Source organism: Pinus tabuliformis, chromosome 8 (assembly GCF_031772625.1).
Source record: "Pinus tabuliformis cultivar Carrire ecotype Pingquan chromosome 8, CPIR1, whole genome shotgun sequence".
Taxonomy (NCBI): Eukaryota; Viridiplantae; Streptophyta; class Pinopsida; order Pinales; family Pinaceae; genus Pinus; species Pinus tabuliformis.
Genome location: NC_142294.1, coordinates 155,413,078 through 155,485,166, shown reverse-complemented (window position 1 = coordinate 155,485,166; position 72,089 = coordinate 155,413,078). Strand labels below are relative to the sequence as shown.

At 38.0% G+C, this 72,089-nt stretch overlaps 1 protein-coding gene and 1 long non-coding RNA gene across 2 annotated transcripts; one reads left to right on the top strand and one right to left on the bottom strand.

The window, feature by feature from the left end:
* The first annotated feature begins 19,098 nt into the window (after window positions 1-19,098).
* On the top strand, window positions 19,099-23,415 carry LOC149234601 (uncharacterized). Its single transcript, XM_089368322.1, has 2 exons — window positions 19,099-20,004; window positions 20,254-23,415. Exons 1-2 carry the CDS (start codon window positions 19,099-19,101, stop codon window positions 23,413-23,415), a joined length of 4,068 nt encoding a protein of 1,355 aa, XP_089224448.1.
* Window positions 23,416-29,125: 5,710 nt separating this feature from the next.
* Window positions 29,126-48,482, bottom strand: LOC149234600 (uncharacterized). The gene is made up of 6 exons (XR_016268224.1): window positions 48,087-48,482; window positions 47,803-47,899; window positions 39,287-39,331; window positions 38,750-38,845; window positions 29,527-29,688; window positions 29,126-29,406 (listed from the first exon to the last, which is right to left on the bottom strand). It is a non-coding gene; the product is annotated as an uncharacterized LOC149234600 (long non-coding RNA).
* Window positions 48,483-72,089: the final 23,607 nt, after the last annotated feature.

Genomic DNA, 72,089 nt, shown 5'->3' with positions numbered 1-72,089 from the left:
GTTCCTGTCTTTCCAACCTCATCAGGATGAACACTTTCAAGTGTTTTTGTCAGATGGTCCAGGATGCTCCGTTGATTGAGTTGGGACTGAATCAAGATTGAGTCTCCCAATTCTATCAATCACATCACTTAAAGCATCATCTGTTGTTGGAGTTTCATGTGGGGGAGAGTTTTCTTCAGAAGACGATTCCACATGTTGATCTAGTATAGGAATCCCCCCTTCAAGATGTGGAATTTGATTATCAAATTCTTTAAATGATTTTACTTTTGCGAATCTATCCAAGCAATCAAGTTGCCACTCAACAACATTGTCAGTTTTGGATGATTCAAGAAAAATTACATCTCTAGATACAAAAAACTTTTTATTTACTTCATCATAGAGACGATATGCTTTGGAGGTGTTTGAATACCCCAGGAAGATACACTTACAACTTCTAGCACCAAGTTTGTTTCTATGTGCCTTTGGTATCAAGGCATAACAGGTGGAACCAAAGACCCTGACATGCTTTATCAAAGAAACATGTCCATACCACATTTCATAAGGAGTCTTGTTTTTAATAGCATTAGATGGAGATATATTCTTTATATTTGTAGCACATATAATAACATCAACCCAAAACATTACCTTTACATTTTTGAAGAAGAGCATGGATCGTACCATATTTAAGATTGTCCTATTCATTCTTTCAGCTACACCATTCTGTTGGGGATTATACGTACAATTGTTTGATGTTTGATCCCATGTTGGAGAAGATAGTTTTCAAATTCATTTGATGTGTACTCTTTTCCATTATCAGTGCGAATAGACCCAATATGAGATTGTGCAACATTTTCAATCCATTTATGAAAATTCTTGAATGCTTGAAAAGCATCAGATTTGTTCTTCAATAAATAAACCCAACACATTCTGTTGTAGTCATCAATAAATGTCATCATATATTTATTTCCATTTGCAGAAGGAACAATTATTGGACCACATAAATCTTAATGAATGAGTTCAAGTTTTCTAAGTGCTCTTGAAAGTGAATCATGAAAAGATTGTTTGTTATGCTTTCCTAGGATGCAAGCATCACATTTCTTAAGTTTCCTAGGAATTGTAGGCAAACCAGCAACACCATTTTTCTTCAACAAGCGGAAGCTGTCATAGTTCAAATGTCCAAATCTAGCATGCCATAATAAACTTGATGGAAGTGTACCTTCTTCATGATGTGAATTGTATGAGAAATGTTGTGCATGAGCAGAGGTTCCTTGCAGCTTGAGAAGTCTTTCTTCTTCTATTCCCCTCATGAAAAGTGAGTTGTCAGATGATTTTCTTACCTCAAGCTTGCCATCAAACATATGAATGGAGTGACCTTGCTGGTGGATGTGGACCAAGGACAACAAGTTTCTCTTGAGCTGTGGGAGATATAGAACATGATGCAGAAGAAAATCTGGAAGACCAGGCAATTTAAGCCTAATTGTGCCAAGCCCTGATGGCTTGATTTTTGATTGATCTGCAAAGTATACTCCTCCATCAACATTGTCAATAAATTCTTCAAAAAATCCTTTTCTATGAGTCATGTGGCAGGTTGCTCCAGAATCAAGCAACGAATCATTTTTCCAAGAAGCAAGTGAAGCATTAAATAAATCTTCATTTACTCCAATATTACATTGTGCCACAACATAGTGAGCGGATTTAAGTGCTTTACCTTTGTCTATATCATCAGTTTTACCTTTCTGTTGGTTTCTTTTCTGCTCAATTTTGTCCCATGGTAGCTTGCATGTAGAGGCATCATGTGATCCATTTCTTTTGTAGCGAATGCAGTGCAAATCTGCCTTTTCTCCTTGAGAATGTCTACCCCCCTTGCCTCTGAAATATCTTCCTCTTCCTCTTCGACCACCTCTTCCTCTTGAAGAATCTTGAGTAGGATGCTTTTCTTTATGAGCAAGGCACACAACCTCTTCAGAAGATTCGAGGGTTGTCTTCTTTCCAAAATATTTCTCTCTTTTAGCAAACTTTTTCACAAAAGAGTCAAAGGTGATATCTTTGAGATTTCCATTTGCTTGCAATGACTAAAGATAATTGGAGTAAGTAGGATAAAGTGCCTTGAGAAAAGTGATAAGAGGAATACTAATTCAACCTTACTGGATTTGATATCATGCATTATTGACTTTACTTTAGATGCAAGAGCAAGAGGATCATTATTTTGCAGTTCAAGAGTGAAGAGTTTAATCATGAGTTGAACAACTTCAAGAGCAGAATGTGAGTCATAGAGTTCTTTCAGCTTTTGTAAGATTTCAAAGGCAGTTGAAAATGACGAAATATGGCGACTCGCCTCTTCATTTACAGATGCTGCAATTAATGCATAAGCTTTGCTGTTATTATTTTCCCAAATGACGAGCTCTTTATCTGAGGTAGGTTGTACTGGTTCATTGTCTCCGTCTTCGACACACACTCCTTTCTACAACTCATTGAAAATGAGGATGTGCTTTATCATCCGGGACCATTCAGGATAGTTCTCCCTGCCAGTGAGAACTATTCCCACCATGGATATGATTGAATGCATTTTGTAAAATCTGTGTACAGTGGAAAAAAATCGCTCTTCTAGTGATAAAACAATTTGCACTTGCTATGTAAAAGGGAAAAATGCACTGTAGTTTTCAAAACACTTTACTATGGCAGAGTCTTCAAAACACTTTAAATGAAAATTGATTTATAAAACATTACCCAAAGAAACATTTAGATCGGTGATGCATTGACAAAAACTCATTTCCAAATCAACGCCAGAACGGAAGAGACTAGGAACATTATCTGCATGAGCATCTCCGACAGCTTTTGCCCTTTCCAATGCCCTCACAATGCACACAGCAGCTCGCAGGGACTTGCATTAAATCTACTTGCCACCTCTATTTCTATTCACGAGGTGGAGTGTGGATCCATTTTGGAAATTGTAGTCGGCAAGAATGCGTCTGTCTCTCAATTTCTGGGCAGCGAAGACGAGATGTTGCAGGTTGGGAGCTATTCCCCACCTCTCCTCGATCTCTGCCTAAACTCGAATGACAATAGAGATGGTTACTGCTGCTTCCCTTGCCCTTGCCAATCCATGTCGGCACCGAACCAACCTTATTTGGTGGAATAAGGATTGAAAACCTTAGTCGATAGTGCGTAAATTGATCTCTAATGCTTCTATCCAATCAACTTGTGCTTTTCAAATCAGGAGGCACACAACAACGTATATATGGAGCAGCGTATACATTCAACAGTGTATACATTCAACAACGTATATATAATATATATGAAACATCATTTATATCAGTGTTTACCAAGAATTTCATACAACGATTGAACTTGGAGCGCTATTATACTAGCGTGGAGGGAGGCAGGCTAGTATAAATTGCTTCTCTGTCCATCAGCCTGTTGTCTCTAGGCAGTAGTACCATACACCACAACACTTACGGCTTTAGTGCATTCGAAGCAACAGCTAGCTCCAATGCAACGATTCAACTTCTTCAAGAGGTAACGCACTTCAACGAATACATTAAACAATGAATGAGATTTCGCAGGGATTTGACAGAGATGTTAGCCTGTAGAACATGGGAAAAATATAAGCAAAATATGCAGAGGGAGTTACAAAGCAGAGGGAAACTAAAAATAGTACTGGCTCTGATACCATGTCAGAACAGACAGTAACTCCTCAACCAAAAATTGATTCGTGTTTATTCCTTCAGGTAGGTCTTCATTAAATACATGAGGGAGAGACTGTTCACCTCATCTCCCGATGAATGTCCATATTACTTATTTATCTATTTACATTATATTCACCCAAACATGAGGATTAAGTGTCAACAACTAGTCTCTCCTCCACATCCTCTGCTCCAATGATGTCTTTCTGTCTTTCTTCACTCTAGTGAACTTCTTCATTCTCATTCAATTCTAATTTTACAATCTGAACTCTTAACTTTTGGTCTTCTAGCCTTTCTTCCAAAAGACTTAACTGATGCCACAAATTTTCCATCTCGCTTGGAATTCCTCCCAAAAGTTTTATACAATCCTCACTATCTTCTTCTTTGTCACAAGCATAACTTACTGGTGACACTATTTATTCATTCGAAAGATAGTCATCATCATACTTTGCTTGGCAACTTTTAGCTTCATTCAATACAATTCAATAGGATGATTCTCATATTAATGATGGTTCATGTTGTGATGGTATGTAGTAAATAGAGGTTAATGATGTTTATGTGGTGCATATTTATTTATTTCGCTATGATAATGATGTTGTATGAATAATGTGGCATAGGAATTATGATGTTATGATATGAGGTATATTGACATGTGGTTCATTTACTCTGTGATGTCATGATATGTCTTTGATGAAAATATGTTAATGTTATAACTTATGATGGTATTTCATGAGGTGAAGCATGTGATAGTTGCATGCAAATTTATGACATGCATGAGCATGCAGTTCGTTATTATTCATAATGTTGTGATTAACAATGATGTATGTTTTCATGATGACATGCAAGACTTGGCATGCAGATTATTTTCTATCATATTATGATGGTATAGCTAATGCATTGGTCGCATGTTGAGGTGTGATGATTGACACGACTTCACAAATGGTCTGAGAGGGCCAATTTATTTAATGATCTCGTGGGATCCCATACTCACGAGGGAGAATAAGTAACACCATATGGGCTGGGGACATACTCAATCAACACTACATATGCCAGTGGTTCCTTTGTCTTGTATAGCTCTTGATGGATAGCTCTTGAGGGGCTATGGGACCATCTTGAGGAGGCAAAGTGCCTAATATTCTAGGCTAGGTGCCTAGTATTGGATTGGGATGCCGAAGTCTGGTGGGGTTGTAAGGACTTCAATGTCTGGGGCTATGCACCTTAGTAGTTGTGGAGAGAGTGGGCCAGCTTTGCGAGATGCCTGAAGTCAATGAGTACTATACCAGATGTTTGCCATGGGGCAGATCAGGTCTGAGTGAGACGCGAGCCTTGAGGCCAGCCTTGGATTAGGATATAGACTCGGGAGGCTTATGCCTTGTTCCGAAAGTGGGAAAAAGGACAGAGATTCCTTGAGATTCATGGGTGTTGTGAAAACTTTCGATGCCTACTGGTTATACTAGTTCAGCAGAGGGTGTAGGGCAAACATGAAGTAACAAATAACTAAATAAATAAAATGTTAATTAATTGAACTTAACTTCGGGACAAAGTTCCTTAAAGAGGGGGAGTATGTAATGTCCCCTAATAATAATAAAAATAATAAATAATATAATTAGTAATAAAATATAAGAAAATAAATGATAAACAATAAACAAAATATAATAATAGTAAATAAATAATAAATAATGAAGAAAATATAATAATAATAATAATAAATCAATAAAATATTAAATAACAATACTAGAATTCTAAATAAATATACATAAAAATAAACTATAAAAATAGTAAAAATAAGTAAAGTTAACAAAAAGCAAAATAAAGTAAGAACAAGTTAAATTAAGAGAACTATAAAAATAGTAAAAATAAGTAAAGTTATCAAAAAGTAAAAATGAATAAAATAAGAAAGAATTATATTAAGAGAATTATTAAATTAAGTTAAACTTAAAATAAATAAATAAAAGTTGCATGTTGACACGTGGAATATGTGCATGTGGTTCCCCTTCCAATGTTTGCTCTATTTAATAGATGGTGAGGAAGATGAGAGATCATTCCATGATTCCATCATCCATTTTCTTGGGAGAAAAGTGTTGAGAGACAAAGGATTCCTTGGCAGTAGTACGTTGATTGAGGGCTCGAGGGTGGCTAGTTGTAGCAAGATTTTGTGCAACTAAGCTTATGGTTGGGTGGAGAGTTGTTCCCAAAACTTTGATGCGGTTAGTAGGATTCAAATAGCATTCAACCTCGAAATCACAAGTAAGGAATATCATCGTCACTTGTAAGTTGTCTCTACTCATATTTCTGAAATTCAATATTAAATAGTTGATAAATTGTGTGTTGATTATAAATCACATGATTAATCTAATTAGTTGCATGTTTTAATTTTGGGGTTGTTACAAATACCTACATTCACACACAATTTGTCAATTTTAAACCCACGAGATTTCATGATCTCATTTGATGATTCAATCATCAAATCCTCTTGTTGTTCCAAGTCCTCTACATGACTTAAAAACACTTCGATGGTCTTCTCCTCAATCTCATCAAGTCCTTTACTTGATTGCTTGATATCCTTCTCTACTTCTTCTTTTAGAACAGAATTTAGATTCTGCCTATCTTCTTCCTTCTTTATGACAATATCAGAAAATTGTCCTTCTTCATGTGTTCCACCTGCAACCATACACAAATTATCAGATTTAAAATCATGTGACTCTTTGATCTCACTTGAAGTTTCAGTCTTCAAGTCTTCATCTTCACCCAGAACTTCACCCTGTTCTGGTTCACAAATAGATTCTTCCTTTTCCAACTCAGCCTCTCTGAGTTCTTCCACCTACCACTTTACTTGCTTCTGTTGTAGTCTTCTATGTAGCTTAGACCACTTCACTACCTTTTTCCTCAAGGCCCAACCTTGTCTTTGGTTTTCCTCAAGTATCATCCTTAATACATTGAGTTGTTCTTTTATCTCTGCAATTTCCTTGTCAATCTCCTCTTGACTCATCCTCTTGCCATTTGCCTTGGCAACCTCTTTCTTCATCTTTCTTCTACTGTGGTCTTCCTCAGAACCTCTGTTATGACTATCAGTAGTCATCTTCTTCTCCATCTTCATGAGTTCCTCATTCATTCACTATGAGCTACACTAAAGCCTCTGCAACAATAAGTCCTCCGTGTTGCAACTTAACTCACCAAGATTTCCTATGAACTTGGTGTTTTGGCAAGCACTGGTTCTCTAACTCTAGAACCTCTTTGAGCACTTTTCTTTGCTCCTTCTAGGCTTCAACTCATCTACCTCTTCTACAAACCCAACTATCCTATTGTACTTCAATCACAATTGAAATACTAGGTTCTGACCACCTCTTTTTTTCACTCAGAAATTCTTACCAGCTTTCTTCATCCTTTAGAAATTCTACCCACATCCTTTGTGGATGTTAGGGTCCCACCCTAACCCCCTTATTTATGTAATGGGATCACGTCATAGTCAAGAGTCAATAAAGCCCATATTAATAATTGTAAGTGGTTAATCCGCAATTAATGACAGAACGACAGTTAGTTGCAAATGGATCGTAGTATTAGATAGATGGTATTAATAAAACCCACGGTATTGGCCCGTGGTATTGCATGTATGAGTCATATATAAAGGATAGAGACTCCCTGCGAGGAGCATCGTGTCTTATTTTGTAGTCGAGCTCTGCTCTATTGGAGGTTGCCCCGTCGAAGAGGCAAGTGAACATTACTCTCTGAATAATAAAATCATTGCTATTCTATGTTTTGGGTATCTTTTCTTCGCATATTCTGTATTTGGGTATCATTTTGCAGGTTAAGAGCATAACAAGTGGTATCAGAGCTACAACAAGTGGTATCAGAGCACTTTCCAGGGCCGGTGGGATCTCCATTTCTTAGCAAAATTTTTTTTGACTAGAGACATGTTCCGGCGTCTTTAAACCACGGGATCTGTCGTTGAGCGCATAAACCTGCGGATTTGGGGAGGCATGCACGCAGGAAATACAAGATGTGGTCACGTCTGTTGGACTCCCTTGTAACCCTTGTGGGTACCCCTTCGAGTAGTAGTGCATTAGATAGAACCACGCACGGATTGTCTTCCAGGTACCCTCTGGGTATATCGGAAGCCCCTTAGGATCCCTTGAAACCTCGCCATAGATAAACCGTCGGCCGTCTTGCGGCTACAGTACACCGAGAACAGCACTTGGGGAAATTACTCGCCCGTACGATAGGGTAGTCGGGTTGTACGGCTAAGGGTACGGTCGATCCTGCTTAGTTAGAGCCCTGAAACATTGGGCCGAGTACTACTGCCAGACCCTTATGTATATTGCGATCTGTAGCACCTGACACTCCTCAAGACCATAGTTCCCTTTTCTATCGGGGGATCACACAACATCTCTTCTAGATCCGCTTGTGCAAAGGGGTGCAACAGCAGCAGACATCAGTCCCGCAGTCTCGAGTTCGCAGATCAACCATTCTGATCTATTATATCCATCAGATCCGTAGAAGCAGTCTGTTCCGCCATTAGATCCGCCATTCAGATCTCTCAGATCCACCAGATCGGAGTCGTTGTGAAGGGTTCCTATACCGGGGTATAATTTTCGCAGGACTTTTGGCCGCATTGACATTTTGAGGATTTGGCCACTGCAGTATTGATAAGGAAGGAGTAAAACTCCGTTAGGAGTTTTCAAAAAAAAAAAAGTCTGAGATCTTTCAGGGTGCTTATTGGTGATCTAGCCCATCAGAATCAGGACGACGAGCTGAGCACGGTGGTACCATTCACTTCTTAGTGAAAATTTTTTAGGCGGTCCCAATTTTAAAAAAATCCGGTTGGTGTATGGTAGAAACTAGAGCTCAAGCGATGGCCAATGAAAGGATGGACAAACTTGAAGAATCAATGCACAACCTCCACATTCAGCTTACCGGACTATGTAGCATGGTCGAGAAAATAGTCTCGAAGGGCAAGGAGCAAGCCCACGAGGAGGAGTATAATGGCACTGAAAACAATGAGGGTGAGTATAGCCACTCTCCTCACATCTGGCACACCCACCCACCACCCAGTCAACGACCTCCCAAGTTGGATATGCATAAATTGGATGGTTCTCACCCGTCGGCATGGATAGCACAAATGGAGCAGTATTTCAAATTGAATCACATCTTCGATGATGCGACTCAGCTTATGTTGGGGAGCATGTACTTGGACAATGAAAGGTGGCAATGGTGGGAATGGCATCAGCATTGCACTGGACCTTTTAGGACTTGGACCAAATTCACCAAAGCTCTTCAAGACCGCTTTAACCAGGAATCATCTTTTTTGGGTCATCTTACTAAGCTCCGACAGACTGGTACAGTGGATGAATATATTACAGCTTTTGAAGCCTTAGCCTTCCGCACTTGGGGTCTCTCAGATGTGTTCTACACAGAATGTTTTATCAGCTATCTTAAAGAAGCTATCAAAGCCCAAGTCCTACTGCACCACCTTCCCACATGGACGGAGGCTTGCAAGGTAGCTCGTAACGTGGAACGTGCATTAGCAGCCCAATACAGTCGCCCAAATTTCTCCACTAAAGGTCGCCCCCCACAGGCTCACAACACGACTCAAACACTTAAGGTCCAAAAGGTGTCACCTGCGGAAATGGCCGAAAGAAGAAAGCAAGGCCTATGTTACTACTGTGATGAAAAATACTCCCCAGGTCATAAATGCAAGGAGCCCAAAATTTTTCAAATTGATGCCACTGACTACAGCTCAACAGAGGAAGATCCACAACTGGAGGAACAGGAGCCGCTAGAAGAAGACAACCAAAAGGATAATGTCTCTGACGAACCAGTTATTTCGTTGCATGCTTTGGCAAAGACTTCTTCCCCTCAAACTCTCAAAATCAGAGGTTTTATTAAACATCGCCCAGTAGTAGTCTTGATTGATAGTGGAAGTACACGTAATTTCATCCATCAAAAAGTCGCAAAAGCAGCGCATTGTTTTGTACGCGCAGTTTCTAACTTCCAAGTTCAAATTGCGGATGGAGGCATAATGAAATGTGAAGGCCGCTGTGAAAATGTCAAACTTCAAATGGGGGATTATCAGTTGAAAACCCACATGTTTGCCATACACATGGGGGGTTGCGACATTGTCCTCAATGCTGAATGGCTCCGCACTCTTGGGCCAATCACAATGGATTTCTAGGAGTTATATATGAGTTTTAAGCAGAACAACTACACACATACCCTTCGTGGACTCTAGGCGGGAGCCCCCTCTATCATCAGCTCGCATAGGATGGAAAAATTGTTAAAAAAGGGCAATCATGGAGTTGTAGCTCAATTTAATGCCATCCAGGCAGTCGAAACAAAGCCTCTGCCAATTCATCCTGAGATGCAACAGATTTTAAATAACCATATGCCGGTCTTTGACAAGCCTCATGAGCTTCCACCCTCGTGAGGGGAACATGATCATAGCATCACCTTGGTTCCAGGGGCCCAACCCCCAAATGTGCACCCATACAGATATCCGTTCACCCAAAAGAATGAAATAGAAAAAATCATCAAGGAACTTTTGGAAGCAGGTGTCATTCGTCCCAACATTAGTCCTTATTCATCCCTAGTGGTCATGGTGCTCAAGAAAGATGGGGAGTGGTGGATGTGTCCCAACTTCAGGGCCCTCAATAAGTTGACAGTCAAAGATAAATTTCCCATCCTGGTGGTTGATGATTTGCTGGATGAACTCAATGGGGCTCAATTCTTCACTAAGCTAGATCTTCGCTCAGGCTACCACCAAATTCGCATGAAGGAAGTCGACATCCCCAAGACTACTTTCAGAACTCATGAAGGCCATTATGAATTCCTGGTCATGCCATTTGGTCTTTGTAATGCCCCCTCTACTTTTCAGAGCCTTATGAACCACATTCTCAAACCATATCTCAGGAAATTTGTCCTTGTCTTCTTCGATGACATCCTCATCTATAGTTGCACTTGGGCCGCACATCTTCAGCATGTAGATCTACTCTTGCAACTGCTCCACAAGCATAAATTATTTGTCAAGATGTCCAAGTGTTCGTTTGGCATGGTAGAAGTAGAGTATTTCGGCCACATTGTGGGGCGTGAAGGTGTCAAGGTGGACCCCAAAAATATCCAGGCAATGCAGGAATGGCCTCAACCTAAGACCTTGAAGAGCTTGAGAGGATTTTTGGGTCTCATAGGCTATTATCGTAAATTTGTCTGCAACTATGGTCGCATAGCGAAGCCCCTCACCCAACTCCTAAAGAAAAATTAATTCTTCTGGAATGAGGAAGCACAACAGGCCTTTATAGCCCTAAAAAATGCCATGTGTTCCACTCCAGTCTTAGCACTACCTGACTTCACCAAATCCTTTGTCATTGAATGTGATGCTTCGGGTACAGGTATTGGGGCGGTCTTAATGCAGGAAGGGTGACCATTGGCCTTCACAAGCCAACAACTCAGTGGGAGGAATCTGGGCCAATCTACCTACGAGAAGGAAATGATGGCCATGTTACATGCAGTCAAGACCTTGCGACCTTACTTATTGGGGCAACGTTTCCAAATCCGCACAGATCATCACAGTCTTAAATATTTTTTGGAGCAACGCCTATCCTCCCCACAGCAAAATAAATGGCTAGCCAAAACGCTGGGATATGATTATGAGATCATTTACAAGAAAGGGAAAGACAATAGTGTAGCAGATGCATTATCTTGCCAATTTGAGGAGGAAAGTACTCTGCTAGCAATTTCCATCCCCATTCTAGAATGGATTGAAGAGGCTCGCAGGGAATGGTTTTCACACCTTGGGCTCTCCCAACTCATTTCTCAATTGCAGGTAGATCCAAATTCCACCAAAGACTACTCGTGGCAGGATGATATTCTTCACTACAAGGACAGAGTCGTAATATCACCAACATCCACCCTCAAAAGTCGCATTTTGGCAGAATTGCACTCATCTCCCATTGCATGACATTCGGGCTTTCAAAAGACGTATGCTCGCACTAGAAGATCATTTTTTTGGATAGGCATGAAAAAGGACATCCTTACTTTCGTAGCAGAATGTGATGTCTGTCAATGCCACAAAGGGGAAACCGTCAACACACCAGGCACATTACAACCATTGCCCATTCCAGCATCAATTTGGACGGAGGTTTCTATGGATTTCATTACAGGTCTTCCAAAGTCAGGGAAAAAGTCAGTCATCATGGTGGTTGTGGATCGACTGTCGAAGTATGCTCATTTCTGCACCCTACCCCACCCATTTACACCAACTTTGGTTGCTAAATCTTTCATGGATCAGATCTTCAAATTGCATGGCATGCCCACTTCTATTGTGTCCGACCGCGACTCGATCTTCACCAGTAATTTTTGGCAGGAACTCTTTAGAATACAAGGCACTCAACTCAAACTCAGTACTTCCTATCATCCGCAAACAGATGGTCAAACCAAAGCCGTCAACAAATGTCTAGAAACCTACCTTAGGTGTTTCACTTCAAAAAAGCAACACCTTTGGGTATAGTGGTTACCTCTGGCTGAATGGTGGTATAACACCAACTATCATGCCACCACCAAAATGCCTCCCTATGAAGCAATTATGGTCAACTCCCGCCTTCACCTACTTCGTATCTCAAGGGATGCTCAAAAGTACAAGCAGTGGATCAACTCCTACAACACCGCGCAACAATGCTCACCCATCTTCGAGAGAATCTTCATCAAGCTCAGAACCACATGACGCAACAGGTAGACCAGCATCACTCAGAGCGCCAATTTCAAGAAGGGGATCAGGTCTTTTTACGGCTACAACCATATAAGCAAACATCACTCAAGGACAAGGGGTGTCAGAAACTCTCTCCCAAATTCTACGGACCATATCAAGTACTTTAGCGCGTTGGAGAAGTGGCCTACAAGTTGTCCTTGCCACCTACTGCAAAAATCCATCCAGTTTTCCATGTCTCATACCTCAAGAAAGTGATTGGGAACAATTGTAGAATTCAGACTAGTCTACCTGAATTGGACGAAGAAGGGTCCATCTGGCTTCAACCCGAATAGGTCCTAGACACACGAGACAAGAAACTGCGCGGCCGCATGATTAAGGAAGTCCTCGTCAAATGGAAAGACACCTCTCCGGAAGATGCAACTTGGGAACCAGCCACTATTCTTCAGCAGTTTCCGCAGCTTCAGCCTTGAGGACAAGGCTCGTCTTAAGGTGGAGGGCATGTTAGGGTCCCACCCTAACCCCCTTATTTATGTAATGGGATCATGTCATAGTCAAGAGTCAATAAAGCCCATATTAATAATTGTAAGTGGTTAATCCACAATTAATGACGGAACCACAGTTAGTTGCAAATGGGTCGTAGTATTAGATAGATGGTATTAATAAAACCCACGGTATTGGCCCGTGGTATTGCATGTATGAGTCATATATAAAGGATAGAGACTCCCTGCAAGGAGCATTGTGTCTTATTTTGTAGTCGAGCTCTGCTCTATTGGAGGTTGCCCCCTCGAAGAGGCAAGTGAACATTACTCTCTGAATAATAAAATCATTGCTATTCTGTGTTCTGGGTATCTTTTCTTCGCATATTCTGTATTTGGGTATCATTTCGCAGGTTAAGAGCATAACAGTGGAATTTCCTTTGTGAGTTTCAACACTACCTCTACAGTAACAAGTCTCCTTGCTACATATGCCTCACTAAGCTTCTCTCCTCTGAGCTCAGTCTGTTAGCATTTCTCTTGTTCTTTCCTCTTGAACCAATTGGGCACTCCTTGCTCTAGATTGCTGCAACCTTCTCACCTTCTTATGCTGTCACTTATGTGTCAATATAAAAACCACACATTCTCCAATATTCAATCAGATCAAAACAAAACATATCATCTCACTTTTTCAGGATCTCTGCATGATCTTGTTCCACCATTCTCCTGCACTTTGAATGGATTATCCTCTTGTCTTCCTGCACCTGCAAGTTCTACTGTACTTCACCTCTGTGTGCCTACTGTTTGTCAGATTAAAATCCGATCTCCTCTTGCCTGCATAAACATCTTTACACATAACTCTATTCTATGTTTTCTACAAAGAACTTTAACTATTGTGATACCAACTGATGCAGGGTTGCCCCCAATTACACCCACAATATGCATGTAAAATGCATAAGCACATTTGTCCCAGGAATTTTAACTCTCTAACGAGTCAAAATCTTCAACCATCAATGGTTAAGGCCCCCCTTCTAAATCTCAGCAATAATTTATAGACTAACCATGTCTAACTCTTAATCCATCTTTTCCTTTCTATCGGAAATCATTCATTCTCATAAACGTTAGTTTAAACCTTTTATTAACCCTTAAGCAGAACTTAATTCACCTTCCTTAACCTTGGTTACCATTAACCATTCATTAATCTTTACCCCACTCTTTAACTTAGGTTATATGCGGACTTAACAATAAAACCCTCTCTCAGTGTGTTATTTCTATTATAATTCTTTTAGAATAGAAATACACACAAACATTCATAAACTTACCTTTTTCGCACTCTTTAAAGCCCTTGCATAGTTTCTGAGGTTTCCCTTTATTGTTGATCGCAATCGCATCTCCGCGGGTCACATTAACATGTGTTCCCCATCACCTCCAATATGCGATTAACCTCTGGAACTCAGAATATAATAACCGCGCATGTATAACCCTATCGATTTTGATCAATCAAACTTACTCAACAATTCTCCATCGTTCATCTGCGCTTAGTGGATCCGACGGTTCATAACAATAACGGGTAAGCAACAAGCACGAGGATTAACCACCCGAAAAGTGGTTTCCTCTTTCCTCCTCGCTGCTATGTGTCCTCCGCTAATTGGAATCGTGTGCCAACCCAAATTACCACTTACCACTTGTGACCTCGCCTGAAATACCATCTTCTCTTGTGAAACCGCTTCTTTCGTGAATTAACTTTCGCACTCTTCCACCATGTGATGACCATCGATCTACTCCATTGGATGGTTCTAATGGTTCCTTCAGGTTCTGCTTCCTCTAGCACTCCCAGTTGATCTCCACCATTTAATTCTTGATTCCATTTTGCGCGATTTAACCTTGATAATTTATTTCCTTCGACCTTGCCCGTTGATCTCCAAGATCCAACGACTCTTATGCATCGATGACTCACCTCTTCATTCGTCCCTTTGCCTTGACTTTAATTCATTTCTTCAGTGTTTTGTGGTTTCGGGTTTTTCTTCAAGGTTTCAACCTTCCGCTTCTGCAACTCAACTCACTCATGAGCTTGATCTCTGCGAATTCTCACATCAAAATCTCTCTAGAGCTTCACTTTGATCCTTCAGCTGGATTCGAAGACCCACTATGATTCCTCTGAATCTCATTCTCCTCTTTGTGTAGTTCTACAGAACTCTGCCTGCAACCTCTGTACAGAACCTACGAATTCACATATAATTCATTCAATAAATACTCATTTCACACACTTACATAGTTATAGAACAAACCTCTGTATACATAAGTATAAACAATTGATTACATATCGAGACTCTCTGTCTCTCAGGCCTTGTCTTCAATATCAGTGGCCTCCTCGTCCTCTTTTTCCCGTAGGCTTACAGACACACCTGTCTCCCCCTATCTAACATCTTCTCTTTTTTTCTTCTCAAAACATCATTAGTAGTTTATTTACAGTTGAGGAACTATTCCTCAGTTACTTGTCAGTTGTTCAACAGTTTCTTCAAACTAGTTCCTAACTAATCCTAATATTTTCATGTTCTCCTACATTCGAGAACATTTACAAATATGTCTCACAATATCTAATTAATTCCTATTCTCATTGAAAATCACTCAAAAGCCTAAATATTTACTTTTCATGTTCTCCTACATTCGAGAACATTTACAAATATGTCTCACAATATCTAATTAATTCCTATTCTCATTGAAAATCAGTGAAAAGCCTAAATATTTACATTATTTCAATACTTAAGAAACCAACTTCCCTAAAACAGAAGACCCCCTCTGTCTACTAATATACAACGATATTGTTGAGTTGAATGCTCCTGCATCAATCATATTATATGGTTTCAACTATTCCACTTAATTGACTTGACTTGTTAACTTTTTCTATAAAATACATTGTATTTATAGCTAATGAAAACTAAGAAACACATAATTATCCACTGCTAAATATGGATATAAATTTCATTCTTTCTAGCTCCAACCATAATACATAAAGGAATTGAATCTTTCAAAATTTGCAACAACTATTAATAGTTTATCATTTTTTTATGACTTATAAATTACTTTATTATCCTCAATAAATTAAAATGAACGGTCAAAAGCATAGCTAAACTTGCAAGTAACTGAGGTTGAGCTCGTTACGAGTTACTTGTCTTATAATTGAAATCACCACCATTCTAGTATAACTTACTACTGCATAAGTCCTATTACATCGCAAAGTTGCATTAACGTGTAATGGTATTCCGTGAGAGTTTCACATAAACTCAAATTTTATAAATTTTCAAAGTCATATTTCCTATGTGGTTGGCATTTAAAAACAAACTTTTCTATCACATTTCAGGGTTTTCACACTTTTTCAACTCATCTTTACGGTTTAAAAGAAAATCTTGATGGTTTTGTAAAAAATTTAAACCGTATTTAATAGGCAAATTACCTCATGAAAAGATTTTTTCTAGTCAAATTTCATCCCCGCTCCTTATTATACTCATAGCAATGGGAGTCGTAGATAATACTACTATGATGCAAATTCTATGACTTCCTTATTTTAACTAAATTTGCTATCAAAGAATACATCTAATAAATCCCCCTCTCATCATCCATGAGGAGTTTATCACCTCAAATAAAATAAAATAAAAAAACACTTAGTAGAAAAAATCCGATAGAAAAAAATAATATGAATTTATCAAAAAAATAACAGAAATCCTTTCTGTTAAAATGAACAAAGCCTAAAGCCATCGTTTATATTTTAAAACCCTTGAACAAAATAGGAAATATCTGATGTTACTTGCAGAGCTTTAGCTTAGAGTGTAAGGAGGAATACGCATGTCAACAATTTACGAATTAGCTTGATTGTAGAGATAAGTATAGACTTTGCAAAAGGTGACGCATAAAATAAACTAACAGTAGGCATAGGCTTCCCTCTCTAGTCGATTGACAAACTCAATGAGTGGATGACCGCATATATTTATTTATGCATTTACTTTTGTTTTGTTGAATTGAAATTTTAGTTTTTTCTTTTTTGTTTAAATGTATATTTAAAATCAACATGTGGTATATTTAAATTACATCTATCATTTAATATATACATTTTCCTTATATTTGGATATACAATATTTTTTAACAAAATAAAAAGTTTTTTAAATACCACACTTATATAAATTAATTTAGATTCATCTTAATTTTCCATCTACTTATCGATGAGAGGGATCAAATCTCTTTTCCCTGTAAAAGAGGTTTGCACCTCAAGACATTTAATCCCTCTTCGCACTTGGAAAATCTGGATTTAAGATGGATATTTTTATTTTTATGTAATTTGAGGTAGTCAAAATGTTTTAACTAATAATTATAATTATTAATTTTATGTTTATATTTTGTTTATGATTTTAATTGTATTTTAATTATATTTTTATTGTTATGTAATATGATCAAATCAAGGAAATTAATGAATGTGAACTGGGACGAGAGCTCTGCAAGAGACGATTAGGGTTTCTCTGCAACCCGTGACGGCGCAAACAGCCGACCGAAGACCCTGCAACCATACCTAATCTAAGCTCTGAGAGAACAGAGCACCAGTACTGTGCCAGTCAGGCGCCATGGAGACAACGCAGGGGGGGGCGTCAGGGCCCTCCCCAATGCAGCAGGAGCAGGATAACAACCTCCTCTTCGGATCGATCAACAGGGAGATCCTGAATAGAGATGGTTCAAAGCAGCAAGAGAACAAAAAATCGGAAGATCCGCACGGCCAGGACATCGGACCGCAGGACAAAGGGAAAAAAGACAACGAGGAAACGCCAAAAGTCACCTCAGCCACCTGCAAACCGGTAGCTGCAGAAAGGCCAAGAATCGAACTTCAAGGTCACCTGGTAAACGCCAGAATTGAGTTCATGAAAGAACACGCCATAATAGGGAAATTTATAGGCTTCTGGCCTACGGAAAGAGCCCTTTATGGCTGGATAGCTGCTAAATGGAAACCGAAAGGGGATGTCCTGCTGCAACTAGGGCCAAAGGGCTTTTTTACAGTCATTTTCTATTGCGTTGAAGACAAACTCAGAGTACTAGGAACAGGCCCACACTTCTTCAATGCAGCGGGTATGTACATGCGAGACTGGAAGCCCAGATTCAACCCAGACAAGGAAGACCTAACCTGGGCACCAGTATGGATTCGACTATATGGACTCCCTGATGAATATTGGGATGAAGACTCCCTCCGGAGAATAGGAAATGGCGTGGGAGAATACATCAGAACGGCTGAAGAAACCAAATCACGCAGATTCATATCATATGCCCGCATATGCGTCTTCATAAGGCTGAATGAAGCGCTACCAGAGTCGATAACGCTATCCCATTGGGATGAAGAATGGGTCCAGCCCTTGGACTATGAGCATGTGCCCTTCAGGTGTAGGAGATGCCATGCTCTTGGGCACTTATTTAGGGATTGTCCACTAAATGCCACAGATCTGTCTCAGAACCCCTCAGCCAAGCCCAATCAAGACGGGTTCACCAAAGTAACTAGCAGAAGGCACTCGCACAGGAAAAACGCCAACGGGCAAAAGTCTCAGCAGAACAACTTCAAAGATCAAGCGTCCAAGAACAGCTTTGAAACCCTCATTGACATTCCGGAAGACCAGCCCATGGAAAATCCCAGCAAATCAGATCTCCCATCTTCCTCAAGCCGCCCCCCCCCTTCCAGCCCCCCTCCCAACTCGAAATCCCCCATTATCATCCCGACCATATTAACCAGGATCCAGGAGAACCCTGTGAACACCCCCAAGAACATGGAGATAGATGGGAGATTGAAGGACACCCAGAATTCAGAGACCACTCAGGAAGACACCAATGTTGTTGAAATAATGGATGAAGAAGCCGACAATGTAGACCTTCAAGGTCTGGATATCAATGAGCTAGAGTTGGCATGCAGGAAAGAAGCATATGAATCCATAGCTGCAACTGATTTAGAAAAGTTAGAAATAGTCATCTCCAAAGTCTATCAACAACATCAGCTAGGAATTCAAGCCGGAAGCACCTGGGATGGTAGACTACGTCCAAAAGATTTCAAAAAAAGGGGAAGGAAAACAGTTCTTCAACGAACAATAGAGGTTGGCAAAGTCCTAGTGGATTCAGGCCACTATGCGCAGCTTACGAAGTACTTCAGTCCCTCTCAACCCAGTTATCAATGAAGCTCATCTCTTGGAACCTTAGAGGGCTCAACGGCCCAGCAAAATACAGAATGCTCAAAAACATGATCAAGATGGAGAAACCGCAAATATGTTTTTTCCAAGAAACTAAATGCAACAGCAGTACTCTGGGTCAAATACTCTCAAAGGCCTGGCCAGGCTGCCACTCAGTGGCCGTGGACGCTACCGGAGCTTCGGGAGGGCTTGCTATAGCCTGGAACACTCAGACCATAGCGCTCACTGACTTCCACGCTTCCCATCATCTCATACAAGCGGCCTTTCACATTTTAGGCACAAAGGTACATGGAAACCTATCTAATGTCTATTTCCCACAGGATGGAGGCAGTAAAAAAGCGCTTCTTGACACCATCGAGGAGCTTAATATCAACAGACAGTACCCACTCTGGATTGTTGCGGGGGATTTCAATATGATCACCAAGATCGAGGACAAAACAGGAGGAAGAACTAGATTGGAACCTGAAGTGGAACACTTCAAGGATTTCATCCTAAACGCCTCACTCATCGACATGCCCTTCTGCAATGGAACCTATACATGGAGCAATCACAGAAAGGGGAAACATCAGATTGCCTCCAAGCTAGACCGATTTTTGATTTCGGACAACGCAGTGCACATTGGAGGGGATTTCACTGCGGAGATCCTGGCTCACTCAGGGTCGGATCACTGGCCAATAGCCCTGCAATGGCAACGACCAGGGAACAGCACCAGGAAGCCATTTCGATTTGAAAGCTTTTGGCTATCTCACCCGGCATTCAAGGACTTCGTCAAATCTATTTGGGCCTCCTTTGTTCCTCCAGAAGGCACCAAAATGTTCCAACTTCAACAGAAGTTAAGATACTTAAAAGGCCACCTCAAACGCTGGAATAGGGAGACCTTTGGGAATATTTTTGAAGCCCAACAGCAACTCAATCAGGAGCTCAAGCTACTCCATCAGACAGTTATCAACACAGGGCACACAGAGGCAACATTGGAACAAGAAAAGCATATTCACAATCAGCTAGAAGAAAGAAGGAAGCAAGAAGAAATCTATTGGAGACAGAAATCGCGGATCAGATGGCTCAGAGAAGGGGAACGCAACACCAAATTCTTTCATAACACCACAGTGCAAAGAAGAATGCACAACAAGATTTCCTTCATCAAAAACCAGGAAGGAGGGAAAGAGGAGGAGCATGAGAAAATAGAGGAAATCCTCCTTAATCACTTCCAACAGGTTCACCAAGAGCAAATAATGGATCGGAGGGCAGCTATTGAGAAAATCACCGGCAACATTCCCAGGATAATAACAGATGAGCAAAACGACTTGCTCATGAGTCCTATTTTAAGCCAAGAGGTGGATGAAGCAATGGCGCAGCTTAAAGAAGGTAAGGCTCCTGGCCCTGATGGCTTTACCAGTAATTTTTTCCATGCTTTCTGGGATATGATTAAGGAAGAGATCTGGCAAATAGTAGAGGAATCTAGGGCCCTTCGTTGGCTGTTACCCTCACTTAATTCCACCTTCATTACTCTCATTCCCAAAGAAGAGAACCCCACCACCCCTGACAAATTTAGGCCCATTGCCCTCTGCAATGTTCTCTACAAAGTCATTTCCAAAGTCATAGCCAACAGACTCAAGCCCCTTCTTCCTCAGATCATATCACCGGAGCAGTCTGGCTATGTGGAGGGCAGGCAGATCATGGATGGTATAATTCTCTCCCATGAGATCATTCACTCGCTTAAGTTGGATAAACAAGCGGGCATGTTACTCAAGCTCGACCTCTCAAAAGCCTTTGACAAACTCAGTTGGCCTTATATACAGAGCATGCTGAGAGCCTTTGGCTTTAGTGCCACCTGGGTAAGATGGATAATGAGCCTCATCTCCTCCTCCCACTTCTCCATCCTTGTCAATGGGCTGCCCTCTCGTCCCTTTAAACCCTCCAGGGGCATTAGGCAAGGGGATCCCTTATCCCCCTTCTTATTTGTGATCATGGCGGAAGGTTTAGGAAGGCATATCAAGCAAGCTCTGCAATCTAATCAACTTCGGGGAATCTCCATTCATAACTCCCCAGCCTCCTCCCATCAGCAATTTGTAGATGACACTATGCTTTATGGATATCCCTCTGCTCAGGAAGCCTCTTGTCTGAAATCCTTGCTCAATGACTTCTCTAGAGCCTCAGGAACCCAGATCAATAATACCAAATCCCACATCTTTTACTTCCACACCCCACCCTCTGTAAAACGGGCTGTCTCTCGCATATTGGGTTTTCAATCTGCTTCTCTCCCCTCCACATACCTAGGGGCGCCTCTCACTGCTTCAGCCATAAAGCAACCAGCTTGGCGTGGACTCATTGAAAAATTGGAATTCAAACTCAACCTATGGACGCACCGCTCCCTTAACCTGGCAAGTAGGGCTGTGCTCCTCAAATCCATCCTTCAAGCCATGCCCCTCTATCTGTTTTCCATCCTAACCGCTCCAAAGTGGGTTTTAAAATGTCTAAGAAACCTGCAGCGCAACTTTCTATGGGGAAGTTCAGCCACAAATCGCAAGTGGGAACTAGTAAAATGGGACACTACCTGCAAGCCCAAGCACAAAGGCGGTATTGGTATCCGAGATCCTGAGCACAGTAACATCATCATGACCGCCAAAATATGGTGGCAATGGCTGACAAATCCGGACAAACCATGGGCCAAAGTATTGATAGCCAAATACACCAACAACATGCCCCAAGCAGAGCTTATTAGATTTACGCCTACAAGCACAGGTTCACTCATTTGGAATGCGGCTAAACTTCATCACCAGCTGGTTCAGAAACACAGCTTCTGGGAAATAAGAAATGGACATAGTGCTAGATTTTGGAACGACGCTTGGAATCAGTTACCTAAACTCTCAGCTGTTCTTCCGGCCACCTTAATCCCAGGCCGACAAGAGCAGCAGCAAGCCAAAGTTCATCAATTCTGGAGTCCGGATGCGGGTACGGGCTTCAGGAAATGGCAACCAAGTAATCATATATCCAACACCAGCAGTACACAGGAAGCAGCAGCTCTTGAAAGAGAATTAAAAAAAAGGAGCATCAGGTACAACAATAGTGAGGACATACTCAGATGGGGCTATCTTCCCAAAGGTTCTTACTCCACTTCTGAAGCCTATAATCTACTAGAAGGTGCCACCACCATTCCGGATCCTCTCTGGGCAAGAATATGGAGCTTCAAAACCTGGCCCAAAATAACTCACTTTCTTTGGATGGTGGGGCATAAAAAGATTCTTACATGGGATAAACTGCAGAAGCGCAACTTCCAAGGACCTTCGTTATGCCACAATTGCCATCAAAATGAAGAAACCCTGAAGCATCTACTGGATACTTGTCCGCTTGCTACTCAGATGTGGGAGAAGGTAGAATTCATAAGTCAAAGACGATGCAGAGAGGAGGGAGGCATAATAGACACCATACGGCAATGGCCGAAAAACCCCTACAACAGTGGGCTGCTCAACCACCTATGGAACATAATCCCAGGTATTCTGCTGTGGAACATATGGAAGGAAAGGAATAGGCGCATCTTCAAAAACCTTAGCTCGAATAAGGAGGACATATGGAACAGAGTGCACGCCAACATCCAAGAAACTATGCTATTGAAGACTTGGACTCAACAGGATCTCCCCACTGAAGATAATGAGAAAAATATCCTAAACAACTGGGGATTGCAAATGCCACAGGAACCAACCACACAGCAGACAACAAAATGCAAAGGCAAGGAGGTTGGAAACTGGGAAGCTCCACCTATGCACTCATACAAGCTCAACTTTGATGGAGCTTCTAAAGGTAATCCGGGTACTGCAGGATTTGGCGGAATCATCAGGGATCACCAAGGAATCCTACAACAGATTTACTTTGGCAACCTAGGCTGGGACACCAACAACTCAGCAGAGCTGGAGGGTATGTGGCAAGGATTACTTACAGCTAGACGACACAATCTTCAACCGTTGATTGTGGAAGGAGACTCCCAAATTCTCATAAACATGGCCACTCGCATTCAGAGTGGGTCACAAGCCAGGAAGGTAGCCAATAGCTGGAGATTGGAGGCCAGGCTCAGCTACATGGCTGAGGAAATATGCAGCTACAATGCCATCTCTTTTCATCACACTAAAAGAGATGGCAATAAGATAGCCGATCTTCTAGCTAATATAGGGGTAGACTCAGACCAGCCCTTCCTTGAGGGAAACCTGAACATCATTCCCAACAATCAACTCAAGCAGGATTGTGAGAGTCTCATTCTCAGGGACAATGAAACCCCGGATGCGGGTGTCGAATCGAGAAGTACAGGCATGCCACATGCAGCGCATGGGCTGCCTCGTGTAAATCCCACAGCTCCTCGAAGGAGGCCGTCTTATGGCAATTGAGCCCCCCAAACTGTTAATGCATTCAATGGCGGAGAGGAGAGGTAGATGGAGGAGCAGGGCGGAGTTAATGAGCGCCTGCAACGAAGGAATGGAGAAGAATATTACAGGCTTGATGGGTCGAGCAGGGTATTCTGGTCTGAGGAGAGTTGGTGGACGCGGAAGCACAGCGAGCTTCGGTCGAGGACGTTTTCATTACCCGGTGGCCTGGAAATTAGTCTTTGCCGCCATTCGGGTTGCTGGGTTGGAAGGAGACGGCAATTTGCGAATTTGCCGCGACAATTCTGGAAATGGAATTGTCAGTTTTCAAGGGAAGGAAGCCAAGGTGAAAGCTGGGCAACTGAGAGCGAATTGGAAGGAAATTGCTTCTGCTACCAATTTCAAGCTCACCCCCAAGCATACCGAGGAAGCATTAGACTTACCATGGTTAAATTTCGAGAACGACAGCCATGCAGAAGGGGTCCATCAAGAGGGTCCTCCTCAAGAACCCCTGCAGCAGATGAGCATCACCACTGCTGGTGCTGCTATTGTCTCAGGAGAGCTCGAGCAACCCCGCTACCCATCAGACAATTTGTGGAGGTCGGGAGTTCCAGTGAAGGGAAACCGGAGCTCCCTTCCTTTGGCTCTGTGGTATTCACCCTGCCAAGCACTGAGGACAACGCAGGCGTTAATGCCCACATCTCAATCCTGTTTACCAAAATTCCGGAAGGCGGTGAGGATGAAAACCCCCAGGACTCGTAGGAGAAGCAATTAGAAGGCCCGGGCAAGGAAATTGACCTCGGAGAACAATCGACTACCGGAAAGGAAACCGCTGTGGTGCCTCCAGCGTCTGAAGCTGGAAGCTTGGGGGAAACAAGCTTGCACGACCGCTTTCCTCCAGTGGGGCCACCCCCCCCAGGTGTGGACGAGGAAAAATGGCGGAAAATGTGGGAAGGACGCGCAGAAGGCGATTGGTGGGCTTATGTGGTTGAAGACACGAGCCTCTGTGAAGAGGCGGATGCACACCTCGAGGCCCTCCTTCCATCTTCAGCTCGTCTCCAAGATTAACGCAGCGGCGGGTAATGTCTTGATTTTGTTATTGGGTCATGTCTACTGGCATTTGCTTCTTCTATCTCTGTCATGTTTAATTCTTTTGAGTCTATGGTCAAGCCTTAACTCTGGGAAGTCGATTTTGATAACTGACACCAGTGTCTCAGTCATGTTTACATCTGTCTGGTATAGGGGTCAGTCTATCTTAGCGGTTAGCCCCTGCGTGGGCAGTAATGTGTCTGGTCTTCAGGGAATTTGATAAATCTGGCTACTGTTTTGAGAATATGGTTCGGTGCTGCCCCTGTGTGGGAGCTTTTATTCTCATGGATAATTCTGTCTGGTTTTGGCGAAGCTGCCCCTGCGAGGGAGCTGTAAGGTCTACAGTCAGGATTCCCAGGGTGACTCTTCAGGCCCTGGAAGGCATGTCATGCAGTTTGTAATTTTTCTTGTACATATAATATAATGCTTAGCTAGTTTTTACAGAGAAAAAAAAAATATGATCAAATCAAAATGTTTACATAACATCACATGACATAACATAACTTTACAACATCTTCTCCATACTGTGTTGGAGAGCCCCTCTTAGCTTAATTAAATAGTTAGTAAACATCCATAAACATCAAAACACTTATCTAATGGTACATTAAAAAATCATATAAATTAAATAGATTATAACTTTATTTTAAATTATTATTTATCAATTATAAAAATAATTAATATATGAGTTAAACACACACACATAACAAAACTTTTAACCATGAATATTCACTCTCCACTCTTCTATGGAGATTCTTAATCTATAAATACTTTGTTACAGTACTGTATTTAGCTTACTAGTACTACATGCCCAGAAACCATAATACATGTTTATATGACATTTTCTAATTAAAAATTTTAATGAAAATCATTAAAAGAGCTTACTTAGTTTTGACATAAATATCAACCTTTGATTTGTGAATACTACTAAAAATATTGTAGAATATTTAGTAAATATTAAAGTTCTACCATCCACCTAATAATTATTCATAAATAAATTAAAATTATAGAACCCCTATTTGAAATATTGTTAAACAAATTATATATATATATATCATAATACATCACACACACACACATATATATATACTTAGAATTAACATTTATAATAGTATACAAATAGATTTAGTTTGTTCATTGGAATGGGTTGTTGAGATATTCTCTCAACAAACAATCTCATAGCTTAGAAATTGTTGGATCTCACATGCACTATATTAGTGTGATGTATCTTTGTGTGAAATGCAATAGACAACTAATTGAATATGTGTGTGCAATTTTTTTTTCTTTATTGGTATCAAAGTTGTAGCTCTAAGTTTACTCCTTATACGAGAGGCCAAGACAATGCGAGAGGAGAGAATTTTACCCAATGCTAGGTAATGCAACTAAGTGGCTTCGATGTGAGTCTCTAAGATCAATATGTTTATCGATGCTTTCTACACTCTTGATGGTGGAATCAATCATTTTTCTCCAAGACTTGGGTTCACTTGGAAATGTGTGGCTAAAGTATATTTCTTCAGCATCTTTTTTTATTTGTGTTATATTTAACTTCCTATAAGCTTTAGTTACACAAAAAATTATAATTTTATAGTCATATTAGACTACATTTATGAAGTGAATGGAAGTTTATAGAATCTCAAGTTGTCTTCAAAATCTCCATGTGGCAGCATTTCAAAATCTAAATGTAGTAGAGTTTGGCGATTGGAGGCTACCAATTCTCAGTGATGTTGTTATTCAAGTAGATGTTTATGTGTTTATTTGATTATGTAATATACCTCAATTCATACCAACAAAAACAAATTACTACAATACCACTATAATGGTACTTGTCTTCATTTTAAATCATACTTACAATCTAGGACTTCACTCTTTACGTGAATCTTATTATTGTTTTTGTGTTGAGTATCATCATCATCAAACTTCTAGAATTTTTTTTATTTTAGAACGTTGTTAATATGTGGTGTTTCACACAGATAATGGGTCCATCCCCTGACCTCAATAATTATAAGAACAACTCCTTGAAATCTCTTTAAAGGTATACGCATTATCCTTTCGTTTCATAACATTATTATTTTTTCCTCCCATAATTTCATTCACATTTCTTAGCCACTTCTACTATTATAGGAACAACCCCTTGAAATCTCTTTAAACAAGTATATATTATCCTTTCGTGTGATAACATTATTATTTTTTTTCTCATAATTTCATTCACATTCCTTAGCCACTACCATTAAATGATTAAGATTTTTGTTATAAATTTCATTCACATTCCTTAGCCACTTCCACTATTAAATGATTAAGGCTTTTCTTATAGTTTATAAGAACAACCCCTTGAAATCTCTTTAAAGGCTTTAAAGGAGTATACAATATCCTTTCGTTTAATAACATTATTATTGTTTCCTCCCATAATTTCATTTCATTCACATTCCTTAGAAGTGATAACATTATTATTGTTTCCTCCCATAATTTCATTTCATTCACATTCCTTAGCCACTTCTACTTTTAAATGATTAAGGCTTTGGTTATACCTTATTATTGTTTCCTCCCATAATTTCATTTCATTCACATTCCTTAGCCACTTTTACTTTTAAATGATTAAGGCTTTGGTTATAGTTTAAATGATTAAGGCTTTGGTTATAGTTTAAATCACTCGTGAAAGATATCCTCATTTCAATCTATTCTACTAAAGTTCTTGAGAGGAAGGTTACATTTACAACCTTTACATTTAAAGGTTTCCCCCTTACTCCTAACATAAAATTTGGTCTCCCATAATTTCATTTCATTCACATTCCTTAGCCACTTCTACTTTTAAATGATTAAGGCTTTGGTTATAGTTTAAATCACTCGTGCAAGATATCCTCATTTCAATCTATTCTACTAAAGTTCTTGAGAGGAAGGTTACATTTACAACCTTTACATTTAAAGTTTTCCCCCTTACTCCTAACATAAAATTTGGTCCCTCACCAAATACTAGGGATAGTCAAAACCTTTATCATTTGCACTTTAAATCAATGCTTTCATTCAATTATGAACACATTAAAAACATTGTACATATATTTCCAAATCTGAAGTTATCGTGCATATAGAATTCCTATGTTGATTTATATATATACACCTTACACTTTCTTCGTTTGTATATCAATGTCGGATAAGGATTAATCTTTTCCAGTCCTACTGTACACTTGTCGCTCAATATACAAACCACGCCACACCATTCACTTAGGTTTCACATGGTGTAAGAAGGTGTAAGAGTTGGAACGTTTATGACGAAATTTCTTGCTCCAATAGTGGATTTTTGTTTAAGGTTTTCCCCAAAACCTTGCCTCCCCAGTTCGAACACGTTTCATTCCTTACACTCTGCAAGCGTCGCTCTGCATGCTGGTAAGGCATGTCGACATTTTTTAATCTTCCAACTGTTTATTATGTTTATAGCCTGCAACTTATCTTTTTACCAAATGAATTGCTTTGGTGAGGAAGGTTTGTGCCCGTATTACAAAAGTAATTTATCGTCTTGAATGTATTTACCGTGATGATGCCATATTCTAAGTTTATATGTGTCTCTATTTGTGATTCATTCTCTCTTGGAACTAATTATCCTGACTATGGACATAGGTAAGACTTTCTCTTCTCGTGCGTTTATCATTCTCTTCAGGCTCAACTCCATGAGTCATTGGCATGGTCATGTCAATTTCATTTACGGGTAAGCGTTTTCATTCTAGGGCCTCTATGGTTTTTCATGGTGATTTCATTTCCTTCTTTAAAACTTTTAACTCCTTTCCCTTGCAAGATGGAAAAGGATATTTGAGAATTTTAGTGTACACGTGATGTTAGGTCCAATGAATAGGTAACGCTCTTAAAATTAGGTCCAATGAATAGGTAACGCTCTTAAAATTAGGTCCAATGAATAGGTAACGCTCTTAAAATATCTGAGCTCCATTCCATTTCGTTGTAGAATAGGGTTAAACTAGCATTTGCACCTAGTGTTGCAAAGGAAACGCCGTAAGGCATAGTGTGTGGAAGAATATTGAAACGTGAATAGGCTTTTGCGGGCTTTTTTCGAAGCAAGGGTCGATGAATTCGAGCTTTTATTTGAGGGAGCGATGCCGAAAATTGTTGAAATGGAATGCAAGCAGCCATAAATATGCATCGAACTTGTTTAGAGACCTTTGTTTGTTGCTGGAAAAAATTGTGGAGTTAAAGGTGAAGATAAATGAATGAATCCATGCGAACAACAACCGGGCAACCATATTGATTTGGAAAGGGCTATTTAAGAAATCATTATTCAAGTGGGAAATTAAATTAATATGCGAACAACAATCGGGCGACCATATTGATTTGGAAAGGGCTATTTAAGAAACCATTACTGAAATTGAAAATTAAATCAATATGAAGATATATTGAAAACATGTATTATAATCATTAAAGTCAATTGATTTTGCAAACAAAATATGTTAAAACTCATTGACAATGAAATGGTTGTGAGGACATAAACTACAAAAATGGCATTGATCTCGAAACATCCCTTTTTAAGCTTGAAACGGGAAACACAAATAGTTGCGAGGACATGAACTATCAAAATGGTATTTGATGTTGAAACATCCTTTTTTAAGTGTGAAATGGAAAATACAAATAGTGTATTGTAACATCCTTTTTAAAGTTTGAAATGGAAAATAGAAAGTGTGTTGTAACATCCTTTTTAAAGATTGAAATGGAAAACACAAATAGTTGTGAGGAAACAAAGAATGAAAACGGTATTCGATCTTGAAACATCCTTTTTCAAGTTTGAAATGGAAAATACAAACAGTGAATTGTAACAAAAGAGGTTCGAGGAGGAATATAATAGTCTAAAGAACATTGTGCTTGTCATTCTATATATGAAGTTCTACGAATACATGGTGGAGGCAGCGAAGGCCTGAAGAAGCAGCAATGGACCTGCAAAATATATATTTTGTTAGAATTAGTAATATGTAAATCAGTTGCAGAAATTTACTAGTAATACTCTGAAGGTGAGTTGTGTTAAAATGAATCTGGAATGAATGGTAAAGAAGTTACCTTTGCTATGGGGATCCATATATTGTTAGTGGAAGATGCATGGTGAATAACGGCATATTGAACACCATTGGAGGGCAACGCATAGCTGGAGACGCAGTTTTTTTTGCATGCCAATATACATGTAGTTGTGTAGGTATGTTATTTCTGAGCCCATGTGGCCTGCTGCAAAAGAAAGAAAAGGTAAGAATGAGATGTACAGATAATATAAAGACATTCCAATATTTGTTTATTTACTAATAATGATCAAAGTTTGTTGTTGTTGAAAGATATGAAAAGTATGTTATGAAATAGAATGAGGTAAATAAATGGAGGAAACCTTTTGGTGATGTCAAAGTACGGGTTGGAGCAGATTATCTGGAGGCGGCATTGAACGGAGAATTTCTTCCGCGTGTTTTCTGCGAGCAATGTTTTTGTTGTCCTTCATTTTACTGTAACGATCGAAACTGAATGCGGGGTTAATTCGGAGATCTTGCAGAGAAGGCACTCTTGAAATAGCTGTGAATGTGAGACCTTGACGTTCTGTTTTTCCAATGTCAATTGTTGCTTTTGGAAGGGTCATACCCTGAGATTTGTGTATGGTTAAAGCCCAAGCCATCTTCAGTGGAATTTGTGCACGACCATTTCTTTTTACTGCTGGAATAGGCAAGTGAGTGGGGTTTCTTTCATCCCAAGGAGGCCCAATGTACTTGGGGAAATCCACGACAACAAATGTTGGAATTTGTGGTGGTGCAGTTGATTCTTTGTAAAAGATGGTTACAATTTTTCCAAGGGAACCATTAACAAGACCGGCTGAAACCCAAAGGTTGGAAGTCAACATAACTTTTTCGCCATTGCATAGCAATACAATTCGCTCAAGTTTCTCATCTTCAGAGGAAAGACTGGAATATGTGTTGTCATCTTCAGCAATGGATCGTGCGATAGGAGTGTTTAGAGATTTCATCATTTGCTTATTATGGACCGTTGTTTGAGCATTTGTTGGAAATAGATGCATGGAATCATGGAATGAACATATTTCTTCTTCTGATAAAAAGGAATCTGTGCGCGACATGAGTACGTTGTAGTCGTCGATTGTTGGATTTGCATCTCTAATGTTCTGGAGAATGTTCCTGAAAGTAACCTGTGCGATGTCGTCGCCCTGTTGACGAAATATTGTGTCCAATGTGATGACTGTGTTGAAGGTGTTCCATAGTGCGCTTCCGTGGCTCGTCCCTGCATATAGAGGTATGTCTTTGACGGGTGGTAGCTGACCGAGATCACCAACCAATATTATGGAACAACCACCGAAAGAAGTGTTTCTTTGGTGGGGAAAAGCCTCGCGAAGACGTTCATCAATATGGCTGAGAAGCTTTGGCCCAATGAAGCTCATTTCATCGATCAGTATGTATCTTATATGCCTGAGTTCTTCCTGGAATTTTGCAAGAGCACTACCTTCCAACGGCATAAGATCCTTTATAGGAAGGTGCAAAGCAGAATGGATTGTCGACGCTTGTATGTTGAAGGCAGCAACCCCTGTAGGGGCGAGGAGCATGATCGGTGAAGGTTCCAGGCTTGCAAGGCCTATGAGCATATCTTTGATGCAATTAATAAGGAGGGATTTTCCCATACCAGCAGTGCCTTGTATTATCATTCTGAGAGCGGGTAAATAATCCTTCCTAGCAAAATGATTAAGAATAATATTTAGAGCTTTTCTTTGCATTGGAGATAATGTAGGAAGGGTCGGCAGGGTATGTTGATGTGTTTGAAGAATGCGGTGGATGGAGCGGCTATTCTCAATGAATTGTATTGCATTATTCTGTAGATCCAATGGGATAGTGGTATGATTCCAGTTATGGGTGTCATCAAAGCCACGAAGACCAAGCATGTCAAGGTCGTTTATGAGAAGCTCATTTGTAGGGTGTAATTGGGAAAGTAATTCCCATTCATTTATTTCCATGGCGTCTGCTGGATTGGCTTCATTCATAGCTGAGGTATCATTTGCGACAGATTCAATATCAGATAGTGTGCGGTGTTGATGCCAAGGATTGTAGAATGGGCGAAATGCTTGCCAATTTGCGATGAATTCTGCAGCAGAATCTCCTATATCTTGTACGATACGGCGAAAAGGTTTGTATAGCATAAGCTCAACCCTACAAAAGTCAGCGTAGCAAGGTTCTGTTGTGGATGGTATGGAGGAGTAACGTGGTATGACCCGAACAATTGCCTTTGTAGGCCTTTGTTTCCATTTGTTTATTTTGCGACGAGGATCATATGACCAGGATCTTGCCAACTCTATTAGGGATGTGGACTCTAGGGTAGAAGGGCGCTGGATATATGTATCTATGAAGTGCGGGGATGTAGTGGAGGCGGTGTCCGTTTGTGGAAGGCGCATAAGAATTTTTTGGTTTACATTTAAAGAAATGAATGGGCGACTACATAAGGTTAACGGTAATTTTTGTAGCATATGGCAGGTTTCTTGGGCTCCAATGTCACGATCAACAAGGGTTTCTGCAAGAAATTTTCGAAATGCGGATGTTGCTGGGTCAGCAATGGGTGAAGCCAGGACAATTCTACGTAGCATGTCGTGGAAGCTTTCAGATTTTTTTTCTGCTTTGGATGCATATTTGGCGATATATTTTTGAACAGCGTGTATGGAGAGTACTGGTTGGCAGTCAACATTTGCACGTCAAATAGATAGGATGGTAGGGTTATGGCTATTGAGTCGATCGTCGTTCCGAGCAGGGGTGTATGTTTTTTGGCCATTGGAATCAATGAATAAGGCCGATTTTGGATGTAATTCCCACGGTGCTTTATAACGACATTGGAGTGAGGATCCATTTTTTCTTAAGCACGTGCTTTCTGAGCATTTTGTGTGACGTTCAACACAATTGACGAGTTGTTCATAGTCACTGAAAGGATTGGTTCTGAAGATTTGCGGTGTGGACAACAGGCAAGGGTCTTCAGGATTTGTCCAAGCATTTGGTTGGTTTGAATTCGAAGGAGCACGAGGGTTCCAAGCGGAAATATATTTGTCGAAGAACTGCCTTGCAATATCGACTGCTTTTGTGTCTTCCCAGTTGAGATTCTCCATATCAGGTGCATTTTCTATCCAAAGGAAACCATGGATGTGCGCAGATCCCCTATGTTGCCATTCATACCTAACAAGTATGCGTTTTTGTAAGATAATTTTGCAATAGGTGAGGAATGTTGTTTAGAGTTCTTGGAGGAAAAAAAATGAGGTAGAATGCGTACCTGTACCAGTAATCTTTTGTATTCAGGTGTTTCTCCAAGATAATCTCACGAAATGCTGTGAATCTATGGTGCATATATAGTGATGTTAAATGTGGGTTAGAGATAATGTTATCATTTCTCCACTTTTGTTGTTTTCCAATATCAGTAGGAAGACATCCGGGCATGACTGCATGAAGATCAGGCCATTTTGTATCAGCTGCACTTAATGTGAAGAAGAACGTCGGGCAACCGAGTTGAGATATCATGTCCATTAGTTCATTTTTAGCTTTGTGCCAAAATGACCTTGTTCCACGTAAAGAGCTGCCGAATCGCATGACTTGCTCCGCCAATTGCTCATCTGGAAATTGTTCTAATCGAATGTTCAGATCTTGAATAGATATTGGAAAGTTATCTGTGATGTTTTTTTTCACAAAAAACGACGCTGTTGCTTGACTGCGATGCCGCATCATGAGATTATATATGTAATAACGAAAGCGTGGGTGGCTTCCAAATCTGTTATCGGAGTAACGTATGAGATGAAGTGCATATTCATGTAACTGCACTGCTTTCATTCTTGGCTAATTTGGCATTGCAGCGCCTGTCGGGAAAAGGGCGGGGAAAGCCATGGAGAGTAGACCTTCTGTGTTGTATTCATTGACTGGCGATAAACCAATTGTTGGCCACTCAATTGTAGTATCAGATTGGTGGTTGTAAGCATGCAAATAATGGCGGATTTCTTGGATTTCTGTATTTGTATTGGGTATGATGGGTACGAACGATGATGTTTGGCCAGCGGATGGGTCTGTGAAATCTTCGGTGAGCTCATGGGGTGGTTCAAGTGGAAGGCGAACAGTGGTTTCTGTAGTATTGGAATGGTGAAGGGAGGAGGAGACATCGGTGGGGATTGCTGGTAAGGATGCCAGTGCATTGGAATCAATACGAACATTCTTATAGTATGGGTCATTAGCCAATTTGTATTCCAATGCAGCGAGAACGCGATGTCTACTGACAATGAAATCATAAGCCTTATGGTCACTACTATGACGCGTGACAATTAGGATGTCCAAGTGCTCAACACGGCGTGGCAACATGTTTGCGATTTTTGTTATGTCTTGAGGAAAACAAATTGTGTGGCCACTGTATTTATACTGGCCACCACGTGCATGTGTTACCTGCAGTATAGGGTTAACCCTAGCAATGAGCATTTCTTCTATTTGTGAAAGAGACGTAAGGGCAACTGGTAGAGGGCCAGGGTCCATGTTGTTTGATAATGAGAAGCGATGACCCTTTGTTTCAGAGGCGCATCTGGAGCAGCAAGACATGTGGTTGGAATTGCGGATATGTATTCCAGGATATGATTCAAGACAAATGGAGCATGGGCATTTAGGTGGAAGTGTATCAAGCTTTGAACGGAAATCTCGATGTGCTTGATCAGTATAAACGTTGCTGAAAGCATGTGCAAAGGAGGGGTTAGGGCAATGAGGCATGGATGCATTTGTTTGAGAGGTTTGCTGAGAAGATAAAGAGTCTGATAATTGCAAGGGAGGATTGTTTTCAGGGTGGGCCATTTCAGACGAGGAAGGTTGGTCACCCTTTTGTTTTTTGTGTTTTTGACATTCTACGATGTTTTTCTTTGCTTGGTAAAGCTCACGGCGCCGTGCATTTATTCGTTCTTTATTTGTTGCATAGTATCTTCGAGCACGTTCATTATTAGAAGAAGAAGCCATCCGCAAAATTTATGGCACCTATAAGCAAGGGAGGGGAAAAGAAGAATGTTATTTAGAGACAACAACCACGTTATTGTATGAAAGCGAAAGAAGGGTAAAAAATGCAAGCGAAAGCAAAAGAAGGGGAAAAAATGTAAGTTCTGAACAGTGCCATGTGAATTTTTTTATTTGAGAAATGTTTTTGAAAGAACGTATTAGTATTTTTTCTGCATACATGTAGGTAGTTTCATGTGTAAAGCTGGTAAAAGGAAAAAAAAAATGTGATTTTGTCTACTAACATAATGCTAGATACAATGGAGAACAAATATTTTTTTCAATGGTATATAAGAAAATTTCATAAGAAGACATGCAACAATATATCTTGTAAAGTTGTATTTATAAAATTGGACAATAGGAATTGCCAAAAAGCAAGGAACACATTCTGCAATATTTATTTACAATGTCGAGATGCTCTGAATTTCTCGAAGGATGTTTTTGCATTCTGTCGGGAAATGCAGTTTTTCTTCTTTTATGATAACGCATTTCAAGCGCGGGACTTCTTTAAAAGTTTCTGTCTTCACCGATAGTGTGAAGATATGATCTGTCCATAGAGCTCTAGAGACAATTTCCTTGATTAGTTCTGGATCTGAAGACAATAGATAGAAGTCTTTGGCATTATTTCCAAGAATTGTAGAGCCCGCGTCTTCGAAAGCAACAGTTGAAGCCAATTCACCAGTGTGATCTTGTATGTCGATTTTCAATAAGTATCTGTAATCACAGTCGCTTACTTCAGCGTTGCATTTTGGACAGAACCAAACCCCTGTATTTTGTGGAATAAGTTTTTTCATGCATTTTCTCCCACCAACAATCGACGGGCAAGAAATGTAGTAAAAACTATCCATACCAATTTTTGTTATTGTGCCCTTTAGTTGGAAAAATGTTGGTTTCTCTAAGGAATCCATACTGTAAATGTCAGCAATTGTTAATTTTTTTTGTTGGTGGCATAAAGGAGATCTTGTTGTCAAAGATGTTGAAGCAGCAGTCGAGCCTTCTTTTTTAAACCACGACTTTAGCGCATGGGCCTCTTCAATGTCAGGATCTACAAGAACAATGGATCTTGTTGTAGTGCCGATATTTTTCCCATTAAATTCTCCAACACGTGCAGATTTGATTGCAATGATGGGGTTATTTCCTGTAGCACATAGGGAGGAGATTTCCTGTGAAATGGCATTAAAATTATCTCCCCAAAAGATTGCATCTATACTATACCCTGACATGTCTTGGAGCTGTACTGTTTGTTTATTGACTTCAGAGCCATCTCTTCTACGTATAGTGCATACACTGGAAATGTCTGTGACAACACCAAGAATATCAACAATGGAGTTGACGTTTGTTGTTCTGATATCATCAATTGATTTTATACTGAATTGCACTGTTGGATTATGTTTTTTTTCACTGGCAACATGTTCTATGGTAGATGTTGCATTCAACAAAACTTCCCAGTCATTGTTCAAGTGGTTGTATTGCTTATTAGCCATTTTCACATTCCCTTTAGAAACAATGTAGACATTTCCATTTTGGATTTTGTCGAAAAAATAATCCGCGACATTGTTGAAACATGTGATATGTATTTCTCCACCCTCTGCATCGAACAGGTCAAAACCAAACACTTTACCGGGTCCGTACTGATTCTGAAAATGTCGAAGAGCTGTTTTCCTTTGGACGTATCCTTTTATGCACCAGTTTGAGTGGTAAGGGTTTAACGATTTGATGGGAATTTGAACCGGTTGAACGGACGGGGTTGGAGTAGTTGGAAGAGGGCATTGCCTTTTTGATGGAGGATGTGGATCCGATGAGGATGGAGAGTTTTCATGAGATGTGATGGGGATACTCATAGTTTTTGGATTGCCAATCAAGGGTGCAAATGAAGTAGATATTTCAAAGTCTATTAGCTTTATAGACCTACACGACAAATGAGAGTCAAAGGAATAACTGTTAGGAGCGGTTGTGTTAAAAGTAAAAAAATGTTAAATTTGAAATAAGAAATTTATAACAAACTTACGTTGAAGGACCAATAGCTGAGGTAGTCCAACTTTTAACATTTATAATAGAACCCTTTTGTAGCAAGCCTGTTGCTACGAGATCATTGAAATCTTTTGGAAGCATGATGTGTTTCTTATGTGTTCCGTCTGAAATTGCAGTACGATATCGTGGAGTTGAATTTTGCATTGATTGTATTGGCTCAAGTTCAGCAATTTGTAGGTATGGTTGAATATGAGTTGATCCAGATAACATTGAGGAAATTGCATTTTCAGTGAGGTTTGATGTCATTTTCTGGTACAAAACAAAACACAAAAATGTTGAAAGAAGCATGTTTAGTTTTTTTCTAAATGAGTGGGCATCTAAGCTTGTAAACATAATGAAGAAAGATAGTTATTACCAACAACTTTTATACGTTCATTTTTTTAAGCATACTTCCACGAAGCGCAGAGGAAGGAGAGGGAGAAACAAATGAAATAGAAGGTTTGGGGGTAACTCTAGTAGCATCTGGTTGCTGATTTGATTGCCAAAAAATCATGGTGTTTTGAACGACAGAGGTCGAGAAAAGCCATACCAGCAGGTGAAGTGCAAGCCCTGGAAGGGACAATGTAGCCATATGAGGTACACCAACATCTCCCTAGAGGAAAAGGGAGCAGGATTCCCCCGAGGGGAAATCCTTGATTGGTGGACTCCATTTTGTCAAACTGAGACCAACGAGGGAGCAGTGATGTTATTCCGATTTGAATAAATTGTATGACACTTTGACACAACTTGCTTTTTCAATTTTTAAGAGCCGAGAAAAAGCTAAAGACGATTCTAGTCGCCTTCGATTCTAGTCGCCTTCGATTTGGGCAACTCTAGTATCATCTGGTTGTTGAGTTGATTGCTCGAGAATCACGGTGTTTTGAACGGCAGAGGGTGAGAAAAAACATATTGGCAGGCCAATTGCAAGCCCTGGAAGGGTCAATGTAGCCATATGAGGTGCACCAACATCTCCCCTAGAGGAAAAGGGAGCAGGATTCCTCCATGGGGAAATCCTTGAATGGTGGACTCCATTTTCCCACCCTAAGACCAACGAGGGAACAGTGAGGTTATTCCGATTTAAATAAATTTTATGACACTTTGACACAATTTGCTTTTTCATTTTTTAAGAGTCGAGAAAAAGCTAAAGGTGACTCTAGTCGCCTTCGATTTTTAACGAGCCTGAAGTGACAAGTGCTCATGCTTTTTCATTTTTTAAGAGTCGAGAAAAAGCTAAAGATGACTCTAGTCGCCTTCGATTTTTAACGAGCCTGAAGTGACAAGTGCTCAGATGGTCCTTTTCTTTTAAGGAGTCTGAAAAGGAACGAAAGTGACTACTCTGGATATCTAGACAGGGGGATTACCAAACCAATCGCAAAACTGCAGAATACTTTTTATGGTACGGCAGTCAATCTTCCCGAATGCTGTGTTCAGTGCATTGCGATCGATAGGGCGGCAGACACGGCTTCCTAAGGATAAAGGATATAGCCTACTGTGGTCTCCCAATATATACTCGACGGTACGTGGGAGCACAAGTCCGTACTGGCACTTGTCATTTCAAAGAGGAGGAATCACCCAACCTACGATGAAAGTGATAGTTACCAGGCTTTACGACGCCGGAACACGTCTCTAGCCTAGACTTCTAAATGGTGTGCGTTAGGTTCCAAAGCGTTTTTATGTTCATTGAAATGTATTTTACAGTTGATCTTTCTTAAGAAGTTTGCCTTTAAGGTTGATCGCGTGATGTACACATACAATTCCTAAATATGCAATCTAAGATGATAAACAATCGTTTACTTTCTTTTTTTGCAATGAAAATCCTAGCTACTAAGGAAAGAGAAGCGAAACTGTTTGAACATAGAGCAGAGAGCACATGCAAAGTCCTAAATCAATTTTCGCATGCATTCTAAATGCAAATGTACATGCATGTATTTGTTTTCCGCTTTCTTAATGTGTGGATGACAAAAAAAATGCCAAGTGGAATATAATATCAATACACACTAAAAAACAAGGCAGCCACGATGGCACCACTTTGCATTAGTTAAACACAAAGGAATAAAGTTTAAATTATCAAGAAAGCATATATATAACTGAATCATTTCAATCGGAAAATAATTTTGAATGAAATTTATAAGACTCTTTAGTTGCTCAGTGGCTAATGTACAATTGATGGAAGAGGATTTTGTATCATGGCCCATGGATGAAATATAAATGAAGCAAAAACTCGGAAAAGAGACTAAGGTTGTTACCGGAGATGATGCAATATAGAAAACGCCCAGAAATGTCCGTCAATGCTGAAAGTTGGATTGCCCAGTGACAAAACAGAGTAGGCCAAGGCAAAGTATCTGTATTCAATATTGTTGTGTGAGTAACCAACACAAGCTGCATAGTGCTATGCAAATTAATAGTCTTTGCGAGAAGAAAACCCAACATAATCCACACAATCTAATCCTCGCAAGGAAGGTTTTGTAGGGATTTAAAGGTTTTCTTATGTTATAAAATCCTAGGCAAATGTGGGTGCCCCAGCAAATAAAAATGTTTACCATAATACCCACTTACTATTAAGCATTGTCTCCAAAGGAACTTGAACAATATGATAAAAGATTGATCTTTTACTTCTATAATATACATAATGTTAAATATATGAAAAACACTTTCTGCTTTCAAGTAAGACTCTATAGTTGTTGAGTGGCTAATGTACAATTGATGGAAGAGGATTTTCTATCATGGTCCATGGATGAAATAGAAATGAAGCAAAAACTCGGAAAGGAGATTAAGGTTGTTACCGGTGTTGAAGCAATACAGAGAACGTCTAGAAATGTCCTTCAACGCTGAAAGTTGAACAGCAACTACAAATTAGTTTGCAACTGCTTCACATATAGTAAAAAATGGATATTGTCAGATAAAGGTAGGGAGAAATTCAATAACAAAACAGAGATTAAACTACATGCAAGATGATCCGAGAACGAGTAGTTTAATATCATCTTTTAATATAATTTGATGGTTAAAAAAATATGTTGCATCATTCAAAAGTTATCAATTCAAATTTACAGATAGAATATGCATGACTTTGCACACAAAAAATAGAATATGCATAACTTTGCAAACTTAAATAGCGATTTCAGAAGTAAAATATATAAATACATTGTATGAGTCAAATTACTTCCAAAGTTAACAAGATTGGATCTCGTTACAAGAACTTCCAGCCACCTTGTTGTAAGACCTTCATATTTAAAAACATTTTACCCTACTTATACTCTGTAATTGAGAGTATAGCTAGAATATAAGGCTGTACTTCGTTACATGGGAAATATATATATATGCACATCAAAGCCTGATTGAATAACCCGGGAGCATAGTTCAAAACACCAAGTTGAAGCCTAGATTTATATTTAATGTTGCACAAATTTGGCATAAAGCATAGGATAAACCACTGACAAAGTTAACAAAGCCTGATTGAATAACCTGAGAGCATAGTTCAAAACACCAAGTTGAAGCCTAGATTTATATTTAATGTTGCACAAATTTGGCAGAAAGCATAGGATAAACCACTGACAAAGTCAACAAAGCCTGATTGAACAACCTGAGAGCATAGGTCAAAACACCAACTCAAAAGTCTAATCCACTGCCATGTTGTGTGAAATTTGGCCCTTTTGAGTATTAACATTATGTGCCATGTAACGGGGTATAATTTGATGGCATGTTATTGCTGTTTAATTTGAGGACAATCAAGAATAGGACAATACCTTCTTGAGCATTAAATCTTTGATAACAATTTCTGCATAATTCCGAGGGCAATCTCTGTTCTTGTGGTTCAGGTCTTCATTTCTTCAATGAACAGTCAATAAGTATTGCCAGTTTGCATTTTATTCTAAAAAAATTCCAAACAATCCCACTCATGTTTGTGACTTGAGGTCCATCGAAGGATTTTATGCTTTCAATGTATGTTTGGCTGCTGACCCTCTACGTGTTGAATTTCAACATTTTTGTGGTTAGTTTTCTTCTCAGAGTTCGGTTAGAGAATGTATATCTTTCCATGCTAATTTGCTTCTCTGCTTACTTGTGGACCTTTTGGTGCACTTGGTTTGTTGTTTAGTTGGCTTTTTCTTAAATTATTTTGTTCTAGTTTCGAGTTTTTAAGGTTGTTGATTTCTGAGTTTTTCAGCATTTCAGGTCCACTATAATATTTCTTTAACTGTCATAACTCCCAAGGCATAAAAACATAAATTAATGCAGATAACAGGCCAGCTAACCATAGTAATATGTCATATCAAGAAGTTGGTGGAATCATGCCCACATTGGGAGAGGGCTCTTTATCCTCAAGGTTCTATGCCTCCATCCATAACTTGCAGGTTTAGGATCAGTCACAATGGATTTTCATCCATAGCTTCCTTCTTGGACTCTTCACATCACTCTAGCTCAGAAATGGCTAGAAGGATGGTCAAAATTTATCAAACTGGGGAACTTTTGAGCCCTGGAGTACAAACCAGCAACTTCGCCTCTCTTGATGTTCACAAAAAGCTTGGCCTACCCTATGCTGAGGCCAACACAGGGCAATGATTACCAGAAGCTCTAGGATGAGAAGAATGCATCGGCAAGCACTCATCTATGGGGACTATACTCATGGTGCAGGGCACACTGTTCTAGTTAGACATAGCCTAAAAAATCTATAAAGACTGTATACATTAGTTCCGGAACAACCCCAACATAAGCTGCACAATTGATTGTGTAAATGGACAGCTTCTGTGTGAACAACAGCTATTGTTTGCATCTCATTAGGTTCAGTGATATTAGTGTGTGTAATCACCATCGCTCTGAGAGTTTTTTGGAGAAATCTTGAAGGCTAGTGAACAAATCTTGAACCAGAAGTAGAAGAAGTACATTTTGGGGCAGACCTTGGGTTAACTTTTGGAGCAAAATTGTAGCCTCTCTTGAAGCAGGCTTGGAGATGGTAGTATGGTGCCAATAGGTGCCAACAGAAATCATGAAATTGTTAATGCTATTTGATTCAACCTAACAGTGATGTGCTATCAAACTCCTCCAGCTGAAATGCATGCTTGAAGACATCAATTCACAAGTTTTACATGCAATAGCAGAAAATAACCATATGCATAGCCTAGCCATTGAATAGAATTCAATGTAACAATGATGTGCTATCAAACTCCAGCTGAAATGAGTGCTTTGAAAAAATTGACTGGGAAGGGGGGGCTCTGTTTTCTACACGATTAGCTTATCCCAGTTTTATATGCTAAACATTCCCCTAAACGCAGTTTTTGTTCATTTGACCCTTTTGACTATTAACATTATGTGCCATGTAACGGGGTATAATTTGATGGCATGTTATTGCTGTTTAATTTGAGGACAATCAAGAATAGGACAATACCTTCTTGAGCATTAAATCTTTGATAACAATTTCTGCATAATTCCGAGGCCAATCTCTGTTATTGTGGTTCAGGTCTACATTTCTTCAATGAACAGTCAATAAGTATTGCCAGTTTGCATTTTATTCTAAAAAAATTCCAAACAATCCCACTCATGTTTGTGACTTGAGGTCCATCGAAGGATTTTATGCTTTCAATGTATGTTTGGAGTTGTCTCTGTTTAATTGAATGGACTGTGTGCCTTGACAAAAAAGTAAGTGACCTGTTGAGGTAACATATGAACAACTCAATTACGAACACCTAGCAGAAATATCTTCTCATTATTAATTATGGATATTCTACATGGAAAATGAAGTAGATAATGTAGCTCTGATATGATGAGAAAATTATTTGTTGAATATAGAATGTTAAGGTAAAGAATTTAGTTAAGAGGTGAAAAATATATTCCTCCAAAATAGGATAAAGGACAGCTGGTGAAGATAGGTGGCAGAGGATCAGTAGGCAGAAGATTACTTAAGATTTAAGTTGATTGTGTAAATGGACAACTTCTGTGCGAACAACAGCTATTGTTTGCATCTCATTAGGTTCAGTGATACAAGACTTTGGGAGAGAATGAAAATCCTCAGCCATGAACATATTGCACTTCTGTTGGATACGTCACTAATGCATAGATTCGATTCTTTGGTTGACCAGGATATTAACATCATAATTCCTACTCAAATTTTGCATGGCAGAATCCTTAAACACTGCATATTTTGCAAATGACAGATATGGTGGAAATTCATATATCTGTATTGTTCAGAGTTTTAAGAAGCACATGTATCTAAGAATCCAGGAACCTGAGTTAAGAGAAACGAGAAGTTTAGGGATCTGTTTTAAAGGTCATTATCCAGCAATGACAAAAAGGTGAAATTTTGGAGTTGTCTCTGTTTAGTTGAATGGACTGTGTGCCTTGACAAAAAAGTAAGTGACCTGTTGAGGTAACATATGAACAACTCAATTACGAACACCTAGCAGAAATATCTTCTCATTATTAATTATGGATATTCTGATGCTAAATTCTGAGGATCTGGTATAACAGTAGATTCTACACAAAATGGTGAAACCATCTGAGCTCTTCATCAGTAAGAGAAATTCTTGATACAGCAGATAAAGCTCATGATGGGGATATCACTGATACGGTTTAGGCACCTCAGCCTCTTGCAACATAAAGTGGTCTCACAACTATTTCAGCTACGACCAGCAATGACAAAAAGGTGAAATTTTGGAGTTGTCTCTGTTTAATTGAATGGACTGTGTGCCTTGACAAAAAAGTAAGTGACCTGTTGAGGTAACATATGAACAACTCAATTACGAACACCTAGCAGAAATATCTTCTCATTATTAATTATGGATATTCTACATGGAAAATGAAGTAGATAATGTAGCTCTGAGATGATGAGAAAATTATTTGTTGAATATAGAATGTTAAGGTAAAGAATTTAGTTAAGAGGTGAAAAATATATTCCTCCAAAATAGGATAAAGACAGCTGGTGAAGATAGGTGGCAGAGGATCAGTAGGCAGAAGATTACTTAAGATTTAAGTTGATTGTGTAAATGGACAGCTTCTGTGTGAACAACAGCTATTGTTTGCATCTCATTAGGTTCAGTGATACAAGACTTTGGGAGAGAATGAAAATCCTCAGCTATGAACATATTGCACTTCTGTTGGATACGTCACTAATGCATAGATTCGATTCTTTGGTTGACCAGGATATTAACATCATAATTCCTACTCAAATTTTGCACGGCAGAATCCTTAAACACTGCATATTTTGCAAATGACAGATATGGTGGAAATTCATATATCTGTATTGTTCAGAGTTTTAAGAAGCACATGTATCTAAGAATCCAGGAACCTGAGTTAAGAGAAACGAGAAGTTTAGGGATCTGTTTTAAAGGTCATTATCCAGCAATGACAAAAAGGTGAAATTTTGGAGTTGTCTCTGTTTAGTTGAATGGACTGTGTGCCTTGACAAAAAAGTAAGTGACCTGTTGAGGTAACATATGAACAACTCAATTACGAACACCTAGCAGAAATATCTTCTCATTATTAATTATGGATATTCTACATGGAAAATGAAGTAGATAATGTAGCTCTGAGATGATGAGAAAATTATTTGTTGAATATAGAATGTTAAGGTAAATAATTTAGTTAAGAGGTGAAATATATATTCCTCCAAAATAGGATAAAGGACAGCTGGTGAAGATAGGTGGCAGAGGATCAGTAGGCAGAAGATTACTTAAGATTTAAGTTGATTGTGTAAATGGACAGCTTCTGTGTGGACAACAGCTATTGTTTGCATCTCATTAGGTTCAGTGATACAAGACTTTGGGAGAGAATGAAAATCCTCAGCAATGAACATATTGCACTTCTGTTGGATACGTCACTAATGCATAGATTCGATTCTTTGGTTGACCAGGATATTAACATCATAATTCCTACTCAAATTTTGCATGGCAGAATCCTTAAACACTGCATATTTTGCAAATGACAGATATGGTGGAAATTCATATATCTGTATTGTTCAGAGTTTTAAGAAGCACATGTATCTAAGAATCCAGGAACCTGAGTTAAGAGAAACGAGAAGTTTAGGGATCTGTTTTAAAGGTCATTATGCAAGCAAAGAAATCAAAAGCAGGTACCAGGGATATATGAATGACTTTTCAGCTTGTGAAAGCTGAAGAATACCAATTTCCTTTCTACTACACAATTATAGTGCTCTTGTGCATCTTCCCCAAATTGAAACAGTTGTTATTGTATATAAATCAATTGACTGGGGAGATTCCTGCTGAGATTGGGAACCTCACATCCCTAACCGCTCTTGACTTGGATAGTAATTACCTCACAGGGATCATTCCTAAGGAGATATCTTCATTGAAAAATTTAGGTCTTGTACACCTCTGGAACAACAGCCTGACAGGTCAGATACCAGAAGGTCTTGCTGAGCTTGATCATTTATATGATATTGCTCTGTTCATGAATCAGTTAACTGGCAACTTAAGTATATCAGTACATGCCAAATGGAAGCTTAGGTGACTTTCTGAGAGGCAGTAACGCACATGTGCTTGACTACAATATACGGTACAAGATTGCACTTGGCACTGCTCATGCCTTGTCCTACTTGCACCATGACTGTGTACCCCCCATTGTGCATCGAGATGTAAAGCCAGACAATATTCTGCTTGATGATGAGTTGGAACCGCATTTAGCTGATTTTGGAATTGCAAAGATCCTTGATAACATACATCCCATGGGGTGCACAGTTTCAGGTGTTCCAGGTTCTGTTGGATACATTGCCCCGGGTAAGCATACTGTTGCCTTTCATTGTATGTTTACTTTTCCCATCACTCTTCTAGGATGGTTATCTTTCCAATTCAATCAATTAAGCTGCATATTGTAGCCTTATGGGCATTGTGAGATAGTATTGTTAAATCTTTGCTTCCTTGTATGGTCATTAAAGTCAAAATTCTAAAAGAGAAGAAGTATTTGATAAAAACATTTTTTTTACATTTTATTTTATATAGACACATTAGTCCTTACCTAAAAGCATCATGCAGTTGCATAGACCAGTACTCTGGATAGATGTGCAAATCAATGTAATTTTGGTCATTCATGCTATCAGTAGTGATTACAATACGCATGAATGGATTTGATACATAAGCAGGTAAGCTTCTTCTTGAGTGACTGGAATTATAATGCCAAACCTCCTTGTAATTGGACTGGCGTTGTTTGTGATTCTTCTAATACAGTTATTAGAGGCCTTAACTTGAGCTACAAAGGACTTTCAGGCTTTTTGTCTCCTGTAATCTGCCAGCTTCCGAAACTTACAGACTTGGAGTTTGCAGGCAACAATTTCAATGGTCCCTTTCCAGCATGGTTCTCTAACTGCACTAAATTAGCCAAGTTGGATTTGAGTTTCAATGGCTTCGGGGGTCCTCTGCCTGAAACTATTTCTGATTTTCGCAATCTAGCTTATTTAGATATATCAACTAACCAATTTTCAGGGGCCTTGCCAGAAAGCATAGGAAGACTTGCAAAGCTTGAGTACCTGAATGTCTCAGTCTGCCAGTTCAGTGGTTCAATTCCTCCCCAAATTGGTAATCTCTCTGAGTTAACAACCTTGTTTCTCTCTTGGAATTTCTTTTCCCCTCCATATCTACCCTCAAGATTGAGTAACTTGACTAAATTACAAATCTTTAGCTGTGCAAGATGCCCTCTATCTGGAACCATACCCACATGGCTTGAAAGCTGGAGAGAGCTGGAATTTCTGGAGCTAACATATAACAATCTCACAGGCCCTATTCCTAAAGAGCTCATGCGCTTCCCCAAATTGAAACAGTTGTTATTGTATATAAATCGACTGGGGAGATTCCTGCTGAGATTGGAACAATTTCAATGGTCCCTTTCCAGCATGGTTCTCTAACTGCACTAAATTAGCCAAGTTGGATTTGAGTTTCAATGGCTTCGGGGGTCCTCTGCCTGAAACTATTTCTGATTTTCGCAATCTAGCTTATTTAGATATATCAACTAACCAATTTTCAGGGGCCTTGCCAGAAAGCATAGGAAGACTTGCAAAGCTTGAGTACCTGAATGTCTCAGTCTGCCAGTTCAGTGGTTCAATTCCTCCCCAAATTGGTAATCTCTCTGAGTTAACAACCTTGTTTCTCTCTTGGAATTTCTTTTCCCCTCCATATCTACCCTCAAGATTGAGTAACTTGACTAAATTACAAATCTTTAGCTGTGCAAGATGCCCTCTATCTGGAACCATACCCACATGGCTTGAAAGCTGGAGAGAGCTGGAATTTCTGGAGCTAACATATAACAATCTCACAGGCCCTATTCCTAAAGAGCTCATGCGCTTCCCCAAATTGAAACAGTTGTTATTGTATATAAATCGACTGGGGAGATTCCTGCTGAGATTGGGAACCTCACATCCCTAACCGCTCTTGACTTGGATAGTAATTACCTCACAGGGATCATTCCTAAGGAGATATCTTCATTGAAAAATTTAGGTCTTGTACACCTCTGGAACAACAGCTTGACAGGTCAGATACCAGAAGGTCTTGCTATTGTTTGCATCTCATTAGGTTCAGTGATACAAGACTTTGGGAGAGAATGAAAATCCTCAGCCATGAACATATTGCACTTCTGTTGGATACGTCACTAATGCATAGATTCGATTCTTTGGTTGACCAGGATATTAACATCATAATTCCTACTCAAATTTTGCATGGCAGAATCCTTAAACACTGCATATTTTGCAAATGACAGATATGGTGGAAATTCATATATCTGTATTGTTCAGAGTTTTAAGAAGCACATGTATCTAAGAATCCAGGAACCTGAGTTAAGAGAAACGAGAAGTTTAGGGATCTGTTTTAAAGGTCATTATGCAAGCAAAGAAATCAAAAGCAGGTACCAGGGATATATGAATGACTTTTCAGCTTGTGATGCTAAATTCTGAGGATCTGGTATAACAGTAGATTCTACACAAAATGGTGAAACCATCTGAGCTCTTCATCAGTGAGATAATTCTTGATACAGCAGATAAAGCTCATGATGGGGATATCACTGATACGGTTTAGGCACCTCAGCCTCTCGCAACATAAAGTGGTCTCACAACTATTTCAGCTACGACCAGCAATGACAAAAAGGTGAAATTTTGGAGTTGTCTCTGTTTAATTCAAAAAGCAAGATCCCAAAAAGAAAAATCGGCAGCAATTAAAATAGGCAGCAATTAGAATAGTACTCTGTTCTCGACATTCAAGCACACACTTTACAAATTTTGTAATTCAAACAGCGAAAGTATTTCAGCATCAGGAATTTCAGCACAGAAATTTGTCCCAAGTATCTAGGACTAACCATTCAGGTGACCAACCTTGAAAACCATCGAAATCATAGAGATGAAGGTGAGAAGCGCCAATGTAGTTAGAAAGAGCCGAGGCTCATGCCATCAACCAAAGTGTACTGCATACCTGGAAAAACATTGAACAGGAAAAAAAATAAGTTGGGAAGGCTACCTTCCCCTCTGCAGCGATTTAAGTAAAATAAAAAAAATGATATCAAAGGATTATGTGTGCAGAAGAAGAGCATCCCTCTATCTCGTGTTGGAAAATTGATTAATCAATGCATGATACCCTTCACTGGATAGAGAGTTCATACCTTGGAGGACTTGGATCATAACTGGAACCCAGAAAGCATGTAAGCTTATAAAAGAGACAGCTATGTAGTATGAACAGTAGGAAAACGTAAAAGGGAACAGTAGGAAAACGTAAAAGGGTTTGATAGCTGTGGGTCGAACCTTAAATAGCTACTAATCATGGAGGCCAAATAACTGTCGACAAAGAATCTCTGCCAGCATGCGAAGGCAGCAGAAGAGTCTCATCGCAGAGTCTCTTTGCCAGCATGGGAAGGCAGCAGAAGAGTCTCATCGCAGAGTCTCTTTGCCAGCATGCGAAGGCAGCAGAAGAGTCTTATGGCAGAGTCTATTTGCCAGCAGGCAGTCTATGCGAAGGCAGCAGAAGAGTCTCATCGCCAGCAGGCGAGGTCTGGCTTTTCATGGTCTATTAGTGGGAAAATACATTTTTTTTATAAATAAAACAGATTAAACGAACGGCCCAAAACACTCCAATCATCTAACACACCAAATCAATGGCTCACGATTGCACACGTCACATTTCAGGGATGTCTCTCTCAGAGGGAACACCGTCTATGCGAAGGCAGCAGAAGAGTCTCATCGCCAGCAGGCGAGGTCTGGCTTTTCATGGTCTATTAGTGGGAAAATACATTTTTTTTTATAAATAAAACAGATTAAACGAACGGCCCAAAACACTCCAATCATCTAACACAGCAAATCAATGGCTCACGATTGCACACGTCACATTTCAGGGATGTCTCTCTCAGAGGGAACGCCTTACGGCGTAAATATCTGAGCTCCATTCCATTTCGTTGTAGAATAGGGTCATTCGACACACTTTTAATTTGGGTTTCTTGCTCCAAATCTTTCGCATGAACTACAATCATATTTCCTACATCCGTCATGGTTTGTCATTGTGCTAGACCTTGGCATATGATGTAACATTTGAGTTAGGGTTATTTGCTATTGAAATTTGGCTTTAAATTTTTAGTTAAAAAATCATGTTTCTACCTCCATCCTTGTTTGTCGGTTCATTACCTTTGTTTGAATTATTATTTTTAATTATATAATTGTAAATGTTTTAATACGACCCCTAATGGTTTCTATAGGTCGTTTTGGAGAAATTTTATCATCTCTCTTAGGTAATTGTAATCAAGGCCCGCATTGGTTAATCCTAGAATAGGGTATATAGTACTTTGCATATTTCTGGTTTGGTGTGGAGTTTGAATATTAAACCTTTCAACTCCTTTGCAAATTGGCAACATGGATTTGGATAGTCGTGTGGCCTATTTTTATAGGTAACAAGGGTTTTGATATGAATCTCTCTCAATTTTTTTGTAATTGTTCATCTCATTTAACAAAATACTAAAATAATCTATTTCATCTTCTATTTTGGTAACAACCATTGGATTTGCAGGACCATTGTTCAAGTTGCAATGATTTATAAACTTGGGTTTTGAACACTTGATTCCATCATTTTACCCTACATGTAAGCACTCTCTCTCATACCTCCTCTTATCTTGGGTGGCTAAGTTGTGACATACATATGGACTCAATCTCAAGTCCTCGGCCTTTTCATTTCAATGCTATTTTTTTTAGTTTATTTGTTTCGAATAAGCCTATTAGGGTTAGGCCCATTATTGTTTCTAAGGTTTATAACATACCTTTTTCAGTCTGTAACTTTGGCTATTATTACCTTTGTAATGGCTATGTATTTAGATTTAATAATATCAGTGTTATGTCATTGATATATTGGTATATTTGAAACTGCAGGACTTCCATGGGTCCTATGTGTGATCTCTATTTTTTCTATTCTATTTTCTATTACTTTTAATAAAATGGCTATATATATGCATATATGATTCTATGAATTTGTCATGGTTATATCTATTTTGTATATAATAATGTCTAGTTTAACTCGACCTAACCAATAATATGTTCAATTTCATACTTAAGATTTATCTATAGTATGCTTTGATTTTCCCGAACTCTTTTATTTATAAACAAACTAGTAATTATTTCACAATGTCGTCATCTCTCTATATTGATTTATAGAGTTAAATAAAAGGCCTTGGCCCTTTGTTTCTTTGAAGCCTAAGTTATTTATGTTTACAAAGATAGCGTAGATATAAAATATCTAATTATTGGTTTTTAAATGGATTTAATTTGGCTCTTTGTATTCTTGTCATATGTGAAATCCATCTACATTTATTTCACATGAATATAACTGAAATGATTCCTCTAATGATTCCTCTTGTCTTTGTTATGGATATTCGATATAACTCTCGTCTTGTCGAAATAGATTTGGACTATGGTATCATTTAACTAAGTGATTACTATATATAAGTTTCACCATATTTATACTAGGTTGAATACTTTAGATTTTTATATGTATATATTTGGTTGAACCTTTATGAATTCTTTATTGAATAAATCATTGTCCCCTTTTATTACAGTCAAGAGCAAGAATCTTGTAGATGATAGATTTAAACTACCTCCCTTATTTAATTTCAAAGGATCAATCAATTATGTATGAAGAGCTATCTCATATTTTAATAATCTCCAGGGAATTGTTGTACTAGTTGACCATATATAGTCATACTCACTAGCCTAACTAGAGAATATAAGTTCTTTTAAAGAATCACATTATAATAAATGGATTATTACAGAGTTTCTCTATCTATCATTTCCCTTTTTAGCTAAACATACAAACATAAGTTTTTCCATATTTAAATAAAAAGGATATAGTTTCTTTTTTCATTTAGAGATATGCATGTGCTCTTCTAACCGTACATGATCATAACAAGGCTTCAGTATTCTTAGTATAACTTCAATAGAATAAAAATAAAATAATTATTCTTTTATATTGTTATCTTTCAATCCTTTTCTCATAAAAAAAAATTCCTCTAATTGTGTTATAACTCCCCTTAGATGAAAAAAGAGAAAAAGTATACTTGTATAATCATAGTTACCAATAACATTCCCTTTGACATTTTGTTACCTTTCTAGGTTTATTTAAATATGCTAAGGACGGGATAATAACTACCCCTCCATACTCCTTTCACTCTCTTATGAAGTATAAATAATAATAACACCTATATAATTATTCTTATGCATATATTTTCCCATACCCCTTCTATCTTAATTATTACTCTAATTTTTTTTCTTGTTACTCTTCAAAATGTGATTTTAGATGTATGTGAAGGCCCCTTTTGACATTGGTGTGATTGGCTAAATATTACATAGCGGTCATCAGGATTTAACCTTGGGGCTTTGGTGTAATTGGATATCTAATAAATCGTCATGGAGGTTTAAACTTTGTAAGTCGCATTCCACATAATATCTTAACCTAGATATTTCTTGGTATGGGATTTTAATTCAAAGTGGGTCATGGCAGCGTTGGGTTCTCCTCTACACACTGTTGAGCCTGCACCCTAGAAAGTGGCACGCATGTGTCTGGGTATCCATGCGCAAATCCTCGGTGTACATGCATACCATGCCCATGTGAAAGTCACTTGATTGACCAGATCCTCCCGACTTGGACGGTGTGACGGAAATATTGCCACATCAACGATGGATATCGTTTCGTTCAAACCCTAAGTCTATTCTCTCACATGGTTTTGGGTCCATTCTCCATTTCGTTGCGCAGGGTTACTCGTTTCAACAGTTCAATTTTGGAGTGCGGCAAATAGCTATGGCTTAAGCTGTGGAAGTGGCTCATCCCCTATGTTGAACGCTAAAGTTTGTTTTTCTCTCGATATAAGTAATGTTAAAGCGTGGGTTTTAAAATGATGCCATAGTCATTTCATCCTACTTACGTTGGGTCTGTAAACTCTACTAAGGGTTACCACATTTTATTTCTATTCTACTGAAATTCGCCACTTCGAGAGATAGGGTTACAAGAATGCCTCATCTTGTGCTTCTAGAAAAGTAGCACTTGGGTGGCCAACAAGTTGATTTCACCGATTGTTTCTTTTCTACCCTCCCTACTGCTACGGTTATTTTTATCAGAGTATATTTGTTTCTAGTATTTTCTAGCAGTAACTCTTACTTAAGTACCTCATACATTCTCTGCATAGTTTGTATCCACATTTCTGAGTTATTAATGTTTCTTTCTTTTCTCCATGTCTTATTTTGATTCACAACTCGGTCGTCCTCTCAATTTGGAGATTGTTACACTCTCACTTCCCTCTCTCCTATTCAGGGGTATCAAAGTCTAGCCTCTTTGAAGCCATGGTCTCGATTCATGGAGAAACAAATGCAGGTTGTGCTAAGGTAATTTTAAGTATTTTAAGTTTTCTGTGGATTCTGGTAATTTACAATTTTTCATGGGTTTTTAGATTTTTAGTTCTGTAATTAGAGATCATTATGGATTACCCATGATTTATATTAGTTTGATTGACAGTAATTCTCACCTATTCGTATGTTTCTTTGTAAAGGGGTGAATACGAGGAGGTGTACCCGTGCACACCATCCATGAACATGTAAGAGTTTGGTTACGTCTTCATTTTTTTTTTCTTTAATACCTCTGCAAAATTTATGCTGTAAAATTTAAGATTTAATTATGAAATGCTAATGCGTGGATCCCATAGTTTTTCAAGTATGTCCTACCCTCTATAACAATATTCTTTGTGCACAGCCGAGATCACATCGTCAGTATTGACATAGTGTTTCTATGGTTTCCAGGTTGGCTTCCCCTTCCTACTTTGGGTCTCAAATTCTTATAGTGCATCTTGATCTCCCTTGGCAGTGGTATTAGAGTGCGCATGCCACTAACGTGTATCTCTTATGAGCAGTATAATTGTTAACATTGACTAGGTTATAAAAGTTGTGTCATTTTATCGCTCTTTAGCATGTTATTACTAGTCCAAGATTAGTTATCCTAGACCCTTATGCTGTTTCGATGCTCAGTCAAAGGCGTCCGTCACAATCATGGGCGCAGACCTTGGTTGTTGTAATATACAGCATGGTTCTCATATAATGAAATGACTCTTACGTAACGAGCCATAGGAATATTTCGTTACTTTAGTATTAGTAAAGAATAAATTGTATTAGTGACTATGTTCTAATTATGGCTTGCTATAGGTGATTTTTCTCTTTGCTTCCCCCAAAGCCACAAATATGTAATTGTACCCTCTCAATATTTACATGTAATTATATGTATATTTAAGTATTTCAATTCCATTTTTTATGTCATATAATTTGAATTGTTGTTTCCATATGTATAATGATGTTAGCTATATTGGTTGAATTACAGTTTTATTCTCTGTACCATGTTAATTGTATTCTTTTATTTAAGTATTGGGGGTTTTCGCATTGCATTATATTAGATATCATTTTTTGGGATTCAATATTAAGTCATTCATCTATGACTATTTCCATGAGAGGTAGTGGTAACTCACTAATTTCTCATGATTTTTGAATAATCCACTTAGCACTCATTATTGAATTTCTAACTTAATATATCTAACAATATATATATATATATATAAAAGAAATAGGAACAAAATATATATATATATATATAAGTAAGAAATAAGAGGAATTTTTAATTGTCTATTAGTGCTAATTCTTCTCTTTTCGATGTTTCAATTTTTCTATATATACATTTTTGTTTATGTAAAAGAAAGTGAAATAGTCATTCTGTGTAAGTAAAGGCGAATGAACTAGTCATCTATAAATTTCGTTGTGTTTCGTTTCTAACCCAAAACATGATTACCATTGCTTAACACTCTAGCAAATCCATGTTGTTGTTGCTTTAAATTTTCTCGTGTTTTATCAAATAGCTACCTCTCATACATATAAGGGTTACCTCTTAAGCATATATTTTGTAAAGTAAAAGAACTTAAATCTTATAGTTGTTAAATACTACACTTCAATGTGCTCTCTTTACCTTTAATTCCTCCTTTTTTTTGAGTTAGCTTACATAATCAATATATTATAAAATATGCCCCTCTCATGTGTAAATTAAATGAACCCACGAATAATAGCTACATGCATCGTATTAAAATAGCAAGGTACATGCATTCCAAAAAAAATAATAAAGTCAGTCTCTAAGATGATTTAGATTTCAATTTAGAGAATCACACACCAAATCACAAGCTACCAAATCACAAGCTCACATTTCAGATCACCAAGTACCTACATCTCTACAATAGGTCGAATTTTCTAGAAACTAAGTTAATACTACTAATAAATCCGCCATGCAGGCTGCTTTTAATAAGAAGATAAAATAATGCATAATACAAATAGAATCACCATTAGGGGTACTTGGTAATTTCACACCATTTTTCACCCAACCTAGAACTGTAATCCTCCCCAGAGCTGAGAAGTTCTTGCCATGGTATTAACAAGAACCTCTATTGATCCCTTCAATAGTTATTTTATACTTTTCTTCCATGATCAATTTTTCCTTAATCGACATCACGATTTTGTGGTCCTAAATATTGACTTGCCTAGGCCTTTCCTTAAAAGCCCACTTTTCTCTCCTATGACACTTGATTCTTATCTAGGCTTAGCATATTTCCCCAACTAAGAGATTTAATGGATTTTCTCTCCCATCCATTAAATCTTATCTAGAAGCTTACCTAGAATATTTATCATGGAAGAGTTATCTCAATCTCCTTTACCAATGAGAATTTTTTTCTCTTCCTTTCTTTAGCAAGAATCTCATATTCAAGTTTCTCATACTTCAATCCCCTTTATTTATTTATCAATAAAATTATTTATTTATTTAGATAAAAATTGTGACTTACTTCATGGATTTTTCCACCATTCCTACTAATATCATTAAGTCTGAACAAAGAAACATTATTGTAGCAATGGAGGGATATTACATTCTTCCCCCCTTTTAATTCACACCATCCTTGATGTTTATTAACTATTCACTTCCCTCTGGAACAATGCTAGATAATTCCTTTGCATCTCATCTTCTCGCTCCCATGTAGCTTCTTTGGGAGTAAAATTCTTCCATTTCACTTTAGCCCGAATGACGAATTGATTTTACAGCCAAATTTCTTTCTGATCTAATATATAGAGAGGTTCTTCTAGAAAGCCTCCTTCGTGTTCCACCTATAATATTTTCCAATCAATTATATGAGAGTTATAATGTACATATTTCTTAAGTAAAGATACATGAAAATCATTATGAACTTTAATATGACTGGGTAATGCTATTTCATAAGCTACTGGTCCAACTTTGTCAAGAATTTCAAATGGCCATCAAATTCATGGTGCCAAATTTGGATAGGTTCCCATTCTTAATGTACTCTTCCTTGGTTTTACTCTCAAATAAACATGATATTCAATCTTGAATTCCTTGTATGTTCTTTTCTTGTCTGCATATCTTTTATGTTATTCCTACGGGTTTTAATGTTCTGTAGAATTTTCCTTAGTATTTCCTCCATTTCTTGTAAGGTATCCGACCCTAAGATCAGTTTATCCTCTGACTAAATCCAACTTAGAGGTGTATAGCATTTTCTACCATACATGGCTTCAAAATAACTCATTTTGATGGACATTTTATAGTTGTTATTATGGGAAAATTCTGCTAAATGTAGAAATTCTTCCCATCTAGAAGGCATGTCCATAACATACGTCCTTAGCATGTCTTCTAAAATTTGATTGGTTCTCTCAGTTTTCCCATCAATTTGAGGATGATATTCTATGCTGAAATTTAGCTTACTTCCCATGCCCCCAAATAATGCCTTCCAAAAATTTAGGGTGAAATTGGCATCCCTATTTGATACTATCATCTTGGGAACTCCATGTGATTGAAAATTTCATTCATGAAGATATTAGCAGTTTGTGTCATGCCATAAGTAGATTGTACCAGTATGAAATGGGTTTCCTTACATAATATGTTTACCACTACCATGCTGGAGTCATGTTGTCACTTGGTCCTTGGTAGTCCTGTCCTAAATCTAAATAAATTATTTCCCACTTCCATTCAAGGATAGGAAATGGATTCAATAACCTGGAAGGGTGTTCATATTCAACCTTCACTTGTTGACACTCTAAACATTTTGATTAAATATTTAGCCACTTCTTTCTTCATACCTCGCCAAAATAAATTATTTCTTAATGATGTTATTATCTTTTGGTACCCCGAATGTCCTGAATATGGTTTCTTATGATATTCATCTAATTTAATTTGTTTCAGAGAAGTTAAGTTGGGAACATACAACCATTTCATATAAACCAATAATTTTTCAAAATTTTCTGCATAATGAGGAATGTTATTTTTCTGTAATCTTTGTTGAATTCCCGAGTACTTAAGGTTACTCATTATTGAATTTTTAATTTGACCTATCGAATGTGTATTAACACTACTAATAAACATTTACATTAGAGTGTAGGCATGTTTTCTCAAAGAATCTACTATCTTGTTTTCTTTCCCTTTTATGTGTCTAATGTCAAACTCAAACTCACTAAGAAACACCATCCACCTAGCTTCCCTAACGTTGAGATCTAGTTGGTTAAAAATGGATTTTAGATTCATATAATCGGTTACTAGAGTGAACTTCTTTCCTAACAAATAATGCCTCCACATATTTAAGGCATGTATTACAGCCACTAGCTCCATATCATATACAACATATTTCCTTTTATGTGTTTTAACCTTTCTAGACTCATAAGTTGTCACTGAATTTTCTTGCATTAAAACTCCCCCTAGACCCTCAATATAAGCATCGGTGCAAACTGTAAATTATTTATTTGGATCTACAGTTTTTAAAATGGGAGCCAATGTGAGTAGATGTTTCAACTTAGTCCATTCAAAATTTACCCCTTTTTCTGTCAATATGTGATAAGATATGCTAGTTTCAAGAGTCCCTTTATAAATGTATGGTAATATCCCATGATTCCCATAAATAAGCGAACAACAGACACATCCTTTGGTATGGGTCAATATAACATGGCCCTAACATTTTTTGGATCAACCGCTATTCCTTCCTTTGAAATGATGTGACTCAAATATTGTATTTTGTTTTCGTAAAACTCACATTTACTAAATTTGGCATACAAACTATGTTTCCTTAGAGTTTGCAGTACCAATTTTAAGTGTTATTTATGTTCTTCTTCATCTTTGCAATATACCAGAATATCATCTATAAACACTAGCACAAATCTGTCTAAATATTTGCTAAATACACAGTTCATCAGATACATAAAAGTTATTGGGTCATTAGTAAGGCCAAATGGTAACACTACAAACTCATAGTGACCATATCTAGTTCTGAACGTTGTCTTAAAAATATCTTCATTTTCTATTCTCAATTGATGATATCCAGTCCTTAAGTCAAAATTTTAAAAACTAGTTGCCCCCCTTACTTGATCAAACATATCATCAGTACATGGCAATGGATACCTATTTTTAATGGTTATCTTATTTAGTTGTCAATAATCAATGCACATTTTTAATGTGCCATCCTTCTTCTTGATAAATAACACAAGAGCCCTCAACAGTGGCACAATAGGCATAATATAGCCTTTGTCTAGTTCTTGTAGCTACATTTTCAGCTCCAATAATTCAAGTGGACTCATTTGGTAAGGAGCTCTATACACTAGGGGTGCACTGGATACTAAGTCAATGGAAACATCTATGTCTCTATGAGGGGGTAAACCTAGAATTACCTCTGGAAAGACACCATGAAACTCCTTAATAACCCTCACGCTATCTATTTTTTATTATTCTCCTTGTTTTCCACTTACTTCTACATGGACCATAAATAATTGACACCCCTTATATGCATTCTTTTAAATTTGTAAAGATAAGATTTGTATGATTGATATAGGTTTTCGTATGCCATGGATTATTTGAGTTTTTCATTGCTCATTCATACAACTCATTGTTTTTTCTAAACAGTTTATAACAACCCCCTGCTTTTCCAACTAGTCCATATCTATTAGTACGTCATAGGATCCTAGGGTAAGTACATTTAGCTTTACTACTATGAAATAGCCATTTAAATCAAGATGAATTTTTTTTACTTGGTTGGTTAGTAACTCTTATATTGGTGTCAGTTGATAATTGTACCAGCCAAGTAGTTTTATATTTTCCCGCTTTAAGTTTACACTTTTCTACCACCTATAGTCCAATGTAATTTAAACTACATCCTAGATCAATTAAAACAAAAATAGATTGGTTGGAAATAATATCTTCAATTTCAATCATCATTGATTGATGTTCTCCTTGTATATTCTCCAAGGCTGTGCTTATTCTACGAATATTTCTAGGAATATCATTTGTTGTGGTGGCTTCATGGATAGCTTGGATGTTTTGGACATATCTAGGATTATGTGAACAATCCCTCAACAGAGGAGGTTTACCACACAACCAACACTTCAATGGTTTTTTTTCCTTACCTCCATTAATCGTTTTACTATTAACATCCATAGGTTTTAACCCATCTTAAGAGTGTGCTCGCTCATCTATGTCCCCCTTGCTGAACATTTTTCGTTGATGGTTCTTTCCAAAAAATTTAAGATAGCCAGGTTTCTATCATTTTGCTCCAACTACATTTTGGCTTTGTCCTTATTGTTCCAAACTTAGAGCCTTATCCCTTATTCTTAAATTGTTGTTAACATAACCTCACCTTCCTCATTGGTTCATCCATTATCTTAGGATTGTCAAACTCCATTTGTTCCTTGTAGAGAGTAGGTAACAAATTCACAAATTGATGTACCTTGGCTTTTTCTTCATTAATGTAAGGAAACATACCGCAACAAATTGGCAATATTTTCCACAAATTCATCCATATTTAATAGTCCCAACCTTACCTCATGGAAATCCTTTACACGGTCATCATAATAGCTTTCACTTAAATAGTTGTTTTTAAACTATTTCTGAAATTACCCCGAAGACACCATCTTTTCCTCCATGAAACGCACAATTTTAGCTTCTTTGCACCAAAAAGGCATCTTTTCCTTGCAGCTGGTAAATGGCCAATCCAGCCTTTAAGTTTCTTTCATAGTCATAGACTTGGAAATATTTAGTCATATTGAGTAATCATGTTTCTGCATCCTCCTCCTTCTCCCCATCAAAAGTAGGGTGATTGTTTTTCCTAAATTCCCCTTATAACTGTTTTTGCTTTTTTCTCTTCTATGTTCTCGAATATGTTCTGTCAGAATCCCCCCCACTTTAATATTGCTCTAATTCGGTGCCCTTTTTTTTCCTTTCAATATTTCAGGTTTCACTGTTCTATGGATAGAATTTTCATTTATCCCTCTGATCATCCTCTCCTTCTCCTCTCTAGCCTTTAATAGACGCTCATTCTTTCTTTTCAGGTATGCCAATTTTTGTTGAACATTTCTATTGACATCCATGAATTGAGTATTTTTTGGGGTGGTTCCATTTCACAATTAAACATACAAATATTCACCCCCAGTGATTGTTGTGGTCTCCTCTTCCATCTTTACTATATTCAATTCATGTGCTTACCTTGCAATTCAAACAAAACCAATTGATAGTTCTTCCTTCTATAAAACACATTTTCAAGTTTACACAATGTTGTTTAATACTTTCTATAGTGGCTACTTGGCCCAGTGGTGAATTAGGGCTCTGATACCATTTGTCATAACTCCCATCAGATCAAACAAAGAAAAAAAGAAAAAAAATTACACTTGTATAGCTATACTTACCAATAACATGCCCTGGACATGTAGTTACCTTTCTAGGTTTATTTAAATCTGTTAAGGATAGGTTATTAACTAGCCCTCCCTACTCATTTCACTCCCTTATGAAGTTAAAAGAATAAAAACACCTATATAATTATTCTCATGTGTATATTTTCCTATACCCCTCCTATCTTAGTTATTACTCTTATGTTTTCACTTGTTACTCTTCAAAATGTGTTTTTAGATGTATGAAGGTCCCTTTCGACCTTGGTGAGACTGGCTAAATATTACATGGTGGTCATGAGAATTTAACCTTACGACCTTGGTGTAATTGGATATGTAATAAATGGTGGTCATGGAGGCTTAACCTTTGTAGGTTGTGTTTCACATAATATCTTAACCTAGATATTGCTTCGTATGGGATTTTAATTCAAAGTGGGTCATGACAATGTTGGGTTCTCCCCTACCCAATGTTGAGCCTACAACCTAGCAAGTGGCACGCTTATATCTGGGTATCAGTGAAAAAATCCTCAACATACACATATACCATGCCCATGTGAAAGTCACCTGATCAATCAAATCCTCCCATCACGGACGTGCCTCTTCTCATATGTTGATGTGTAAGCTATGTTTTGCTCTCAGTACAAGTAATGTTAAAGCATGGGTTTTCAAATAGTGGCAAAACTCTTTCATCTTCCTTTTTCTGGGTCTGGAAACTTTACTAAGGGTTACCACCTTTTGTTTATGTGCTACTGAAGTTCGCCACTTCAACAAGGAGGGTTACAAGCATGCATCATCTCGTGCTTCTAGAAATGTAGAATTTGAGTGGCCAACTAGTTGATTTCACTGGCCTCCCCTTTCATTACCAAGTAATCGAATGTTTATTTTCTTCCCTCCTTTCTAGCACAGTAATTTCTATCAAAGTCTCTTTATTTCTAGTATTTTCTAGTAGTAACTCTTACCTAAGTACCTCATATATTCTATGCACAGTTTGTATCCACATTTATGAGTTATTAATGTTTCTTTCTTTTCGCCTATGGCTTATTTTGATTCAAAACTTTGTGGTCCTTCCCATTTGGAGTTTATTACGCTCTCGCTTCACTCTTTCCTATAGGAGGTTATCTAAGAGCACACTCTTTGAAGCCATGATATCGATTCTTGGACAAACAAATGCAAGTTGCACTCAAGTAATTTAAGTTTTTTTTGTTTTCTATGGATTTTGGTAATTTACAACTTTTCATGGGTTTGTAAGTTTTAGTTTTGTAATTAGAGATCATTATGGATTACCCATCATTTATATTAGTTTTATTGACCCTAATAGTCACCTATTCATCTGTTCCTTTACAAGGGGGAAATTGTGAGGAGGCATACTCGGAAGTGCACACCTTCTTCCGCAGCATATGATCCATGAATAGGTAAGAGTTTGGTTACATCATTATTTTTTTCCTTTAATACCTCTAGAAAATTTATGCTATAAAATTTAAGATTTATTTATGAAATGTTAATGCATGGATCCCATGGTTTTGCAGGTGTGTCTTGCCCTCTACAATAGTCTCCTTCGTGCTGAGTCGAGATGACATCGTCAGTATTGACATATAGTCTCAATGGTTTCTAGGGTCGTTTCACCTCCCTACTCTGGGGCTCAAATTGTTATAGTGCACCATGATATTTCTAGGCAGTGGTGTTAGTGTGCGCATCCCACTAACGTGCATCTCTTATAACAATGTAAACTTTGAAACATGAACTGATATTGTTATCCGTTTCATAGAGATAGCAAAAAAGTGACCCGATTTTGAAAAGGGGTGATGCATAACACACATGTTTTTTTTAGAGCATAGTTTTTGGCACTTTAAATTTTTTTATGTACATTACGTTTAGAATGGTAGTGATTTTCATGCTGATTTTAAAAAAATGGTAATTCTGCATCATGCCATTTTTTTAAAAGACCTATTTTTTGACTTTTCATTTTCTAATGTATGAAATGTAAATAATTATTTTCTAAATTTAATAATTTTTGAAGTGGTCTTGTTTTTCATATTTTCTTGTTTTTATTTTAATTTTCTTTTTGTAGTGAGGTTTTTATTGTTTTGCATATTAAAGAAGAAGGTTAATATTTAGAATTTTCGATATTCTACATATTTATACATCGTTAATTAATTTTTCAATCTACATGAAATAATTGTCTCTAAAAACCAATATTTTTTAACAATTGACATAAAAATGACCATTTTCAACATAAATATAACTAAAAACTACACATTTTGATAATTTTTTGTAATTTTTTGCTAGAAATGACATCTCAAAATCACAATTTTTATAGGAAAATTTTAACTAAAAATGATTAAATAATAGTTTTTTTTAATGAATTTCATGTCAAAAAAATAATAATAATCACTGTTTTTTTTCAAAAATTAATGATTAACATAAAAATTAATGCGAAAATCATATATTACAAATATTGAACGCATAACAACCTTAACTGAGTGCTTATTCCTCTCACAAAATGTCAAAGTCAAAACATTACAAGTATAACTAATTAATAGTTACAAAAAATTAGCTTGATTTCCAAGCATAACTTAAATTTAATCAATAACATCACGTAATCCAAACTTTTCGTCCTCTAGAGTTTCATCATTGTGTTCTTCCACAATATTTTCTACTTCATTTTGCTCATTTTCCACTTCTAATGGATCTTTGATGTGTGTGAATTTGCCAATGTATGCCTTTCCAATCATTCCGTGTATGGTGGTTGGGGTTCCTTTGCCTTTTTTTCCACACGTGATTCACTAAAGTCCCCTTTCTTCAACCCAACTTTTTGCATTTCATCTGGAAGAAATTGAAGATAATTAATTCTTTGCTGAATAAAATTTCATTGTATTGGATTTTTTTCAATGGCAATGCAATTTCTTCCTTTTTGAAGGCAACATGCTAGTGTTGTACCTAATTATCAAGCACAAAAGAAATAATGAAGTAAATTAGTACAATGACATATAAATTAAGAAATAACATATTGAAATTCAATTCCGTAAAAAAAAACCTACTTGAGCCAGAAAATAAATCCAGAACCCAATCTTGTTCATTTGAACATATGTCTATAAGATAGTTAATCAATAACTGTGGTTTTTTATAAACGTTAACTATCTCTCATTTTGCTTCTTTGTCTTTATATGTTAGTTTTCTCACAACAACATCATAATTCAGTATTTGATTATGACTCTTTCCATCTATCTAATTAAAAATCATAGACATATAGCTATCATCTTTTGCCCAACTATCAATATAGATGAACTCACAATCATTTATAAATGGTTGATCTTCACAGTTAAGAAGATTTGACTTTTGCCTATAACATGAAATAATAAAAGTTCAATTAACTTGTACATAAATGAATTTTTTAACATTAATCAAATATACATTTTAAATGTCTTAGCATGTAAGCTACATCCTTCAATTTGTTTTCCCCTTGAAGCTTGAAAATAACATTGCCAATTGTGTGTTTGAATGAAATGTCACAAATCTCCATAGGTGATGACGTGACTTCTAGATATGTCGCAACCACTTTACTAATAGCTTGATAAGTATAAAGGCCACTATCATAGTCAATGTTTGGAATATTGAAACCATCAGGAATGTCTGCAATAACTAGGGCATAATCCCTTTTAGGAATGAGTTTAGCAATGTCTTCATAGTCACCTTGTATTACTTGATATTGAATAGTGTCAAGCTCATTCCAAATGAAATGAGTAAGAGTTGGATCAAGTTCAACATTCTTAAGACATTGCTTTTTTAGTCGTTCAATCTTAATTTTTTCATAAAGGTTATGAAACTATCTGGTGCTCCATTTGCATCCTTCTTCATCTTTTAGAAAATAAACAAATATATGTGTAAGTTATAAATTAAAAATAGTATATAGATGAATAAAAATGAATGTATAAATCAACATACCCTTTTAAATGCAATATAAAAAAAAAAAATTAATGTTGATATAGAACTTGAATCTGGATAGTTGCATACAACATCATCCCAACTATATTCATTCAACAATTTAACCATTTGTTCTTGAATTTCCATGTAAACTTTGTGACTGCATAGATAAAGTAAAAAAAGTTAAGATAATGATATGTATAACAAATACTACTAAGAACAATATGTTATATTTAAAAGAAAATTATAATCTAGAAATAAATAAAAATAATTAAGCAAACTTACTTTTGAAATTCCTCAGACATTTCCTCCAATGATGATTCCCCTAACCTCACATGAGATAATATTACTTTGACAAATTTTTCATCCTTCACTCCTTGCAATGCTCTCCATGGTTTGATAGTCATATCTTCTGGAAGCTGCTTCATTTCAGGACCTGATTTACTGTTGCTACATATCAATGGTTTAGATCTTTTGACCTTCTGTTTTTTAATGCCAATGTTCTCCCACATGCTAAAAATCTGATTAAGCAACTCCCATATCTCTCCAGTTCTAAATGCCAATTGGAAAATGTTATCAACACCTCTGAATAAATCACTAACTTTGCCGCCTTTGCCACCATTTGAATTGATTTTCTCTTCAATTTGATAACCTATTTCCATACAACATTCCTTTCGGAAATCTAAAGTAACATTTATCTTATCCCCACCACATTTTTCTTCAAATTCACTATGAATAAATCTAACCCTTTGGATAGAAGTCATAGACATCCTATATTCATTATCTGAATTATAATCCCATGCCACTAAATTTGCTTCTGTATCTGATAAACCAGCATAAATGATACATTTCATTGTTTGAAAACATGGGTTATTGGGATATTCCTTCATCAATTCTCTTTGAGCTTCTACAGAATGGTTCCCCCCAAGCAAATAATAATTGTATTCAAAACATTTTGACTTATCAAATGCTTCTTTGTCAGGAACTTGAACTGGATCAACAAGAAGCACATAATTAACCGCATGAGCATATGGATTGTACCTCATCAATGTCTTCAAGTTGTGAACATGCAGATGGTGTGGCTTTCTGATTTGATATTTACATTGTCCTTCACTTGCCTTATAAATTTGTCTAACATTAAGCTGAAATGTACGACCACCCTCAATTAAGTTTCTCTTTGTCAAGTTTTGTCGAATGGCATTTTGTTTTGTTTTGATAATGCCATCCTCTAAATCAGCTCCTGGTGTAATGATTTCTCTGCTTTATTTTGAAGTTTCACTAGGTTCTTGACTGTCGGTAATGACTACTTGAAAATGTTAAACTTTACTTTTCTTCCTCATAGAATTCCCATCATTAACTGGAACATATTTATTCTTGGGCATTGTTACTTTTGGTCTTTTACGACTCTTCTCAGTTCCAATGTCATCCTCAGTAATGACAACTTATTCTTCATTGCCAGTTTCAACTTCCTCTTCTTCGAAAGTAACTCGTCTACCTTTGCTAGATTTATCCACTAGGGGATTTTTTTTTTTTCTGATCCCTTGGATGTAGTTTTGTAGCATCATGAATTACTACATTTTTCTTGTTTTCCATATCGTCTTCTGACACTGAGTAGAAATTGCTGACAACTTTCATAATATTATGCTCTATGAAATGAATGTCTCCCAACCTAATTGAATAACCTTCAACAAAATTCTGCCAAACAAAATATCATATGTCAATAAAAACAAAGTTATAAAAATATAGTGAGATAGTTACAAGAATGCAAAACACAAATATAAATAACAATACTTACGATATTTTGTGTCATCTCATTTATGATTTGTTTACACAACTTTGTAGATACCTCTCTCATGTCATACAATGAATATGATAATTGGTATTTAATCTTTTCATGTGACATGTACAGTTTTGTAAGTATGTAAACAAATTCACTATTCGGTACCGAACACATGTCTATGACCTTTCCCATCACCTCATAAATTCCATTATCATTAGGTATATCAACATATAGATATATCTGCACATTTTAGCTTTCTCTTGCTTTCACATACCAGACATTTGATGGAAGCTTCACTTCTTTTGATTTCTTCCAGTATGAGATCATCTTCTTATCATTTGAAGCACTTGAAAGATTTGTAGCCATCAGCTCAAGTGGGGTTCTTTCACCAATGTTTTTTGAAGATCCACCTTTAAGAGTCTTTGGACCAAAAAGATTCACATAAATCTTCTTTGATGCCATTTTCCTGAAAAAGACACATATAAATCAGTAAATCACAAAAAAATAATAACTTAAATTAACAAAGAAAACGATAAATGATAATTAATTTTATAAACTATAACAGTTAAAAAAATAAAAAAAAATAAAAAAAACACATTGCCCTACCGCCACACCCTGAAAATCAGTCGGTTGTTGGGTCCACCCCCCTAGCCCACCTTGGCGGCCCAACAATTGCCCCCATCTCGAACCACAACCCCACCCCAACCTGGCAGCCTAGCAGCCCGGGTGGTGGGGTGATTCCCGAAATCGACTGCCACCCCCACGGGCTGTTGGGCCACCAGGGTGGGGCGGGGGGCTATGCACAACCCCTCGCCCCAGCCCGATGGCCCAACGACCTGCAGGGGTGGCGGTCAGAATTTCCCCGCCAACCCCGTGGGTTGTTGGGTCGTGAGGGTGGGGCGGGGCCTGGCCGTAACCCCCTGCCCCACCCTGGTGGCCCAACAGCCCGTGGGGATGGTGACACAGCGCTCTCCCCACCCCGTCGACCCAACGGCCCGTGGGGGTGGCGGGGCGATTGCCGGAATCGCCCCGCCACCCCCGCAGGCCATTGGACCATCGGGGTGGGACGGGGTGCCAGGTAGTCAGCCCCACCGCCCCTAACCTACAGGTCCATTTGGCCGCTATGAGCATTACTGGGCCCACCATGCCCACTGCGGATATAGTGGGTAAATTTGGCCCACAAAATTTTTTAATTAAAAAAAGAAAAACTTCATTAAACTTATTTAACTTTAAAATTTTCAAAGAATAAAAATTAACTAACCTTATAAATGCAAGAATCCTTCGTTGAATATGTTGTTGATAACAATGTAGCTTCTCCACAATTTCACTCCGTCTTTTAGAAAACCTCGAAAAACTTTGATGTGATGTGAGTAATAGTGATAATGAAATCTATTACATAGGTGAAATTACGGAAGTGTTTTAACATATGGTTAATGTGGGATTAATTTGTTTTAAAAAAAAATTAACATGTTAATTTTGTTATGGCAATATAAGAAACTATGACAAAGCGAATATTATGGAATTTTTTTACAGCACGATGAATGTGGGATTAATGTGTTTTAGAAGGTATTATAAAAATTTAAAAAAACATTCAATGGTCTAGTAAATATTATCTAGTTTAACTATTAAATTAATTTAGGTAAAAGATTTAGTTTACAATTTTAAATTTAAAGATTTATTTCATAAAAAAAATTAGTTAAAATTTTTCAATAAATTGTAGAATAAAATAGTGGAGGGAAATACATGAAACGAAATTTTCAGAGGGAAAAATTTTGGAGGGAAAATTTCATTCTTTGAGCTATATAGTATTATTATGAGATTCTGCATTTGTATCATTGAAACTCTTATGTTTGAAAGGGATGGATTCTTCTGATAGTGAAGTTTCACTTTGTGAAGCATCAACATCTTTGTCGCGTAACTACTCTACTCATATTGATGAATATAATGGAAATTCTTCCACTATTAATAGAAAGTCAATTCTTCCACTTACTCCTAATCCTAAGGAGTATGAGAGTATCACTGATGAAAGATGGGATGAAGAATTTCAAACAATTAAAGAGTCACGATTTCCACTTAGTCCTAATCCTAAGGATTATGAGAGCAACAGTGATGAGGAGCATGACGAAGAATTTCAAAAGAAAGGAGTTTCATGATGTCCACTTAGTTCTGATCCTATGGACTATGAGAGAAGCAACGATGAAGAGCATGATGACGAATTTCAAAAGAATGGAGTGTCATGGTGTCCACTTAGTCCTAATTCTATGGACTATGAGAGCAGTAGTGATAAAGAGCATGATGACTAATTTCAAAAGAATGGAGTGTCATAATGTCCACTTAGTCCTAATCCTATGGTCTATGAGAGCAGCAGTGATGAAGAGCATGATGACGAATTTCAAAAGAATGGAGTGTCACGATGTCCACTTAGTCCTAATCCTATGGACTATGAGAGCAGCAATGATAAAGAGCATGATAAAAAATTTCAAAAGAATGGAGTGTCACGGTGTCCTCTTATTCCTAATCCTATGGACTATGAGAGCAAAACCGATGAAGAGAATGATGACAAATTTCAAAAGAATGGAGTGTCACGGTGTCCACTTAGTCCTAATACTATGGACTATGAGAGCAACAGTGATGAAGAGCATGATGAAAAATTTCAAAAGAATGGAGTGTCATGGTGTCCTCTTAGTCTTAATCCTATGGACTATGAGAGAAAGAGTGATGAAAACATTCTAGTGAATAGAGTGTCATAGTGTCCACTTAGTCCTAATCCTATGGACTATGACAGTAGCAGTGATGAAGAACATGAGGAAGAATTTCAAAAGAATGAAATGTCACAGTGTCCACTTAGTCCTAATACTATGGACTATGGGAGCAGCAGTGATGAAGAGCATGATGAAAAATTTCAAAAGCATGTAGTGTCATGGTTTCCTCTTAGTCCTAATCCAATGGAATATGAGAGTAGCAATGATGAAGAGCATGATGACGAATTTCAAAAGAATGGAGTGTCACAATGTCTATTTAGTCCTAATCCTATGGACTATGAGAGCAGCAATGATGAAGAGCATGATGAAAAAATTCAAAATAATGGAGTGTCATGGTGTCCTCTCAATCCTAATCTTATGGACTATGAGAGCAGTAGTGATGAAGGAAAAGATGAAGCAGTTAGTCCTAATCGTAAGGACTATGAGAGTAGCAGTGACAAAAGACAGGATGTAGCATTTTTAGTAAGTAAATAGTCACATTTTTGACGTAGTCCTAATTCTATGGACTATGAGAGTAGCACTGACAATGCACATGAGGAATAATATCCAATAATCATCGAGTCAAATTTTCCATTTAGTCGCAATTCTAAGGACTATGACAGTAGCACTGAAGAAGGGGAAGATGAAGAATATCCTCCAAGTCAGTATTTGAAAAGCACAGATGATCATAGTGTGGATAACATTCCTCAGAATGATGATGAAAATGCTTATATAAATGATGATCCAATGATAACAATGTAAACTTTGAAACGGGAACTATAAACTCAAAACGGGAACTCTGGCCAAAAAACCCCAAAAAAAAATCAAAAAAGTGCTAAAAACGAAAAGTGTGTATACTGGAACGATGTTTTTTTTTTTAGGTGTCAATTTTGAACGTGTTTTAAAAATGGCAGTGACTACGAACTTTACTACGAAATTTTCGTGCAAAATATAGCTTCAAAACGAAAGTGTTGATACTGGAATAATGATTTTTTTTTTTAGGGTCAATTTTCAAACTTTTTAAAAAATGATAATAAAACCAATTTTTTATGTCTCAAACAAAGTTAAATTTTAAGGAAAAAACACACTAATGTTTCTGGTAGAATATCATTTTTCTTTCCTAAGTATAAATTTAACATGTTTTCAACCACAACATGCTAGATACAAAAGAAATTGAAATTTTTTCAACTATAAAACTAAAAAAACATGACATTATGAACAAATTATATCACTGAATGAATTCAAAAGTCTTTATTTATATACTGAATAAAACAAACATTATATCTCTAATTTGATATTGCATTGTAGATATTTAAACAATAAACTTTATCATACTTAAGACATAATCCAACAACATAAAAATGCTTCATAACTTCTCATTTAACAAAATATGGAAAACATTAATTTTATTTGAAGATACGATGCATACATCAGTTATATAAATTGTCTTAAACAATTATTCAAACTCAATCACCCAATAACCGTGGGTAGGCCGTCGTCGTGCCCCCTTCCCCCAACCCATTACCAATCTTTCCCATTCACCCATGCCCTCTTCCCCCTTCTGCCCTACCCATGCGCCAGCCCTTGCTACCCCCAACTCACCCACCCATGCACCATTTCCCCAACTCTTCCTTCCCTACCCCACAACTCTCCTCCCCATAAGCCCACCCCCTAACTCCCATTCCCCTCCAATCTCAACTCCTCCCCCCCTTCCTTAACGGCGGCCCCATGGGCCTCGCACCCTACCCCCCTCCACCCTACCCTTACCCCTACCCCCTACCTTCCCCCACCCCCCGCCACCCCCCTACCCCTTACCCTACCCCCCCCCCCCCAACCCCCTGCCCCCCCCCACCCCCACCAACCCCCTGCCACCCACTACCCTACCCCTTACCCCCCCCCCACCCCCCACCAACCCCCTACCCACCCCCCCCCCCCACCCTTACCCCCCCCCCCCCCCCCCCCCGCCACCCCCCCTACCACCCCCCCCCTTACCCCCCCCCCGCCCTACCCCTACCCCTACACCCCCCCTCCCCCCCCCACCCCCCCCCCTTACCCCCTTACCCCCTACCCCTACCCCCCGCATTCCCCCACCGCCCCCTCCCCACCCCGCCCATCCTCGGCCCCCTCCCTGGCCCCGGCCCACCCCACCCCGCCCACCCCGCCTCCCCCTCCAGAATCAGTCGGTTGAATTACATATATATATTAAACTATTAAAATTTTTACGACCATCCCTGTTTACATTTTCATTAACCGTAAGATACCTCTAAAAGCCCAAAAAACATTTTGTGGTACGTCAAATTCCAAACCTGTTTCTAAACAAATTGATTTAATTGAGATGTGGATACCTAACAACACTGATTTAATGTATATGCCTATAGTAATAATTTCGTGTTTTGAATTATTATGTTTATATTTGAAAAACAATTGTTTAAATAGGAAAGTCATAGTATGTAATATCATCATATGTAATGTGATTCCTTTCTCCTCTTCTGTTCATCCTGGCTATGAACTCTTTAAGTCTTCACATAAACAAGGTGGTCTCAAAAAATAGGTGTAGGCCAGTCAAGATCTGTAGGGATAACTTGATTTCGCACAACCTTTTTGTTGATAATGTGCTCATTTTCGCAATGCTCTGCAGGGTATCGTGGTTTTGCCTCTATGACATCCTTAATAGATTCCAAAGTGCTACCGGGTTATATATAAACAAGGCTAAATCTGTCCTCTTCCACAACGACATCAATATGGAAATGGTGAATTGGATCTCTGAGTTGTTTGGAATAGAGTCGAGGCCGATAAAGGATGGTTTAAAGTATCTGGGTTTTCAGTTAAAAGCCAACAGTTACTCTAAAGCGGACTGGCAGTGGATGATAGACAGATTCTACAAAAAGATCTCGGCCTGGGAATACAAGTGTTTATCCCTGGCAGGAAGAATTATTTTAACTCAAGCTGTATTGTCGCAACTGGCTGTATACTGGGCACATATTTTCTTCCTCCCTGCAAGTATCATCCATAAAATGAACAAGATTTCTGCAAATTTTATATGGGGTGGTAAATCACATCAGAAAAAATATCACCTTTCTAAGATGGAAAAGATCGTTGTGCCCAAGAGCTTAGGAGGTTGGGGATTATTGGATTTGAGGGTATTTGGTAAAGCACTCCTTTGCAAGTCTCTGTGGAGAGGGATCTTTGGGGAAGGGCCGTGGAGCATCACTATCAAAAAGAAATATATGAAAGGAAGGGACATGGAGTAAGGGTAGGATTGGAGCCATTTATGGATCAGCTATTTGGCTCAGTTTTCGCAAAATCGAGAAATACTTTTTAAAGAATTTGAAGTGGAGATTACAATTTGGCAGCAGTATATTTATTGGTATAGATCCCATCATGGGTGGCCGGGAGAGCATATCCATTCCCGAGAAGCTTCTTATTTATTTCCACAGAATTGGTTTTTTTACTTGGGACAAGCTCATATCAGCATGGCAAGGTCCAAATCCCCTTTGGAAAGAGGCCATTGATATTGGCATGCCGGATTCTATGGCTGGGCTTTGGAACTCCATCAAGGAATCTCTGAAAAGCTATGGCTTTCATCGCTCAAGGACTGTCGACTATCTGATTTGGTCGGTTCCAAATGCAAACATGTCAGTTCAAGTAAAAGACATTTACACAGATTTGATTGGATCAAAGGTCCCTCACTCTAGCTCGATTTATCCACCGCTCTTATGGAAGACAGGATGCCCTCCGAAATTAATATTTTTCTCATGGCTTGTGTTCCACAATAAAAATTTGACACGGGAGAATTTGAGGAAAAGGAATTAGCATGGGCCGAGCAGATGTGCCATGTGCGATTTCCATGAGAATCCAATTATCACATGTACTTCCAATGCCAATCTATGATGCAAATTTGGCAGGATCTAGCAAATCTATATGGTTTCCCTCTCATTGTTTTTGCTTCAGCTCACAGCTTTTGATTG

What these genes read in the sequence shown, in the direction of transcription:
- LOC149234601 (XM_089368322.1), top strand. Translation starts at nt 19,099, where the DNA reads ATGGAGAAACCGCAAATATGTTTTTTCCAAGAAACTAAATGCAACAGC. An exon ending in TCAACACAGGGCACACAGAG is followed by an intron (nt 20,005 to 20,253) that starts GCAACATTGGAA and finishes CACTTCCAACAG; the next exon opens with GTTCACCAAGAGCAAATAAT.